We start from the raw sequence: 72,089 nt of genomic DNA on the forward strand, positions 1-72,089 counted from the left end.
TATTTAAGAACACATATTTCAACTGCTCCCCACCCCCCACCCTGCCAGGATTGTTGTCCTCAAACTGGAGAAACGTTGAGTATTTACATGTTTTCATTCTTCTGAATCAGTTGGGAAATGGGCAGCAATAAAGGCACTTTCTGATGGGCCTACTCAACCCAGGCCTGGCACCTGGAATTCACCAAGGACACCTTAAGTTTAAAAATGCTTGAAAGCTTCACCTCTCTTGTACTCTGGGAAGTCAAATGGGAAATCAAACCCCAAAAATCAGTGAGCTACACTGGTGCTTTTTCTGGTTTGCATGGGCCCCTGGGTGCAGATTATGAAATTCCAGCATCATTTTTTTCTCCCCAGCTGTCATGGTTCTCCAGCTTGACTTCAACATAATCTATGTAAAATGCCATATATCAGCTATTATTAGCATCATTATTATAATTGATGATAACAATAATATTTGTTCCAGCCTGTCACTTTGATCTTTAGCTAAATGCGTATATGTATATACATGTATATATGAACATATATTGAAATTATTATAAAGGCAGTAAAACTATTCCCCTCCCCATTTCCAACCCTAACCATGGCTGGGACTCCATTTATTTACTATGAAGGGCCAGAGACTGAGAAAGAGAATATAAGGAGAAAGGGGCTCTTCCAAGCAGTTGAGATGCTTGCATAAGATTTAGACAAACATAAGCACTTAGCAAATTTAAATAATGAAATGCCCATATTCTGAGACATAATTAAGACTGAGTAACAAACTTTGTCCCCTAATTTAGAGAGCAAAGGCAACATTAGACTCTTTGAGCTGGTAAAAGCAGCTGAGCTTAGCACCCAGTTAGGCTGTATGATTAGCTATATACTAGGAAACTAAGATGTGTTCTTCCATTCTCAATTCCTCTCCCCCAGCTCTCTCTGCAGGAGGGGACCCAAGCTGCCATCCTCTCTTTCACCCTGCTGTCCCTGAAATAAGCACTCAACTATCTTCTCTCCTAGTTATAATTTTCTGCAAAGAAACCTCACGGTAACTAGTACGACTCTTGATTGGACACATCTGGATTCTAGTACAATTGTTTCATCCAAATGTAGCTCTATATAAGGCAGTGTCCATTTCTCCTAATAAATGTATTCTGGCTTGGATTGGGGCAAAGAGTTGAGGGTCTGTGTTATTTGTGGGGACTTTGTGTAAGTGGTAATCCCCTGGAGATACTTCTTAGCTCTGAGCTGCCTTCCTATTATACCCCCACTGTTTTCTGCCTCTTAATGTTACTGCCAAAATGCTTTTTTTTCATCTTCAATACCTCTCCAGATGTCCCCTACCTCTCTTTAGCAAGAGATACAAGTTTCTATCCTTGCTTCCATCCTGCTGTTTCTGGAATAAACATTTCATCTCTTTTAGGTGTTTTAGAGGTTTTACTGCTAGCAACTGTAGAGAAACATCGAAGTTTCAAATAAGCAAACAAACAAAAAGGATTTATTATGTACCTACTATGTGCTAGGAACTAGGGATAAAAATATAAAATAAAAAGGAGAAAGTTATGCCATAAGAAATCATTAGAAGGGGCAGCTAGGTGGCTCAGTGGACTGAGAACCAGGTTTAGAGTTGGGAGGTCTTGGGTTCAAATCTAGCCTCAGGCACTTCCTAACTCTGTGACCTTGGGCAAGTCACTTAACCCCCATTGCCTGACTCTTAATGATCTTCTACCTTGGAACCAATACACAGTATTAATTCTAGAAAGAAAGAGAGAGAAGGAGAGAAGGAGAGAGGGAGAGAGGGAGGGAGGAAGGAAGGAAGAAAGAAAGAATTACAATACCTAGACTTAATTAGTAAAAGTGTTCACTGATATTATAAATGAAGCTAATCCTTCATCCTTCAATGTTGTTGCTCAGTCATCTAGTCCTATCTGACTCTTTGTGACCCCATGTTATCTATGGGGATTTCTTAGCAAGGATATTGGAGTACTTTCCTTTTCCAGTGGATCCAGTGGATCCTTGTGTCAGGTAATCAGATTTATAAGTGACTTGCCCAGGCTCACAAAGCCAGGAAGTGAATGAGGCAGGATTTGATCTTGGATCTTTCTGACTCCAGGCTCTTTATTCACTGAGCCATTTAGCTGCCTCTTTTATCCTTCTTAGCTCCCCTCCACTGTCTAATTTATCACAGTTTTATTTTCTTTCTCATTCTCCAAATTCTTAACTTTGAGTTACCTAACTTCAATTATATTCTGCTTAGACAATACTGTCTAGGATCATAGATTTAGAACTGGAAGTTACCCACAAGGCTATCTAGTCCAACATCCTCATTTTCTAAATAATGAAACATGGACCCAAGGGAATCAAGGGACCTCCCAAAATCAAACAGAGATTAAACATAATTGTTGGATTTGAACACAGGTCCTTTGACTCCAAAGCCTGAGCCTGTCCAAGTAGGAATTCTCTGGTCTAAGTAAGAATGGCTGTTGCTAAGGCTATTAGTCCTCTCAGCCCTTTGACATCCTGCTAGCTAGTCTTACCTGGAAGTATGGGGCATCTACCTTGGAAAGCCACTCCCTGATTTGACTTTTTCCATTTTCTCTAGCAGCCAAGCCACCTCCTTTACCCAACTTGGAGATAACAATCTATCTAGTCCCTTTGGAAGGCATCGTGCCCTTAGCCTGTTTCTATTCTAGTCAGTTTGAAGGAAGTAAGTTAAGAGTTGGTGGAAACTAAGGGGAACTGTATCCAAATCCCACCTCTGACACACCTGGGTGTAAGGTCCTTATTGGACCTCATTCCAAACTTCTCCTCACCTCTGCCTCAATTTCCTCATCTGTAAAAAGGAAAAAGTTAGACTAAAAGACCTCTAGTGTCTCTCAGATTTTAACCTGTTTTCTTTTAAGTTAATTGGCTGGTTGTTAAGGCTGTTTCCATCTTAATAAAATTCAATTCCCTTAACTAATATTTTAGCCTGAATTTCCTCTCCAGAGAATATGTGGCCCTGTAGGTAAACCACTATCCTCTAGAGCCTCTGTCCCATGACCATTTTCTACACAGACCACCAGCAGATTTCCTATTATTCCTTTTTCCAAAAAACCCCAATTCCCTTAGGACTTCCCACCAAGTTCCTAGTTCTGGTCTTAGGAATGTTTATGCTTTTCCTGTCTCAAGTTACTAGTTTCATATACTCCCAGAGGTCCACTTTTAAAGCTCATCATTCTGATGTCTTCTTCCCTCTCTCACACACACACACACACACACACACACCTCTTGCTCCAGTGTGCGGGCTTTTCTAGAATCTTATCTCCATAAATCTGCTATATTAAAACCTGGCACAAAACATACGCACATAGTCACAAACACTCTCCTTAAACATTAAGTAATTATTCAGACTATTACCACCAGCAACGTTTTGTGACTGTCAATGGAAAGTGAACCGTGAAGAACAATAAGTTCAAAGGAAGCAAATAGAAATATATTTGATATGAAAGAAGACTGAAGACTTGAGGCAAAGTACCTATGTTACGGGGAAGTGATGGCAAGAAAATTCAAGCTTAAACACAGCTAGGTAGCTGAGTGGAAAGAAAGCCTACACCTGGAGACAGGAGGTTCTGGGTTCAAATGTGGCCTCAGACATTTCCTAGATGTGTGACCCTGAGCAAGTCACTTAACCCCAAGTGCCTAGCATTTTCTGGTCTTCTACCTTAGAACCAATACTTAGTATTGATTTTTAAAACAGAAGATAAGGGTTTAAAAAAAGAAAAAGAATATTCAACCCACATAAACTGCTTCTTTTGCCCATCTGAAACATGACCTAAAGAAGATCAATAGCCACAATTATATCTTACATCTCCACTAAATCAAAACCAAGGGATCTGAATGGGAAGAAGTCTAACAATTCCGGTAGGCCATTTTCTCCTAGGATAACATCAAGTTTCAGTAAAGAGTCTGTCATATATGCATGATCAAATAATATTATTCTGGTTAAGAAAGTTAGTCTATGGTCTTAATCAATGATACATGTAAAACCCAGTGGAACTGTGCATCAGATAAGGTGGACTAGGGGGTTTTGGGGGAGAGGGAAGGAACATGAAACATGTAACTACAGGAAAATATTAAAAATAAAAATTAAAAAAAAGTTATTCTATGTTATCATACTCAGATGACCAGTTTTAAAAGTATAAACATGCAATTATAAACATCAATCATTAAAACCCATCCAATAACAACAGAATCTTTATGGTGATGTAAAAGGCACTTCAGGAATTCACAACGCCTCAGTTTTCTCATTTTTAAACATAGATAGTACTTTGTACACAGAACATAGATTAATAAATACTTGCTGACTTGAAGTTTTTAAAAGTCTTACCTTCTGTCTTAGAATGGATACAAGTATCGGTTCCAAGATAGAAGAAAGGAAGGATGTGCAGATTTGATTTGCTTGACTACATATGTTTAGAATAGAGATTTTGTTTTTCTTGCCTTCTCATTGTGGGGACGGAGGATGGAGGTAGAGAGACAGAAGGCAGGTTTTGGTTTGGAAATTTTTAATTTAAAAAAATAAATCTTAGATCTCCCTGTAAGACTTCTTCAATGTCTACAACCTAAGCTCAGTCACCAAAGTATATATGCTACAATATGGCTGGTTCTGTGGTGAAAAATGGAAAACAATGTATTTTAAAGCTTAAAAAGATATTAGGATGCATGGTTTATATGAAATGCCAGAGGAAAAAAAGGAACTGAACATTTGGACTTGAAAACATTCTTTGAATACAACCACATTGAACAAATTCCACAAAAACACTGGACAGGGAGAAAGTTAAACGTTGGATATTGGATGTGCAAAAGTCCTTGCTCTATTTTTTTTTAATAAACTTTATATATATCCAATTCAATTCAATCTGTCTTTCTATTTGTGCAATATTGAGCTCTTGTTATACGGTTTTTAATATTCTCTTTTCCTTTTCCTTTTCTTCTCCTCCCTACATCTGTTTCTAAGTGATTAAAACCAATTCTGATTATTCTGACTTTATCATCACAACTGGAAGCATTGCAGGCTGTAAAAGCTGAGATACCTCAGCCTGGATCTCAGTTTTCCTAGATGTTTTTCAGATGCAGAATGAAAATGAATTCTGGATGGAGATTTTTCAAGCCCCTTGGATTTGCAGTTTAGATTTCATTATTGTCAATAACAAAACAAAGTTCATCTTACTTAAAGACAAAAGAAAAAAGAACACCAGTAAAACACTAAGGAGTGCATTACTATGGATAGAAAATGTCTCCACCTTGTGTTTTGTTATAGTTCTTGCCTGATAAATTTGCAACCTGTAGCATGACTAGAGTAATATTACAAGTATTTTAAAAGATGTAATTTGCCTGTCCCCTTGAGTGCTGGCCCCTTCTGAATAGTCCCCCCTTGTGGTTTGTTCCCAAGGTTCTTAAAGTGACTTTAGAATTCATGGAACATTATTATTACATATCCAGAATGTTAGCAAAATTGTGCTCTTTGAGGTCTATTTAGAGGATTTCTAAGCCAAATCTGGAAAGAAAGACGAACGGATCAAGAAGAACTATACCATTTAAAAACTTGCAACAATCTGGATCTCACCTACTCTTTCAGTCTCACTTCATAGTACTTCTCGCAATCTCAATTCTAGTCAAATAGGCCTTCTAGCAGTTCCTGATGCAGGAAAATCCCATCTTCCATCTCTGTATGTTTGTTCATCATACCTGAAATGTCCTCCTTCCTCTTCTCCTTATTGAATCTCAGGCTTTCCTCAAAACTCATCTGACCTTCGCCATCATCACCACCACCCTCCCAGGTACATGCTCTTATTTTTGGAATTGCTTTGTATATCCTTTATTTTTTACTGGACTTAACTTCTGTACATGTTGGAATCTTTCAGCAATAGGGTCCTTGAAGGCAGAGATAACTTGGTTTTTGTATTGGTATCCTCAGCACCTAGCATGAAGTCTTATTCATAATGCGTACTTAATATATTGTTTAATTGAATTGCAATTTAATTTTATACAAAAAGTAGATCTGGGATTCTTATGTGGCTCACAGGTTCCGAGATAATTCTAAAAGAAATGTTGTGGGGTTACAATCAGATGTTGTGGGGTGCAATGGTGAACCCCTGGGTTTGGGAAGGATACCTTTTGCAAGAATGCAAGACTCTGAAACTTAGCTTAAAAGTAAAAAAAGAGATTTTATTAGTATGATAGAATTATTGGCCAGCAAGACAGCATGAGTGGAACAACCCTGAGGGGTTGCTCCCAGAATGCTTCAGTTCAGGGGTTTTTATATTCTTTACAACAGTGAGTACGTGATGCTGTGTCATGGTGTGGATGTGACTCTAGAGTGGTAAACACTCAGGCATTTGATGAGATGTTTGGTCATCTGACTGGGGTCTGCCTGAAGACCCTCATACTTTAGGAACAGATGGATGCCTGAGATATAGCCTGATGGTATGGAGGTGTAGCCTGGAGGCGCATCTCTATATCCATCTCAATCTAAAGGAGGATCCAAAGATGATAATAATCTCAGAGTCTTAGAGATAGAAGTTATCAGATGTTCTTGGGTTAGGAGTCACAAGGACAGAAAGGAGCAAGGGAATTTCCCTGCTTATAGTTTGCCTGCGGTAAGGGATACAGTGCCCATGCCATCTCCCTACCATGCCCATGCTATCTCTGTACTATGCCTATGCTAGAAAGATTCTAAACATTTTGAGCAATGGCCATTATTACTGGATCAAGTGAACAATCTCCCAAGGTGACTACCATACTTTGGGGGATAATATATATTTGTGGGTTCTAGGCTTTTATAGCCCCAAGCTATATGTAGAAAACAGTTGTTATTGCTTGGTTTAAAAGTACATATTTACACCCAGAACCCCTTTCCCTTTTCTTACTAGGGGTACTTCCTCTCTTGGTCATGTAGGAAATAATTAATATCTTTAATTAAATAAAACAATGACTCCCATTTCCAAGGCTTGGAGGGTATATTGCTTTGTTGAGTCCTGTTGCAAATAGGTTAAAAGACAAAGGAGGTGTAATTCTCTTCTTAGAGTTCTTCCAAAAAGCTCAAACATAGAGTTAGGAGATAAGTCCATCTACCTGCGACCATTCTACAAGTGGACATTTGTCTTCCCAGAGCAGTCAAAGTTCTAGGATGATTTGGGATTTGGCATGAGGGCAAACTATCTGGGGAACAACTGATCCTGATCTGGGGGGAGGAGCATGTGAGCAGACAAGGAAAAAACTGAGCAAATGAGAATTAGAGAAGGAAGAAGGAAAAAAGGAAATAGTGAATGCCATCAGGAGCAGGATATGGGTAGTAGGGCCATAGGAAGTGTTGAGCCTTTTGACCTCTGTCATCCACTTCCTACCCAGGGAGATAAAGATGATGATGATAGCCAGCCTATGTCCTGGGCAGAACCTGAACATCCGTTTGGAGCCAAAGACACAGAGAGAACAGTGGCATTCCTTCCTTCTCCCTTTTCCCTTTCTCTGGAGACCATTGAATGTATTATAAGTCATTTACTCAATTTAAACTCCTTGCTTCTCTCTGGGCTTGGGAAGCAAGAAACTTTTATTCTGATATATTGTAGAAATAGAGAAATGTGATAAATTGTTGCTCAATAAAATTCAACGTTGTAGTGCTACATGTTGGTTAATATTTTGTAGACATAAAGCAGAAGGGAGAGAGAAAGGGAGAGCTTAGATTTTCCTTTTTGGAGATGAAAGACTTTGTTCAACTCACAGTCGGATTTTTTAGAAGCATTAGGATAAAGTGAAGGGGATCAATAATGAACCGAATGCTTTAAGCCTGGCAATAGAGCCAGAATCCAGGTGCCTCTAGAAATAAAATGGCAAACTGGGAAGTCCCGGAGGTTGTAAAGGAAGAAAAATATTGGCATTTTTGTTACTCTCCCTTTCCCTGGTGTCTTGCCATAGGGCACAGTGGGCTTCGAAAGGAAAGCCATCACTCCATGAACAGATGGAGAAGGGGAGTGATTTGCTTGGAAAGTGAAAGTCATGACCCTGAAGTGAGCTGCCAGGGAAACTGCCTACATCAAAGAGAGAGTATACATTATTAGAGCATGTTCAGAGAGGTCTTTCAGCTTAGTGGATGATTGACAGACAGCTCAGCCTCCCTCCCTGCCATCTCCTGTTTACAGATGTACCCTATCATTGAAATTAAATTTAGCACTATGGGTATGAAGTGATGCAGATGTCAGATTTTTTTTTGGATGTGTTGGTTATGTAAGTTACACCCCCTTTCAGATCTGATCAATTTAATTTGTGGGGGCAGCTGGATAGCTCAGTGAATTGAGAGCCAGGCCTAGAGACGGGAGGTCCTAGGTTCAAATTTGGCCTCAGACACTTCCTAGCTGTATGACCCTGGGCAAGTCACTTAACCCCCATTGCCCACCCTTACCACTCTTCTGCCTTGGAGCCAATACACAGTATTGACTTCAAGACGGAAGGTAAGGTTTATAAAAAAAATTTTTCTTAATTTGTGGAAGAGGGCAGAAAAGGAGAGCTTGTATCTCCCCCCATTGCCAAGCTGATTAAGTAAAAAAAAAAAATTGCCACTAAAAAGCTTATTGTGTGAATAGCATACTGCAGGGAATTAATTGGAAAAAAGAATCTTTCCTTCTTGACAGAACTGGTTGGTGAAAAAATAGGCATCTATGCCTTACCTGACTCTATCTAATGCTTCACCCAGATTTCCCACACCAGTTACCCCTAGAGGCCTCAGAAAATGATTCTAGCCTCAAGACCATCCCCTCTAGGAACCCGGCAGGATAGTGTTGGAGTCACCCTGAATCAGCTCACAAGAGCAAATTGTTAAATTTTCAGCATTAGCATTTACACTTCAGAAATTAGCAAAGTTAATTAATTAATCAAAGCTTGATTTTTTTTGTTTGATTGTTAAAACTTAAGTTATGAAAAAATGCCAACAGTGCAGATTGAATTTAAAAGTATATCAAATAAAAAGAATTTAAAAGTACGGCAAGGATGGCTCAGTACATAAAGGGCCAGGCTTGGAGCCAGCAGGACCTACAAGTCTGGCCTCAGATACTTCCTTGCTATGTGACCCTGGGCAAGTCATTTAACCTCAGCTGCCTAGCCCTTTTGTTCTACTGTCTTAGAATTAATACTGACAGAAGGTAAAGGTTTAAAAAATGTATATCATGCATATTTTTTAAAAGAAAGCCTATCATTAAATATTTAACAACATGATTCCAGGTAGAAGAGTTGCTCATGGCCACATGACTTGTCCACACTACAGCTAATTTTACTGAACTGTTTTTTTTATTCTTTGCCATTAGGTATAACTGAAGGTGAGGATTGTGATACACTGGAAAATGTAGGTGATTTCAAAACAAAAGATATCAACAGAAATGTATGTTTAAAAAGAAAATAAATGTAGTAGGTATACAATTATAATGACCATTCTTGGTCCTGGAGAAAAGCAGCAAAAGTGTGGGGGCTACAGATGTGGTAGCTGAACTATTTTGGTGAAGTCTTTGTCTTTTCTCTTTTTTGTTCTTTGTTACAAAGCATGGCCCCCAGTCTTTGAAAATGAAAATGCTGGAAAAACAAAAGAGCATTTTTTTTCCATAAAAAATGAATCCACTGGATAGAATATTGCTTGAAGGCAGGAATTAGTTTTGCCTTTATTTGAATCACTAGTGCCTAACCTAATGCCTGGTTATTAGCTTGGATGAATGGATTTATTTGCTATCAGTGGGAGGAGAAACAAGTCTTGAATACTTTGCTTGGGCATGCCTTACCCATAAAGAGACATAGATCAGGAAAGCAACTTGAATTTACAAATTATTTCTCCTAGACTAGCACCATTTAGGAGTATGGAGATATACAATTTTAATCTGGTACTTTTTTTCTGAGTGGAGCAGAGTGGCCAGTCCCTGGCCCATCTCCTGCTCTTCTCTCCCATCTGCCCAAATCAGATCTCTGGGAGAAATATGAGTAGAAGAGATTCTAGAGATATCTTCTCATGTACCTCTTGCCACATCTAAGCAGATCTATATGGACACATAACATATATGAGCAAAAACAACACATGGTACATATGGAAACTCAAGCTGATAAAGGCTTGCCCATGATCATGCAGTAAATTTCGGAGGAAGGATTGGAACTCAGGTCTTCTTGATTTGAAGTCCAGCACTCTATCCATTATCTTACCTACAAGAATTGGAGACAAAGACTCACTTGTGAAGTAGTAAGAGTTCCTTATGCTTAAGAGAGTCTCCAAAAGAGACCTTTTATGAGGCATAGCATTGTGATGGGCTATTTACAAGAGAAGACAAAATTATAGAAGAGTGTGTGGGTTTGAACTATATAATCATTTGCGGGTTTTCATCATATGGAACAATTCTAGATCATAGGGTCATCGATCTAGCACTTAGAAAGTATCTTAGAAGTTATAGGGTTAATGCAAATATCAACAATATGGAAATAGGTCTTGATCAATGACACATGTAAAACCCAGTGGAATTGCACATTGGCTATGGGAGGGGGATGGAGGAGGGAAGGGAAAAAACGTGAATCATGTAACTATGGAAAAATCCTTTAAATTAATTAAATAAATAAAATTTTTCAGATGAAGAAATAAGAACTAAAAAAAATGAACAAACAAACTCTTCTGGTCGACAAAATAGGTCAGAAGAAGATGATGCATGTGAGGAGGGAAAAAAAGGAAGAAGTCATAGGGTCCAATCTCTTCATTTTACACATGAGAAAACTGAGACCCAGGAAAGTGACTTGTCCAAGGTCACAAGTAAGTACCAGAGGTGAGATTTGAACCAGAGTCCTCTGACATGAGTTAGAACTCTCCTTTATACTGATATATTCTGTCTCCAAATATGTAGTTGCGAGTTGGATAGTGCTCTAAGAAGTGACAAATATTGAATTCAGGAAGCTAAGAAGAAAGGAGGGAAAACTGGGTGGTAAAATGGATAGGGTGCCAGGCCTGGAATAAGGGAGACCTACTTACTAGCTGTGTGGCCCTGGACAAGCTATTTAACTCTGTTTACCTCTGTTTCCTCATCTGTGAAATGAATTAGAGAAGGAAATAGTAAACCTCTCCAGTATCTTTGCCAAGAAAACCACAAATAGGGTAACAAAGAGTAGGACATGACTGAACAACAAAAACAACAACAAGGGTATTATTTCAAACAAACTGCTAAACCCAACATAAAAATATAATGATGGCTTCTTTAATTTCATTTGCTGTTTGTGCTTCTGAACAGAACGTTATTTAACTGGCACTAATGGAATAAAGATGCTGTATAGACTATTTATAGGACTGGATTACACTGATTAGTCCGACTTAGCCTACTTTTTTTTTACATCGTGGAAAGTTGGAGATCTTGCAAAAGAAGAGGACTCACGATGAAACATGTACCTACCTCCTGTCCGAGAGGTAAAGGACTCAGGGCACAAATTGAGACATAGACGTGGCTAATGAAGGAACTTGTTTTGCTTGACGAGAACAAATTTGGAATAGGGGTTTACGATGGATAGAAAGAGTGGATTCTAATTTTTAAAAATTTTAATTAAAATATCTTACGGACTGTGTGACCCTGGGCAAGTCACTTGACCCCCATTGCCCACCCTTACCACTCTTCCACCAAGAGCCAATACACAGAAGTTAAGGGTTTAAAAAAAAAAAAAGAGAGAGAAAAAAAATATCTTACGGAACAAAATGACGATTCTAGCCAATGTTCTTTTCTCTTTGGTCTCTGTGAATGGAAACCCTAGTCTGAGTTTTTAGCTCTATGCTAGAAATTTCATTCAAATGAAAAAAAAAATTCTCTAGCTGCTTTCCCAGAACTGATAATGTCCTCTAGATAGTGACAGTAACAAGCTAAAATGACCTTCCAGAAATATGAGGTAGTGCAAATTACTGGGAAGCAATTAGATGTTGTTACCTAATAAAAATGCAATAAATATTGTGCGATGAAATCGCACAGGAAATGAAATGATAGAAAAAAGGCCAACTTGGAATGTGAGATAATAAAAAATCACTTAAACTTTGAATGACCTTGAGGAACTTAAGGGACATGGCATGCGCAGTGTTTTTCTAGGTCCCTCCAAAAGCATGTCGAGATGTCTTCCTAACTAATGAACAGAACTCATACTTTCCACACTGTGTATCTTGCCTTGGACAGACTGGCTGGAGACTATATTCGACCGTGTGGCCTTCTGCTCAAAGGTTACCTGGCTTCCCCTCCACCCTGGTCCTCCTTTGGGTTGTATCAGTAAATGAGACGATCAATACCAGGGAGGCATCTTGTCTGTAGCAGAGGGAAGAGGAGCTTCTGTCTTTGATGATTCAGAACAGTGGTAAGCCCAGGGTGGGATCACCCTGGGGTTATGTGTCTTAACCTAAAAAAAGTGACTGTGGCATGGAGTTCCTATATGATTTCCTACAGATGTTCTCGATTTTCCATGACTTCACCTTTAAATTAAAAGAATCTCTGCCCTCCAAAGTATTTGAAAACGACGACATGTGCATGAATTTAAGCTTCACTCATCTGCTCTTACAAGGAAAGAGTTATACTGGGATTTTTTTGACTTTAAAAAATGGTTGTCATTTTCAAATTCCTTGTATGTAAAATGACTCCCAATTGGTTTTCTATAGGTATTCATATTGTTTTGTTTGGCTCACTCAATAAGATTGTATATGTTTTTTGAAATATATTTAGCTAGTTAGCAAATTAAGTCATAGATAAATAAGTAAGTTTGTAGTCTATTAAATAAGAAGCACCCTAGAGATGCCTGTTTACCTACAATGTTCTCCAGTGTCATATAAAAACTCTGCACAGACTCCAAACAAAAGAAGATTCCCTAGTGTTGGTAAATACATGTGTATTAATTGCATCAAATTCTGTAACACCACAAAATCTCAATGAAATCCTTTTTTAAAAAAAAAACCCTTACCATCTCTCTTAGACTCTATCAGTTCTAAGGCAGAAGGATGGTAAGGGCCAGACAAACAGGATTAAGTGACTTGACCAGGGTCACACAGCTGGGAAATATCTAAGGCTAGATTTGAACTCAGGACCTCCCATCTCCAGGCTTGGATCTCTATCCACTCCTCAATGAAATCTTTAGAAATGTGTGAAAAATTGATCTAAATCAAAGAAAAAAACAAATTATGAAAAAATGCATATTGATCAGATTATGACTTGAGAAAGTTAGGTGGCACATTGGAGTTGGGATCAGGAAGACCTAAATTTGAATCTTGATTCAGATACTATTAGCTGTGTAACCCTAATCAAGTCACTTAACTTCTGTCTACATCTACGGTTTTTCACATGATAGCAACAATAGCACCTATCTTGCAGGATTTTTGTGAAGATCAAATGAGACAACATAGCAGGTACTTAATAAACGAGTATTTCCTTCCTTTCTCAATTTCCTCATATATAAAATGGTAGATGACAATCTATGCCATACAGTGATTGTTAGAATCCAGGGAGGATTCTGTACCTGTAAAGTGTTTTGCAAACTTAAATTTCTATATAAATATTAACTATTTTTTTATTATTATGATATGAAACCAGAAGTATAGCTTTTTAGGTTAGCCCACAAACACAGAGAAGGCTGAAAATAAACAATGTCAAATTCCATAGGGAGATCAGGAAGGACAAGAACAAAGAAGAGGCCTTTGCTTTAACAAAAAATGGACCTATTTATTGCCTTGACAGAGCAGCTTTTTTTTTGAGTGGTAAAATTAGAAGTCAAACTGCAAAAAGCTGAGAAGTGAGAGATAAGAAAGTGGAGGTGACAAATTGAGGTAGTGATTGATGAGTTTGGCTATAGAATTAGTGAATTCCTATCTATCTTTTAAAGTCTTATTAAGGGGGAAAGGAAAAGAACCCATATGTTCCAAAATATTTATAGCAGCTTTCTTTGTGGTGGCAAAGAACTGGAAATTGAGGGAACGCCATCCATCGGGGAATGGTTGAACAAATTATAGTATGTGGTTGTGACAAAATACTCCTGTACCATAAAAAAACTATTGAGCAGGCTAATTTAAAAAAAAAAAACTTGGAAATTACTACATGGGATAATTAACAGTGAAATGAATAGAAAGAACTAAGAGAACATTATACACAACTGTAGAATTAATACTAGAAGAATAAATTGTGAATGTTACCTCCAAAAAGTGAACTGAAAGACTTAATTTAAATTAATGTATTGGTCTCCCCAATAATGCAGGAGGATAGGGAGAATCTGAGACACTTGTGGATGGGATTTATGATGTAGATGTGAAGAAAAATAAGCTAAATATATAAGATTTGTGATTTCATGTATGTACAATCTCCTTTTTATGAAAATGTCTGTTTTATTTGTGTTTTTTTATTTGGAATTTAAAAAATTTAAGTCTAATTCAAAATCAATCTCTACAAGAAAGCTTTTCTTAGTCCCCTATACCCTTTCCCCATACCCCCATTGATAATGAGCCGCCCACTTAGGGAGTCTTTCTTTTCTCTTTTTACCATGGACACCAGTGGCACAATAGTAGGTGCTTACTAAATGTTTATTGAGGAGCAGCTAGGTGGTTCAGTGGATAGAGAGCCAGACTTGGAGACAGGAGGTCCTGGGTTCAAATCTAGCCTCAGATACTTCCTAGCTGTGTGACCCTGAGGAAGTCACTTTGCCTAGCCCTTATCACTTTTCTGCCTTGGAAATGATATTGATTCAAAGATGGAAAATAAGAGTTTTAATAAATGTTTATTGACTTCTTACAACATTTTGTTCCAATATTTGTTCCAGTATTTTGTTCCAACATTTTGTTCCAGTATTTGTTCCAATACCTCCCATGGTATTATATATACTAAGTACAAAATTTATATATAGTGAATAAACAAACAAATAAATAACACTAAATCATTAATTGCTTCCTCCAGAGATCACCTATATGAAGTAATATAATTTTATTATATTTTATAATTTTATAATAAGACTGTTAAAATGTCATAACCCAAATCCTGCTAGTGAAAAACTCATCTAAATGTACCCTAATTTTCACTCCTATTGAAGATATAAGTGACAGGGGCTACACAGAAAAATGTGACAAGTTCTTTCATTGAGTACATGACAAAGAAGAAAGGACAAATGTGACCGGCTTCTCTTAGGGAAGTTTCTCTGCCTGCCAGCCACGGATGCTGTGATCTTCCTTAGAAAATCAATAATCTACCTGGATTATAATAATAACATTAAACTATTTCCTTCTTAATTTGTATTCGTATCACAACTAATTTGGTTCCTTTTTCTTTGGAAGTTTGTCTTTAAAAGGTTGGAGGTGGCCTGAGCTTGAGGCGAGGCCCATACAACCCTAAATGCTTTGCTTAATAATAAACTCCTTCTGCTATAGTTTATTCCTAAATCTGCCTAATTTTAGGGTTGAAACACTAACAGAATTTTTTTTCTTCCAACACTACTTCAATGTTAAAAAAAAAAAAAAAAAACCTCAACAATAGCCTTTAGTTACTCTAACAACTAAAGATCAGCCCATCTCTTCCCATCCTTTTCTCCACTCTGCTCAGCTCTGTTCTTTACCAGTAGCATCACCCAAACCTATAAGCATGACCTAGAAGTCACTCTGATGGTTAAAAAACGATTCTAATCAGTGGATGGGCTGTGAGACCTCTGCCTACCACCCCTTTTTAGATTCTTCTTTTTAAAAATTAATTAAATTTTTCAGTTACACGTAGAAACAATTTTTGACAATTATTTTCTGACATTTTAGGATTCAGATTTTCTCCCTCTCTCATCCCACCCTCTCCAAGTTGGTGAGTATTTTCATATTGTTTATACCAGTGCTTTCATGCAATATACATTTCCATATTTGCTCATGCCATGTCAGAAGACACTTATCACACACATAATAATAAAAATTCATGAAGGAAATAAAGTAGAAGATGGAATCTGCATTCAGACTCCAATAGTTCCTTCTTTAGCTGTGGATAGTGCTGGTCATCATGGGCCATCAGTTTCTTCTTATGTGTTACCTTCCTCCACTAGATAGGGAGCTTCTTATCATCTTAGGATTATCGTAGCACAATGTCTGGCACATCCGTGGCCACTTAATTATAGACTCTGACTCTGATCTGAAATCTAGAAAACCCTGAGTTCAAATTCAGTCTCAGATACTAGCTTTATGAGCTTGGGTAAATTGCTTAATCTCTCTCAGTCTCCTTTTCTTCATCTCTGGATTGGAGATGATAAAACACATACCTCCCAGTATTGTTGTGACAAAAAAATAAGACAATATATGTAAAATGCTTTGCAAACCTTAAAATGCTATATAAATGCTAGTTATTATGATATAGCAAATACTGTGGGGAAAAATAATTTTTATTTAAGCTCAAGGAGCTTACATTATAATAGGAAAGACATACATAAAAGGGAAGAAGGGATATGTAGAACGATGGTAGGCATGACTGGTAGAGATGACTATAAGAAAAGCATTTCAGGAAAGGAGATTTCTTGAAATTGTGGGCCAGGAGAGAGAGCCATTAACTAGGATAACCAGGCCACTAGACAGAAGTTCTGACGACTAAATTCCCTGGTGCATCTCTCCCAGGGTCATGGATATGGTAGCTACTTAATCTTTATTGATTTTAGTTAATAAATACTTATTAAATAGAAGAAAGCCAAACAAAGTCTCAAATCTCCAAGAAAGGGAATAAGATGGGAAGGCCAAAATGAAACATCCGGCTGAAAGTTTTAAGACGTAATTCTAGGAGAACCCAAAGAGGAGAAAAAGGTATTCTGAAGCAAGGAGACCTGACTAGGGGTATTAAAAGGTTCATTCACTAGCTTGAAAGGGAATCTGTCAAAGCAAAGAGATTTTATACCAATGGATCAAGTTTAAGGAAGGGTAGTCTGCAATCGCAGGTGCCTGTAGCTTTTCCAGACTGAATACATTGGCTACCAAGTTCCTTACACATTAACAAATAGGGTGTAAGGGGGCAAAATGTGTAAGGGGTCAAATAAAAGGTTGAACTAAATTATTTAAGAGTAAGGTCACCAGGAATTAATTAATTAATTCCAGATGATTTTTTTTTTAGCAATTCATAAAATAGAGGGAAAGAATAAAAGTAGAGAAATGAGAAGAGGACAGAGTAAGAGATCTAACTTAATAAGCTAGACTATGTGCTCAAGCCCTGGCTTACTCCAGCACAGCTCCAGTAGCCCCAGCCAGAGGACCTAAGGGTCAATTAACAAGGGTTTTAGCCAAGAGGTCTCCTCCAGATGAGGGGTCTCTCAGGAGGCTAGTACCTCCAGGAAAAAGCCAAGGAAGGGAGTCAGCCTTTTTCACTCACTCATGTGACAGTTCTAAGGAGAAATATAAAGCAGTCCAAGGTCCTCAGCCAGAGGTCCTCCAGGGTCCAGTTCAAGGAAAAAGACTTCCTCATAGGAAGTTCTTGTCACTTATAAAGACCATTCCTTTCATCACTTCCTGTGCCTTCCTCCCACTTTATGTGTACCAATTACAGCTAAAACTTTGCTTAGGACTGCCCAGGGAGCAGTCAATCAATTCTGATTTGTCATTTACTATTGCACACTAGGGTCACAGACCTCCCCCACTTAAAGATAAGCGGGATGTTTACACTTCTGCTGATTAAATCTAAAAATGGGCAGGAGGAAAGTTAATCCATCTTCACAAGGCATAGGGCCTTAGCAAACCCTATAAATTTTCCTTTTGTCATATAGTTCAAAACATGTAGTTTTTCACTTTAATTTATTTGGGGTTTTGTTTTGGGTTCTGGCTTTATATGATTTTTATCTTACAAAAATGACCACTATGAAAATAAGTTTTGCATGATAATACATGTATAACCCAGATGGAATTGCTTGCCAGTTCTGGGAAGAGGTAGGAAAGGGAGGGAAGAAGGGAGACAATTTGGATCAAATAACTTCTGGAAACTTATATAGAAATTTATTATATGTAATTGGTAAAATAAAATCTTTATAATAAAAACATTTAAAAAAAATTTTTCCTTTTGCCACTAGACCCATGGATGTTTCTCTATTGTGTGATTTTTTTTTTAAGTTTTGTATTCTGTTGTTAGGGAGTAGAGAAAATATTCTTGCTGTCTTCTGGCAGTGATCCAAGATTAAAAAAAAGAAAATTGGAGTCATCAAGGACCCAGGAGAGGGTGCCAGGGAACCATGTTTTCAAGTAAACGCATAAAGAAAATGTCATAGGGATAAAAGAATGTGTGGGCACAAGACACCAACATACTAATTGTAACTAAATGAATCATTTCCCTTGCTTTCTTTTTTTTAAGCCTTTGCCTTCTCTTAAATGTGTGTGTCTATGCTTCTTTTTGTTCAATCTTTTTCCCATTGTCCCTCTTACTAAAGATATCCTTCCCTCTGGGTCTCTGGAATGGTTAAACATCTATCCATTTCATTTAAAGCCTCAACAAAACACTCAAATTTTAGACATGATATGCGTCATAATATTAAAACTACCAAGGTCCAAGTGAAGTATTGCCTAGTCTTAAGGACAAAAAGACAGCTATAAAAACAGATGAGGTAATTAAAGAAGGAAATTTTTGGGAAGCTTCAAAATAATTTACCAGCCATTACTTCTAATTTGCAGTTAAGTTCTGTTCTTGGAAATTATGCTTAAAGGGGCAGCTAGTTAGCTCAGCGGATAGACAGCCAAGCCTAGAATGAAAAGTTCCTGGCTTCAAATGTGGTTTCAGACACTTCCTAGCTGTGTGATACCAGTTTTAAGATAGATGTTAAGGGTTTAAAAATAAAGAAATTATATTTAAAGAGAGAACAAGAACTAAAAAAAAAAGTGCCACAGGATAGGGAGTCATCTGAACTCCTGAAAGCTGTTTCCATTTTGCAACCAAATGAGAATTTGGAATTATTGCTTTGTATGGGAGGGTTTACGCACAAAAGCAGACACCATTTAGAGGACGAACAAATTGATGCATACAGGCATACAGATTCCAGGTCAGGCAAATGCCCATAATTCCCAGTTGCCAAATCACCCTTCAAGGAATAGCAAGCCAACACTACCCGTCATCTTGCTAAGAAAAGTCCCCAAAGAACTGGAGATTCCACTGGCAACTGTTAAGAATAAAATTCTCTGGAGGCTGTATCTAAAGGAGGCCAAAGAAAGAAAAGTGGCAGGCAATTCCCTTAGTAAGCCTCCTCCAAGAGCCAGAAGCCAGAAGGTCTATGCACACCTTCTCCCTCTGGATTCCCTGCAAAAAAAGCAACCAAACTCAAATTTATACTCTTAGTGATGTCCCTTTCCAAAGCTCCCCTGATTGGGGTACTCTGACCTCACTATGGGCAAGAGGAGGATCTTCAAGAGGCCAGCCACCAGGACACCTTTAGGATGGCAACAGACTGCACAGGTCAACCACTATCTTTTCTTTATTCCACTCTCTTAAGCAGTTTGTTTACAGGTAAACAACAGGCTTTGACTGTTCTTAATCCAGTCAGAGGATGGATTAAGCTGAAACTTAATTTAATCAGAGGGTAGGTAAGTTGTCATTTCAAACTTACTATCAAGACTCTCCCTTTTAAAAAATTCAAAGTTAATTGGGGAGTACCAAAGAAAAGGGTACAGGGTAGCATTAATTTTCACACTTCTGGGCAAATACCAATTACTCTCTGGATTAATCCAAACCTGTATATAGGCAACATGAATACTTTTCAAATTAGAAGGATCTGAAAATCTCTTAGTCAAATATCTGTTTTAACCCAACTTGCTCAGTCATGGGTTTAAGAGATTTCCAGCCAAATAATTCATGAATAATTAATACGATAAAATAACAACAAAGTTAAGAAGAATTTTTAAAGAAACAGACCCCGTGCTAAGTATACAAATACAAATAAAGACAAAAAATAGTCCCTACTTTCAAGAAGCTCCCAGTTTAATGGGAAGCATATTTCAATAACATATAAACAGCAATATACAAATAAAATATAGACAAAGTACATTCAGCAAATCTCAAAGAGAAGAGGTAAGACTAAGGAGGATTAGAAAAGGCTTCTTATAGAAGGTGGGACTTCACTGAGACTTAAAGGAAACCAGGAACAGGAACAGTGGCTCAGTGGATTGAGAGCCAGGGCTAGAGAAAGGAGGTCCTGGGTTCAAATTTGACCTTAGATATTTCCTAGCTATGTAACTCTGACCAAGTCACCTAACTCCCATTACCTAGCCCTTAATACTCTTCTTCCTTGGAAACAATACACAGGATTGAATCTAAGATGGAAAGTAAGGGTTATTTTTTAAAAAGAAGAAGCCAGGCAGTGGAGATGAGCCGGGAAAAATTCCAAGCAGAGGAACAATCAGAGAAAATGACCAGAATAGGAAATGGAGAGCCTTGGTCAAAGAATAGCAAGAAGACAATTGTTCCTGAACCTCAAAGTACATTGAGGTGGAATTAGAGTGAAGTAAAAGATTAGAAAAGTAGGAAGGACACAGTTAGAGAATAGGATTTGATCCTTGGTCCTGGAGCTGATAGGAAGTCACTGGAATTAACTGAATAAGGGAATGAAATGTTCACTTGCAAAGCAAGTATTTATTAAGTACCTTCTATGGGCAGAGAGCACTGTGCTAGGTACTGAGATCATAGGATAATAGATTTAGAGCTAGAAGAGAGTTTAAAGGTCACCTAGGATATTTTATAGATAAGGAAACAAATATCTAGAAAGCCTAAGTACTTTGTTAAAAGATCACACAGCTAATGTCATTGTCAGAATTTGAATCCAGCTCCCATGATGCTAAATCTCTCATTCTTTTCATTTTTCCATAGTGCTTCAGGAAGGTGCTCAATATCTGTATACTTTAGAGCAGGAACAAGAATTCTTAACATGAGGTCTATAAATATTTTACTTTTAAAATATTTTAATAATAACTTTCAAATATTTTAATATTCTATGAATATGGATACCTTAATTATTTATTTAATGGTGTTTTAATAACTAATATTTTATTTTATATTTTATGAACTAAAAAAATGTTTGAATTAATGTTAAAAATAAATAAATAAAAATTTTCATTTAAATGCCTATTATGTGTCAGGTATAGTGCTAAGTATTGAACAGACAAAGAGGTTAAAAATCAATCCCTGACCCAAATAATAAACATTCAAATAGGGGAGATGATATGAAAGTTGCCTAAGTATATAGAGGATATATGCATAGTAGAGGAAGATAATCTAAAAGGAACAGACATTAGAATCTGGAGGGACTAAGAAAGAAATTTCACATATCCATAAATGATTGTTACATATGTATGATAGACAATTAATTGAGAAAGGCTTTTAAGACTATATTTTGCTTTACTGATTCAAATGCCTTTTTGCAATCAGCAGATAGATGTGGCATATTCTTATATCCTTTTCTGTCAATGCACTGTGAAAAAATGGTCAGCTGAGAAAGCCTGTTCCTTCTCTTGATCTGTTTTCATCCAAGATACTCTTGTTTAGGGGCAGCTGGGTAGCTCAGTGGAGTGAGAGTCAGGCCTAGAGACAGGAGGTCCTAGGTTCAAACCCGGCCTCAGCCACTTCCCAGCTGTGTGACCCTGGGCAAGTCACTTGACCCCCATTGCCTACCCTTACCAATCTTCCACCTATGAGACAATACACCGAAGTACAAGGGTTTAAAAAAAAAAAAGATACTCTTGTTTATATATGCATTGACTAGTCTCATAAAGGTTTTGAATAGATGAAAAGGTGAGTTTTGGGTTGGAAATTGGCAATTTTTTTTATTGCTTTCTGGGGACTACAATCTTTTCCATTCTTTCAAAATTTTCCCCTTTTAGACATCTCTAGAAATCAACCTTATTACCCTTTAAATTTATATTTAAAGCATAAATTTTTTTCTACTTAAATCCAGCAGCTCTTTCTGACTTAAGGCTTTTAAGAATCCTTCCCATTTCCTCAAAGGACATAAGATACTAAGATGGTAGAACCCAAATATGATGGTTCCACTACTTACATTGATAAAAAACAAACTACTATAATACTGTCCATAGATGTCTTCCACCTGACATGTTCATTCTCTTCCAAGTTTGAACTATGAATGTTGTTAGGATAACCTGGTTTAGCTGGATCTCCTGCCAAACTCTCTACAAGCTTCTCAATTGCTCTTCACTATTTAGTGAGCTGATACTTCTTAGTCTTCCATCCTCACCTTCTTCCTTCATAATGTTTTTCAAATCAATTTGTGTCACAGCCATGGATTATTATTTATTTCACCACTATTGTGGTGAATGTTTTATATCAGTTCAGAATCAGGTTTTAAGAAATAATGATTGAGACAATATCATTTTGTTAAGTTCTACTTTTTTATAGTCAACAATTTCTTGACACAGAAAGGGTTGAAACTACTATACCACAGATATCTGTCCACTTTAACCTTCTACATTAGTATTATTTTTATTTTTTTACATTTTAATCACTTTATTCGCATAATTCAAAATTACTTTCCAAAATAGTTATACTAATTCATGAACCACCAACAATGCCTTAGTGTGCCTATCATTTCACCATCCTTACAATAAGGAGTATTGCTATCTTGTTTTCCAAAGTTATATGATCCAACTTGTCTCCTTCCCTCCCCTTTTTCCCCCCTCTAGGAGCTGGCAAGCAATTCAAACTGGGTTATACATGTATTATCATGCAAAACATTTCCATATTATTCATTTTTGTAAGAGAATAATCTTATAAAATCATAACTCCAAAACAAAAACTCAAGTAAACAAGTGAAAAATTGAATGCTTTCATTTGCATTCCAACTCCAACAATTCTTTCTCTGGAGATTAATAGCATTCTTTCTCATAAGTCCCTTAGAATTGTCCTGGATCATTGTATCACTGGGAGTAGCTAAGTCTATTCCATTTGATTATTCCACAATATTGCTGCTACTGTGTATAATGTTCTCCTGGTTCTGCTTATTTTACTCTGCATCAATTCATGTAGGTCTTTCTAGCTCTTTCTAAAATCATCCGGGTCATAATTTCTCACTATTATAGACCAACAATTTGTTTAGCCACTCCCCAATTGATGGATATCCCCTCAGTTTCCAATTCTTTGTCACCACAAAAAGAGCAGCTTATAAATAGCTTTGTACAAGTATGTCTTTTCCCTGCCTTGATTAAAACCTCTTTGAGATACAGACCTAATAGTGGATCATAGGGTATGCACAGTTTTATAGCCCTTTGGGTATAGTTCTAAATTGTCCTCCAGAATGGTTGGATCAGTTAAAAAATCCATCAGCAATGCAGTAGTAACCCGTTTTTTTTTTTAATTTATTTACTTAATTAGTTAAATTGGAATATTTTTCCATGGTTACATGATTAATATTTTTTCCCTCTCCTCTCTCCTCCTTCCCGGAGCTGACAAGCAATTCCCCTGGGTTTTACATGTATGATTGTTCAAAACTTATTTCCATATTATTCATATTTGCAAAAGAGTGATCATTTAAAGTCAACATCCCCAGTCATATACCTATCAAACCATGTGATCAATCATGTGTTTTTCTCCTGTGTTTCTACTGCCATACTTCTTTCTCTGGATGTGGAGAGCGTTCTTTCTCATAAGTCTCTCAGAATTGTCCTGGATCATTGCATTGCTGCTAGTAGAGAAGTCTATTACATTCGATTTTACCACAGTGTATCAGTCTCTGTGTATAATGTCCTACTGGTTCTGCTCCTTTCACTCTGCATCAATTCTTGGAGGTCGTTCCAGTTCACATGGAATTCCTCCAGTTTGTTATTTTCAGCACAATAGTATTCTATCACCTTCAGATACCGCAATTTGTTCAACTGTTCCCTAATCAATGGACACCCCCTCATTTTCCAGTTTTTGCCACTACAAAGAACATAACTATAAATATTTTCGTACTCATATTTTTTCCACTATTATCTCTTTGGAGTATAAACCCAGCAATGGTATAGCTAGATCAAAGGGCAGGCTTTCTTTTGAAGCCTTTTGGGCATAATTACAAATTGCCTTCCAGAAAGGTTGGATCAATTCACAACTCTACCAGCAATGTATTAGTATCCTAATTTTGCCACACCCTCTCCAACATTTATTACTTTCCTTTGCTGTCATATTGGTCAATCTGCTAGGTGTGAGGTGGTACCTCAGAGTTGTTTTAATTTGTAGTTCTCTAATCAAGAAGGATTTAGAACATTTCTTTTCATATGGTTATTGATAGCTTTGATTTCATCTGAAAACTGCTTATTTATATCCTTTAACCATTCATCAAATGGGGAATGACTTATAAATTTCACTTAATTCTTCATATAGTTGAGAAATGAGACTTTTATCAGAGAAATCAATTATAAAAAATTTTTCCCCAGTTTGTTGCTTCCCTTCTAATCTTAGTTACATTTGGTTTTGTTTGTACAAAACTTTTTAAATTAATACAGTCAAAATTATTCATTTTCTATCTTGTTGTGTTTTCTATCTCTTGTTTGGCAATAAATTCTTCCCTTTTCCATAGATCTGACAGGAAAACTATCTTATGTCCCCCTAATCTGCTTATAATATCACCTTTTATGTCTAAATCATATATCCATTTTGACCTTTTCTTGGTATAGGAGATGAGATATTGGTCTATACCTAATTTTTGCCATGCTGTTTTCCAGTTTTACCAGAAGTTTTTATCAAATACTGAGTTCTTATCCCAAAAGCTGGAATCTTTGGGTTTATCAAACACTAGATTGCTAAGGTCATTTACCCCTAATCTATTCCATTGATCTTCCATTCTATTTCTTAGTCAGTATCAGATCATTTTGATTATTATGTTTTATAGTACAGTATTAGATTTGATACTTTTAGGAGACTGTCCTTCACACTTTTTTTTTCACTAATTCCTTTGATATTCTTGATCTTTTGTTCTTCCAGATGAATTTTATCATTATTTTTTCTAGTTCTATCAAATGTTTTTTTGGTAGTTTGATTGATATAGCACTGAATAAGTAAATTAATTTAGGTAAGATTGTCATTTTTATTATATTAGCTAGGCCTACCCATGAGCAATTAGTGTTTTTCCCAATTATTTAGATCTGACTTTCTTTGTGTGAAAAGTGTTTTGTACTTGTGTTCATATAATTCCACATTTGTCTTGGCAAAAAGATTCCCAAGTATTTTATATTGTCTGGAGTGATTTTAAATGGAATTTCTCTTTCTAACTCTTGCTGATGGACTTTGTTGGAAATACATAGAAATGCTGATGATTTATGTGGGTTTATTTTGTATTCTGCAGCTTTGTTAAAGTTATTAATTATTTCAACTAGTTTTTTAGTTGATTCTCTATGATTCTCTAAGTACATCATCTGCAAAGTGTAATAGTTTAGTTTCCTTGTTGCCTACTTTAACTTCTTCAATTTCTTTTCTTCTCTTAATGCTAACATTTCTAGTACAATATTAAATAATAGTGGTGATAATGAGCATCCTTGTTTCACTCCTGATATTATTGGGAAGGCTTCTAATAATATGATTTTAAATATTTGTTTTCTGATATTTTGCAATCTGTGTTCTCTCCCTCTCTCCCACCCTTCCCTTTCCCCAAGAAGGTAGATAATATAATATAGGTTGTACATATATTATCATATAATACATATTTCTATGTCTGTCATGTTGTGAAACAAAACATATTATACAAGAGATGTGAAGGGTGAATCAAACTCTCTTTGCCTATCAATCAGTAACTTTTAAGTTAATCAATCAAAAACAAAAGTACCCCTGTTTAGTACCTTACCCATTCACTAAGTATGAGAGTTCACAAGTCACTTGCTAGAGTGGATAACAACTCCAGAGGCCACTGCCCACCCCTTGAGCAGTGCTAGGCAAATTGAAAGATTGTGATCGGTTCCCATAAAGTGGAAGAATGACAGGAAGTGACATGGAGAAAACTGTTTTAAAAAGCCAGCTCAAGGATTCAGTTAGCCTCTGTGAGCCAGACTGGAAGAGGAGACTTTTTTCCTGGATCCTGCATCAGCTAGCAGTGGAGAGTAAAGTGATTCTTTCCTTCCTTGGTTCTTTGGTGATAAGACCCTCTCTGCTCATTGGTGCTTTTGTGGGATACTCTCTTCACCATGAGTTCTGGTAAGATTCTTGGAGTTCTTAGCCTCATGTGCACTGAAGGTTCTCGGTGGATTCTTCAGCATCTCTGGCTCTTCGGATTTTGGCTTCCTAATTAGGACTTTGGATTCTGGTGAGATTTGCTTTCAGATTCACATTCGAGGTCTGGAGACATTAAGATTAAACTTAGGGTATTTGTAGCTAGGTAGTACTTTCTGTCTCTTTATCTACATTTTTCCACTTTCATTCTTTCTACCTCTGTAAATAAAGCTGCTAAAAGTAATTTTGACTTAAACTGTAATATTTTTAAATCAGCAACCACAATATTACTTTAGAATTCTCATATTTAGCATAAAACCTAAATTTAAATTCTTACAGAAAAAAATTCATGGAGGAAATAAAGTGAAAAATGAAATGTTTCAACTGCATTCAGACTCCATCAGTTCCTTCTGTGGTGGTAGAGAGCCTTTTTCATCACGAGTCCCTTGGAGTTGTCCTGGATCTTCATCTTGCTGATAACAATTTAGTCATTGACAGTTGATCATCAGACATTATTGTTATTTTATACAATGTTCTGGTTCTGCTCACCTCACTTTGCATCTAAATTTGTATTTTTTTAGCTTTTACTTTCTGAGTAACAACTTTAGGACAGGATGGCAAGGGCTAGACAATTGGGGTTCATTGACTTCCCTGGGGTCACAGAAAACTAGGAAATATCTTAGGCTAGATTTGAATCCAGTTCCTTCCAACTCCAGACCTGGCACTCAATCCACTATGCAACCCAGCTGACCCAATAGTATTGGTTTTGTTATCTCCAATCAATGATCTCATTGCACATACTTAGAAATGACCAGTTACTTCCTACTCATTCAGATATGTATAACTGTACAAATAATTAATAGCCAATTATTTTCTATTTGCATTAGCAACGGTGACAGAGAAGTCAACTCTATATCTATTCCATTAGTATCTATGTTGTTACAAAAATAAAATAAAATAAAATATTAGGAAACCCTGCCCAACACATTGGCGAACTCCATTGAGTGAATTTAAAGGACAACATGGCCAAGAGTTACACAAGACAGGTAGAAATTGGTGGTTTGTACTCTATGTTGTTAGACAGAGCACTTCCATCAAGGACACCAAAAATCCAGTGGAGAATGGAGTCAATTTATTGTTTTGTGATATCGTTTGGTGCCTACCCAACCCAATACCTTGATTCTATTCATGAAAAAAAAAAAAAAAAAAGAATTGTAACAGACACCTGTGAACTCTGCAAGCCATTTACCTTTTAATACCTTGGTTCTGAGCTATATTTTCCAAAAACAAATTTTGTCTTACTCCCTTGTGTCTGTCTTCTCTTGGAAATTATGAAGTATGAATATATAAGAAGCTAAATTTTTTAGGTTCTTCATACAATTTATTTTAACTGTGGACCACATGCCAGAATGTTTTTATTATTACATAAATATTTAAGACCTCAAATTAATCAACATGTATTTTCTTAAACAATATAGAAATGGCTCAAAATGGTTTATAGAAATAGCGAAATATGTCTGAAGTGTGACATGACAAATGTCTTTGGTCCCATCGGTTTGTGCAATACTCCACCTAGTGTTTACTTTTGGGCTCTGAAAGGTTTTAGTACATAGACCAGCAAGAAGCTGTCTAACACAAAACATTGCTTTAATGAGATTAGGAACCTTGTCATCAGATAAAGAGAACAGTGCTAAATCCTAGGCACAGAAGAAAATTAGATCAAAGCAAAGTGGGATTCTTTCCTACCACTGAGAAGCAACTTTACAAGAGAAAAATTTCAAAGTTACTGGTAAATATGTATAATATATGTATTTTAAGTTTACTTTAGTAGCTGCTCCTAATTTATTATAAAAATTAGTTGAATATGTACTCTTGATTGAAAAATAAGCTTTGTATTTTACATATATTCACATATTATATGGAATAATTTATACGAATGTATAACCAGATTTAATATCATTTAGATACACTATCAAAAAAGCAAAAGCATTCAAGATTTTATAACCTAAATTTATTCTCTTGAATGGAGCTTCAAAGACATTATGAAGGTACTTATGATTTTCAACTTTCTTCCTTGGGTTTCTACCTATAGAATGTTATCTCAGTGGGGAGAAGGATTAAGCTTCAATGGCCCTACTTATTAATAATAATTAATGTTTGAATGAGTGTATGCATAGATATATTATCGATCGAGGAATATTGATTCACCTACATTCCTCAGGGTGAGAAAGGAAAGCCCAAGCATTTGTCTGCAAACTTCTAAGAACCATATCCTTATACACATAATAAGAAAAGGTCATAGAAACTAGAAACCAAACATTATGGAAAAGCATGAAGGTAGTTAAAGTTTTTTTGGTCCTGTCACATATGGTCTTATTAACACATAAGGTATTTTGTTGTTGTTATTTTTAAAGAGGGAAAATTATAAATAGCTCTTTCTGCTTATATTACAATAAGTAAATTAGAGAAATCTCCATATGAAACCAATTTGAAAAATTAACATTTTGGAAAGGCATTTTTATGGCTACATTTCCACTTTGTCATTGACTGGTGATTCTCCAGATAGTGTCCTCCTAAAGCCATCTGCCTGAAAGCTGATGCAATTACCTTTGACTTTTGACTTCAATTTTAGTCTTTTTCAATGCTCCAAAGAGAAGCATTAAAACTAGTAAATATATGTAGTCTCAGCTCAAAAAGTGAAAACGGTCGACTTTCCATAGAAACATGTTTTAGAGTAACAGATGTTTCCATTCGATACTGAACTGAAAATAACAACCTAACGGCTAGCACTTAATGTAGGTTTATTTTTCTTTTTCAGTAACGGGAAACATGAAGCCTCTAATACTGATGTTTACTGTGCATCTGTTATGGCTGAAAGGCTGTCAGAGTGCACCTACTTCGAAAGACACAACTGATGTTGGTGAAAACCTAAAGAGTAGGTTTGCATTCTTTATCTCCCTTGTCCTGTTTCTATGCACTGTTGGCATTTACTAGGGCTCACAGTTAAGAGATAACAGCTTTCATTGCAGCCCTCTAGTTTCATGGTGTTGTAAAACTTTCTCTAGGCCTGATTGATATTAAACATAGAGGCTGCAGGGACATGATGCCAAACATCTGGACAGAAATGGAAAAATTCAGCCAATTATCTGAATACTTCTACATAGCCAGCTGGTTGGTATTGTAGAGATAAAACCAGACCATTTTTGGACAGGATTTCCACTATCATCCAGATGTTTAGTGTCACATAGATATGGACTAATGAAGAGTGAAATGATATTCCAGCTTAAAAAAAAAGTAATGAAGATCATCTTTTCAGTTATTCTTACAATGTGGAAAAGTAAATAATAAAAATATTGCATCAAGCTGTTCTATAATTATTTAACTGATTTCTCATTTTAAGAATTAAATATGATCTTTCCTTGAGAATGGGTACTTAAATTTTGACAATTAAGTTTGCTGAAACAAATTACAAAATGCTTTGAGGATTTATAATTACTTTTTAAAAAATGCCTTACATTCCATGTTAGAATCAATATTAAGTATCCGTTACAAGGCAGGAAAGCAGTAAGGGCTAGGCAATGGGGGTTTAGTGACTTGCCTGGGGTTATACAGCTAGGAAGTGTCTGAGGACAGATTTGAATGCAGGAACTCCTGTCCCTAGTCCTGGCTCTCAATCCACTGAGCCATTAAGATGGGCTCTATCTGTAATTACTTTTTAAAAATCAAATTTACTTACGTCAAGAAGAAGGGATACCAAATGAAGAATTCTAGACCTATTAAATCAATTCCTCATTAAAGAAGAAACCATGAATTCAAAGAAGTAGATTAAAGAAACTCATTCATTGCAGCGTGTTTGTTCAGAACCATAAATAAGGTAGGGTGACTGGGCCTTTACTAAATTTAAAGAGTGTTTGGGAAAGCACCAATGCACTGTACCCGTGGTGGTGTACAAGAGTATTACACCCCAGGTGAGTTTAATTCTCTCATTCCCAGCTACCCAGCATGGCCCAGGTGCAGAAATGTCTAGACGTAGCTTTTTGTCAGATGCTTCCTTGAAGGTTTGTGAACAAAAGCTAGGGTTTGGGGAGGTTATAGACCTATCTTCAGGGTCCTGGTTGTATACATTCAACTTATTGCTTTTTTAAAAAAAAAATATGGCAAATCTTGACTCTCAAACTCGAAAACACATTGAATAAATAAAAATAGGTCACTGATGCAAGTGACAAGAATGAGGTCAAATTAACTACAGCACACTGAGGAGCGCGCAACACATGAACAGAAGGTATTGTCAGGGTGGCAGCTTACTGCTGATTCATTATGAAAGGCTTCCAAAGTCAGATGCTATAAAAGAGCAATTAAGACTCTATTTAAGGGAATGAAAAATTGGTGAACTGGTTTTGCAATGTACTTGTGTAATCAAAGCAAAAACAAAAAACAAAAACGGATCCTGTGATTCTCTTAGGCTTGTCTGTGGTTGGAGAGAAATATGTAGATGAAGAAGTGAAGAAGGCTTTGATGGGAATTAAGCAGATGAAAATCATGATGGAAAGAAATGAAGTAAAACATAAAGAGCTCATGAAAACCCTGAAGAAAAGCAGTAAAGAAAAACAGGTGATTGAAAATGCTCTTGGTCCCTAAACATGCCAAGGAAATCATCAGTGATGGTTTTAGTCCAGTTGAGTAATCATTCCCTCAGGCATTCATAAACTGACATTCATTTTTGGTTACATCAAGTTTAAGCTTCCCAAATAGGCATTTACTGTATTTGTTATGCAGAGATGATATCACTGGTCAGTAAACACCCTGCTGGAAAGGGAAAGAGTCCAAGGGTATTTGTTCCACACCTGCTCTTCCTGGGACAGCGTTTTCTTCTCATCACCAGCCGCACCATATCTGACCAAAGCAGCAACCTAACAAATTCTCTCTGCTCTGAAATCTTATATTCAGGTTAGGTGGAGAAGGGTTTATCTCAATGATCACCTCCATGCTCTCTCCCTAACAGGAGAAAACTCTGTCCCTTTCCTCCAAGCGCTCACCCAAGAAATCAATTGATGATTTATCTGAGATTTCCAAATGCGTTCATCTCAAAGACATAAATGTCTTAGTAAATCTCCAATGTGGCTGCTGACCCCATAATTCCCTCTCTCACTACAGGCTCCCAAGGATTCCTAGAGGAGATCTATCTCCTCACTCTGACAGTGATCAGATTTGGATGAATAGTGGAGTAGTGAATTGGGTACTAGGGATGGATTCAGGCTGACCTAATTTTAAACTTCAACTCCAACATTTACTATGTGTGTATGCTGGAACCATGGGCAAGTCACTCTCCAAACCTCAGTTTCCTCATCTGTACAATGAGGACAATAATACCTGCTGTTATGTACCTCATGGAATTGACATGAGGCTTAAATTAATTTATTTATATAAAACAGTTTGCAAACTTTAAAGCGTTTCATAAATATTGAGTTATTCTCTGGCGACCTTCTTAGACTATAATCTGGTAATAATATAGCTCATAAATGATTACAGTTAACCCCAAACACACAAAAGGCTCAAATGCCAGAGCACTTCTATGACACAAAGTTCTATGAAATTTTTGCTTTGAACAAAAAAGAAGAAAGTTTATCAAACTTTAGGCTGGCTTCTATTCCTAGCAATATTCTAACACATTGCTAATGGATTTTTTTGTTAGCTTCTCAAAAGAGAAGTGGTGATCACTAGGAATTAATATGGGTTCATCAAGAACAAGGCTTGTCAGAGTATTATTAATTTCCTTTTATACTAACTATAAAAGTTAACTATAACTATAAAAAGTAGAAAAGTAGAACTATACATACATATATTATCTCATTTGATTGTGAGGGGAGGGCTATAATTATCTTCATCTCACAAATGATTAAACAAGCTGAGAAACATTCAGTAACTTGACCAGAGTCAAATTTGGAGTTGTCTGATAAATATCTGAGTCAGGATTTGAGCTCAGATCTAACCTGACTACAAGTCCAGCATTCTAGCCAATGTTCCACCTACATACCCCCAAAAAGATGATAGAAAACAAAAATTAGGTGTCTCTGAAATCTTAATATAAGACAAAGGGAAAATTTGATTTTTAAAAATTTGATTTACTTAGGGTAACACATTTTATGTGATTAATGTACTAATTAAGGCAAGAAATAGGATTTGCTCCACAAAGGCTTGTTATTTACATTTTTTTCACCACTGGATCCTGTATTCCAGGATCCCTTGCACTATTTCAGAGTTGAAAAAGTTTATTATTTATTTATATTTTTATTGCTTGTTGTATACTATATATTAATATATTTATTGTATTTATTATAATATAAAATTATTAATAATAATGCTCTTTAATATTTGCCTAGGGCTTCTTACTAATTAGCTTAGGCTACTTTACCAGTATTAAGTGGTATCACTTTTCATCATTTTCTGTCAGTGCAAGGAAAAGTTGAGGCAGGAGAGAGCTATACAAGGCTAAAAACAGTCCATTCATCCCCTGACCTGCTCTGACAGAACGTGAAACAGGGAAGTTCAAATGGTAAATTGCCCCAGAATCTTTTTTGCTTTCCATGCTCTAGAAAGGATAGGAAGATAGGGGGGAGTCACCACCTAAACACACACACTAGAGGGTGCTCTTCCCCTTCCTATGTCATGCCTTAGGCTCCATTCCTGGTCAACTACAAGCCTGCCTTTTGATAGACAGTGCCCACAGGAATTTGGGTGTCCAGAAACCCCTATTGTGGAGGGGTCATCTGACCCCAAATAGATACTTTAATGTGCAATAATTAATAATATATTCAAACATTCAATGCAACTGAATCTCATAGCTTTATAGTTTTATGTTATAATTTATGTTTGCTCTAAGGCAAACTTCTAAGTAGTACATTGAACTGAGGAACTTGGGAGTTGGAAAAGCTTGAGTTCAAATCTTACCTGAGACACTGACTAGCTGTAGACTATAGACAAGTTATTTAACCATTGTGTGCCTCAGTTTCCTCATCTGTAAAATAAAGATAATGGAACCTATTTCACAGGGTTTTTGGTAGGGTTAAATGAGATAATATGTGTAGAATACTTTGTAAATCTTAAAGTTATATAAATGTACATTGTTATAATTATCTTAGATTTTTTAAACTCTTGGGTTTTTGTTTTTCCTATAACAATAGCTAGTAAGCATGTAGGTTTATAATGCACTTCACAAATATTATCTAATGATGCTTACGACAACCATGGGAAATAGATGCTATTATTAGACCCCAACAGATGAGGAAAATGAAGTTGAGGGGGATTAAATGACTTGTTCTGAGTCACACAACTGATATCTGAAGCAGGAACTGACCACTGGTCTTCCTGAATGCCACCTAGTTGTCTTTGAGATCTGCTTGACCAATGGCCACTTCTGTTCTATCTAAATAGATGGTAGGAGCTGCTCTGTGAACTGCTGAGAAGGCAAAGAAGAACAGTTTGGGAAAATAGCTTAGAAACATTCACTTTAAAAATCAGCAGGTACTGAGGCACTGGACACTGAAATGGCCCGTTATTTTCTCCCCTTTGATTAGGAGGCCTTCCAACTTATGAATGAAGTCAAGGAAAGACTGGAGGAGGAGGAAAGGCAATGCCAAGTGTCTTTGACAGGTTTATGGGATGAATGCAAATCTTGTCTGGAAAGTACCTGCATGAGATTTTATACAACCTGCCAACCAAGTTGGTACCCTGTGATAAATAAGGTAAGAAAAAAAATAGATCTCAGGATTTCAAGATTCTTAGAACTGAACTAAATTCCCTTCCAGCTCCAAAGTGGGGTAGGGATTGGGGGGAGTAAGTTAACAGAAGGGGATATAGAGGAAGAACAGGGGATGATTCCATGAAAGAGGTGATAAAAAGCAGTAGCTTGGCCAGCCATCATTTGAGGGTAGAGAACTATTTAACTAAAGTTGCTATGAGAGCAACACAACATTAAAAAGAGCTGTGTGATCCTGGACAAGTCACTTACCCCCAATTGCCTATACCTTATGGCTCTTCTGCCTTAGAATCGGTACATAGTATTGATTCTAAGATGGAAGGTAAGGGTTAAAAAAAAGAACCAGCTAAAGACCCCCAGTATGTTGGCTATATCCCCACTGGAGGATTAATAGAATGGCCTGAAAGACAAGAATCACTCAGGGTAAGAGTGCATGAGCTCCAGTTTCTTATCATTTGTACCAATGGCTACACTAGCCATGGCCATGATCCAAATCCAAGCCAAATCTATTGAAATATGTTAGAACAGGCGACAGAGATGTCCGATTTGATGTCAACACTCAGAAATCTGTTACTGAACAGGGATATTATCCTGTTTTTGGTGCTAATGATTTTATATATTTAATGCTTCGATAGCTTATTGCTCTTCATAATCTACATGGGCTATTTACATAACTCTATAATACTATTGCTAGAAAATAGCAATAAGATTTCAGTCATTCTTCAGTTTTTTTTCCCCTTTCAGAGCCAAGACTCTCCTTTTCACTCTTACCTCACCCACTCTCACATACATGAAACTGATTCTATTTGAGAGAATACTGTCTAGGCACTGAGGCCCCCAGGCAGGATTCATAAGTGGAGTGGTAACCTACATACTTTCTTTAATATTTCAGGGAAGTGTAAGTTGATCGGTAGGGGCACTTCCCCCTTTTATTCCTTAGTAAATAGCATTCCCACGTTGCCATTGCTGGAAAATTCATCCCTTGGCAGCCAAACAGGTAATGAGCCTCTCTGAACTTAGTTAGGTTTTCAGCTGGAAGACTGGGATCTCCCACTGGAAGCACACAAAACCTTCCCAGCTTGAGAGAACTTGCCACAGATCATATTTTGCTGGCATAGCCTTGAAGTGCCCTGGGTGACTTCAAAATTATTATGAAGCATCAAAAGAGCACTCAAGACTACCCTAGTCTCAGTTTGAGAGATGCCTGTCTATTTATCCTGAATTTATCTTTCCTTTCCTGCAAGACTTGACATGAGCTTGATGGCTGAGATTTCATACCCCATATTGGATGCCAAGGGAAATCAGAACCGCTTCTTCCTGGCCAATGTCACACCCAATTACATCAAAAGTAATCCCTGGGATAAATAAGGAGCCAGGTTCACTTGGCTCTCACCTTAACTGGATCTGCAAGGCTTTTGTGATTGCCTCCTATGTCTAATCCATCCATAGTATATTGTAAAGAATAGACCTTAGGGTTAACTAACCAGCAGTGTGATACAGTGCAAATCATTTAACCCCTTACTTAATTTCCGTTTCCTTTCTGCAAAATGTGTGGTTTGAATGAGATGAATCCTTCAATCATTTCCAGCTCTGACATTCTTTAATTCTATAAAATACTTCCAAAGGTTATCACCGTAATTACTTCTAGCCCAGCTAAGTGTAGATGCAGACTAAATTGATCAAAATACAGGGGGGTTGTTTGTTTGTTTGTTTGTTTTTTAATATTTGCTCTCAGCATTCTGGCAAAAATGTTTTTACAAGCAAAGTTGAGCCTGACAAATGATCAGTGGTAATTGTGTTTACTCTTTTCTTCCTAAAACTAATTTTTGTTATTGTGTCATTCCAAGAATCTTTCCTTGTTATTCCAAGAATCTTTAATGAAAAGAACAACCATCTGTTAAATAAGCATATCTATGCCTAGTCCAATGTTGTAGCAATGTGGGCACAATCCACCTCTCTGCTGAAAAGAAGTTAGCCAGTTGACTCATTTTAACATAAACCCCTTTCCTAGAATTCACTTCCTCCACTATTCTTCCTCTTAAGATTCCCTAGTTTTCTTCAAAGATCTACTCAAGGGCCATTTCATATTATGAGGTTGTTGGGTTTTTTTTATTAACCCCCCCCAAGCTATTAATGGCTGCCCCTAAAATTATCTCTTATCTACCTTGATATGTGAATTTCCCCAATAGAATGCAAACTCCTTAAGGACTAGAACTTTGTTTTATCTTTGTCATTTTATCACTAACACCTAGCACAGTACCTGGTACATAGACTTTTTTAAAATGTTGGCCAAAGTGAAAGGAATAATTTGAATGTTTGCTTAAATTCCCTATTTTGCTTTGCTGTTGGCAATACCTAATCAAGAAGGAAGGTAACCATGGTTTTCTATTCTTACATAATTACTGCTTGGAAAACAAAAGACTGGGGTAAAATGTATCCTTCAGGCCAAAGCTGGTTTTCAATGTGAATTTTGCAGGTAATTTTCTTAACTTTGCTCCTTAACTCCCTGCTTTTTTCATGCTCAATTCTATCTCCTTTTTCTCTCATTTCCCTTCCCTCCCTGGTCCTCACTGCTGCTTCTGATTTACTTAGCTTCTAGCCGGGGTCCAAGAACTGAACTGGGTAGTGGAGGGTCCTCCAATAGTGCCATGGTCTGCTATTTTATGTCACTTGCCAACTTGAATCATTTTAACAGTGCAATAAATATTTCTGATGCTGAAAATTCAAAAAATGTGGAGGACTAGCTTAAGTTTATTTTTACTTGTTCCTTGGCTTCTCCTTGTTTTTAAGTGAAGTAATAGCGTTCCTCTATAGATAAGGTGGGGAGCTGGAATGTGATGAGGGAGATGGAAGATCCCCAAACACGATAAAGAGATGGTGCTGCAGTGCAATGGGAAGAGTAGTGGGTGGTCAGGGCATCCGTAGTCATCAAACTAGTTGTGACCCTATTGCATTGCCCCCATTCAGCTGATGTTTTGGCTTAGCTGTATGGATATGTACAGATGTAGGTAAAATAGGAGGGTATACATGTGGTCTGCTTTCAGAGGCATTCAGAATTTATTACAAAAAACTAGATTTAGATCCAATTTGGCTAATTTCTACCCGTATAACCCTGGGCAAGTGACTTTCTCTGAACCTCAGTTTCTTCATCTGTGAAACAAGGAGAATAAAATACATGATCTCTAGAACATGCCTTCCAATTTTAAATCTATGATCTTGTGGATGAAACTAAAAAGTCCTAATTTCCCAAAAGATTTGAGAGTTCTTTGGAGGCCATTCTGTAATGCTGTAGCACTGATCTTTCCTTTCCACAGTCATTTGGCTGTGTAGCTTTCAGTGGCCAAGGCATCCCCTGTCATCAAATGTCAAGGCCCTTTTGTATAGTCCCAGGTCTGCTAATGTTCTAGCTTGGGTAATAGGGATATCTACAGATGTAGGTAAAATAGCAGGGTACATGGGTGGCCTTCTTTCAGAGGTGCTCAGGAAGACCCCTTTGCCTCCCCAAATACCTCCCTTGCTAACTTGTTGATATCAAAAATCCAACAATTACTTTCTTTAATTTGGCTTAAACTAAACATTGCCTTTGATTCCTGATTAAAAATGTAAGTACTCTTGGTAGAAGTAACATATCAAGCTTTATAAACTATCTACACCTCAGAGTGAACATCTTACCTGGTTCTTTCCTAAAGGTTCGTTTTTAAAGGTTAGAGTCATGTTCCTATGGCATGCATGCCCGAGTGTGCTGGAAGGGGCTGCTCCCCTTCCCCTCTCCACCGTGCCAAAGGACATTTCCCCCATCACCCACTCCTCTGTCCAGCAGCCCAGTGGGAGCGCTTCTTCCCTCCCCTGTCAGGAGGGAAGGTGGGGGGCTCACATGTGCTGTGAGGGTTGCAGTTTGGGCACTCAGTCTCTAAAAGGTTTGCCATCACTCAGTTAAAGCAGTAGAGAAAAAAAATATTTACAAAGGATTGAGGACTGGGAGCATATGCCTTAGAAGTAGAAGAAAAGGGTTGAAGACAATTTTAGACTTCTTAATATAATTTTTTCTGAAAATCTGCTAGTTTTCTTGGTATTCAAAAATTCCATTCTTGTGGTTCTTTAGTAGTGCCATTAAACTTGAGCCAATTTTGCATCATGGGGACTCTAAGGGCAGAACTTCATTTGAATTTAATTCTACCTAAAACATTTTTTTTTAATCTTACCTTCTGCCTTAGAATCGATATTAAGTATCAGTGCTAAGGGAGAAAAGGAATAAAGATAGGCAATTGGGGTTAAGTGACTTGCCCAGGGTCACACAGCCAGGAAGTGTCTGAGGTCAAATTTGAACCCAAAATCTCCCATCTCCAGGACTGGCTCTCTATCCACTGAACTACTTAGTTGCCCCTAATGTGGGCATTTTAAATTTTCCTGATAGGTAGGGTCTAGAATGTAAGGTGAGAATTTGATTCCATTTTTATTCCCCTACAGATTAAAAGCTTTTTCAAGAAAATACCTCAGTTAATTTTTCCTTTTCATGAGGATGAAGCAAAAGCACTTCCTATCATTGGAAAGCCAGATGAGGAAGATGCTCAGCTATCCCAGATGGAGGGTGCATTCAGCCAACTGTCCGTGGATGTGAACACGCTATTCAACAGGAGCACTGATGTCTTCAAACAGATACGGCAAGAATTTGACCAGGCTTTCCAAACATATTTCATCTCAGACCCAGACTTAACAGAGCCCTACTTCCTACCAGTTTTATCAGAGACAACCCCCCAAAATACAAGTCTTCTGAAAAGCTGGGAGATGCCTAATTTCTTGCAGCTATTTTTTGATTTCAGCAAATCAGTTTTCATAGGTATTAGTGAAATGATTACTGAAATGCTGAAAGGAATGAAGGATTTACCAGAACAAGTAAAAGGCAAGTATTAAAAAATCAGTTTAATGCTATTATCATTACCAATATCTAGTCTTGGGGAGAGTAGTAAATGTTACAATTTTGAATAGTTCATGAAATGAGAGGATCATAGATTTAAAGCTGAAATGAGCCTTAGAGGTTATCCAGTTCAACACCCTAATTTCATAGCTGAGGAAACTGAGGCTCAGAAAAATTAAGTGATTGACTCAAGGCCACACAAGCTATAAGTGGCAGAGTCAGGATTCAAATCCAAGATCCTTTGATTCCAAACTAGCACTCTTTCTACTATCCCAATGCCTCCTTATTTATTATTTCTGAAATGTCATTTGATGGTTAAGTGATTTTCCCCAAGATTTTTACATTAAATAACTCCCTTTCCCCTCACCCAGTTTATTTATTTGGGTCCGAATCCTAAGCAAAGTGGGTAAATCACAAGTAGTCATTCCTTTAGGATAAGACACTTCAGCCTGATTGGTTGTGAACTGAAGGCCCATATACCTTCTTATAGACTGACTTATACTTCATGCCATTTGGGGAATAAGTCAGTACAAATATACTCAGCCTAGAAAGAACATGTTAGTGAAAGAAGGAATTCGTACCTTCTACACGTCTTATTAATTCAGAATACGTCCCTCCCTTCTCCAACTCTCTCCTGATGGACTTTTCCTTGAACAAAGACTGAAAAAGAATTCATCAAAAATAACTAATACACCTAGTTCCCTCCTATCCATAGTTCCCTTAGTCCAGTGAAGGTATAGTGGGAGAACTGATCAGGAAAACTTGGGCCGGAAGGGACACTTCTTCAGAAATGCCAGGCTCCAGTAATTAGCTTAAAAAGAGAAAAAAATCTATTAAGTCTAATTCAAGTTGAATTATTAGGTTGAATGGCCAGGGAGGCAGGAGCAGGTGGAATACCTCCTCCTGGAGATGAAATTTCAGATACTTATATCCTCCTGACAGCACGTGTGGGGAGATGGGATGATGGTGGGATGATGGAGTGATGTCTTTGGGACTCTGGAACTGGAGATGGCCATGTGCTTATGTCTTGTGCTTCAAAGTCAAAGGGGGTGAAATTGTCCAGTTTGGGGGATGGTTAGATATCTGAGCTCAAAACAGATGCTTATCAGAAGCAAGCTGGGAAATGCCTATCTGAGTTCATCAAGAATGAGGGGAGAAGCCAGAGGGGATATTCCTCTCAGCTCAAAGTCACCTTCCTTCAGCACTGCAGGAATTCAAAGGAAAATGGATTCTTTATGTATTCTCTGATCTGGAATACCTTTGGGGTTTGGGGGTGTCTAGAAAGGCCCATACCCTCATATCAAAGGGAGGGAGGTATATTTCTCCTAATTTTTCTGGGGTCAAGCTTGGTAATTATATCATGAAGGACTCAGTTTTGCTTTATTGTTCTTGTCATTTAAATCACTGTGGCCTTGGTTAATAGTTACTTTTCTGAGTACTGCACTCATACAATTCTTTTTTTTTTTCTTTGTGATCTTCTCTAGACACTGTTTGGAGTCCTTAATGTGAAGTTCAAGAAATATTATAGGTAGAACTTTAATGTCCTCCACTGCTTCTTCTGAGTCATAATGCAGGATGAACAGTGAGGTTTAGAAGAAACAAGACTAGATCTGGAATTTGAGTCCATAACTTGAGTTTAAATCCATGTTCTATCACTAGCTGTGTGACTCTGAGAAAAAGGAATAATCTTTTGGGGTCTCAGTTTTCTCATCTTTAGATGAGAAGTTTGGCACTCATTGAAATCTAACAAAATGTCAATCACTGGGGCATGGTTAGTGATGTCTGAGAGGTCATTGATGATGTGAGAAATGCAGAAGGATTGGAAGAAAGGAAGATGTCAAGATTTTTTAAAAAATAAGAAGAGTCTCAAAGGTATAAGCTTTTGATTCCTAGCAAAATTCTAAAATGTATTATCAAAGGGATGGTTAGTGAGCCTCAAGAAAAAGAAACAGCAATCATAAAGAGCCAGTATGGGCTAAATCAATTCCATTTTTTTAGAGGGTTTCTAGGCTTCCAGAAGTGATACACAAAGCTTATCTATATTTTAGGAAGCAATTGACTAAATCTCTCCGGTTTTTCTTGCAGACAAGTTGATCAGTAAAGTGTATTTGGAACAGTTTCCATGGCTCAAACCAAAGAGTAATGATAAAAGAATGATAAAAGGTCCCTTTAAAAGGAAGTCTTTAGAGAAGTGCGCCTCAGATTTGGCAGTCAGTCAATAAACATTTGCTAAAGTTAGTCTTTGTGTTAAGTGCTAGACATAACAAAGAAAGGCAAAATAGTCCCTGCCTTCAGGAAGCTTACTCTCTAAAAGGAAAGACAATATGTAAATAAATAGATAAATACAAGATATATACATAATAGATGGAAAGTAATGTCTGTGGGGAAGGCACTATTGACTGGGCTCACAGAGAAAGATATCCTTTGGAAGGAGAGAATTTAGCTGAGGCTTGAAGGAAGCCAGGGAATCCCAGGGGGAACTGGGGCAGTTTGGTGGCTCTGTGGATTGAGAGCCAGCTGGGGAGGTCTTGGGTTCAAATATGGCCTTAGGCACTTCCTAGCTGTCTGACTGGGCAAGTCACAGAACCCAATTACCTAGCCCTTACCACTCTTCTCTGCCTTGGAATCAATGCCCGGCATTTAATCTAAGTCTGAAGGCAAAGGTTTGTTTTTTTTGGTGTTGTTGTTAAATTTTCAAAAAAATTTTAAAGAAGAGAGGGAACCAAGCCTTTCAGGCATGGGAGGGCAGCCAGTACAAAAGCATAAAGAAAGGAAATGGAATATCATGTGTGGAAAATAGCCAAATTGCTAATGACACTGAATCATAGAGTACATGGAAGGAAGAAGGGTGTAAGGATATTGGAAAAGGAGCAAAAATTTAGACTATGAAGAACTTTAAATACCAAAGAGATGACTTTATATTTGATACCAGAGATAATAGGGAGCTCTTAGAATTTAATGAGGAGGAGAGAGACACTCTCAGATCTGAACCTGAGAAATTGGGAAGCTTGGGAAGCTATATGAAGGATGAGCTGAAGGGGAAGACTTGAAACTGGAGACCAGATAGAAGCCTATTATTGCATTAGCTTAAAAGAGAGATAGGTGAACTTGTGTGGTAGCTGTGTGAAGGAGAAAAGGAAATCATATCAAAAAAAAATTTTTAAGGGGGCAGCTAGGTGGCTCAGTGGATTGAGAGTCAGGTCTAGAGACGGGAGGTCTTGGGTTCAAATGTGACCCTAGAAACTTCGTAGCTGTGTGACTCTGGGCAAGTCACTTAACCCCCGTTGCCTAGCCCTTATCACTCTTCTGCCTTGGAACCTGTACACAGTATCGATTCTATGATAGAAGCTAAGTTGGGTTGTTTTTTTTTAAGTTGCCAGTCTAAGTGATTGGAACAATGATAGTATCCTTGACAGTAACAAGGAAGTTTGGAAGAGGAGCAGGTTTAGGGGGGGGGGGGGGGAGAAATACTGAATTCTTTTTGGGCTCATGCTAATCTTGAGTTACCTATAAAATATTGTTTGCTATTTCTAATAGACCATTGGTTGTTAAAAAAAACATGCTCAGGAGAGAGAAACACTAGGGCTGGATTTATTAATCTGGGAATCATCTGCATAGAGATGCTGATTAAGCCCATAGGAACTGATAAAATTATCAAGAAAGAGGGAAAATAGATTAGGGTCCAGGACAGAGCCTTGGGGATACATCTCAGGTCATCTCATATTAGCAGGCATGAAATAGATCCAACAAAGGAGACTGAGAAGGAGCAATGAGACAAGGAGAAAGAGAAGTCAGAGAAGAGTATCATGAAAACCCTAGAGGAGAGAGTAAAGACTGCAAAGAGGTCAAGGATGAATAATGAGAAAAAACCATCAGATCACTGGTAAATTGGAAGCTAGAATTTCAATTGACTGCTGAGATTAAAAACCAGATTAGAGAGGGTTTAAAAGTGAGTGAAAGAAGAATGCTAGAAGCATCTAGTATGCCAAGAAGGAAACTCAGTCAACAAGCATTCATTAAGCATCAACTCTGTGCTCTATGAGGAACAGTTGAAAAAACAAGTTTTTTAGGCTGGAGGAGAGATTTAGGGGAAATATGATAACTTTCTTCTAGTTTTGGAAATATCAAAGGATTGTCATATGGAAGAGAAATTAGACTTTGTCCTCCAGACAAGAAAACTAGAACCACCAAATGGAAGTTGCAGAAAGACACATTTAAGATCATTGCAAAGGAAAACTTCCCAAGTATTAGAGTTATTGCAAAGTAGATGGGCTTCTCCCAAGAGATCATGGGGTTCTCTCACTGGAGATCTTTGCACAAAAGTTGGATGACTACTTAACAGATAAATTGTAGAAAAGGTTCTTATCTCAAGTACATGTCAGTCTAGGTAGATGACTTCTGAGGTCAAATCTGAGCCTATATGACTGACTATATGATCTCTAAGCTCCTTTCTCATTCTAAAATGTCATGATACTATGTATTTTTTTATATTTTTTCAATTACACATGGAAATAATTTTTGTGACTGGTTTTTTCTCTTTTTTATTTTTATATTTATATATAATATATATATACATGCATTTATATATATAAATAAAATTTATATTATTTTAAAATATTTCCCCATGTTTACATGATTCATTTTCTTTCCCTTTCCTCTTCCCTCCCCCTCTCCCAGAGCCAATAAGCAATTCCCCTGGGTTGTACAAATGTTATCACTTGATACCTATTNTTGAATAAGCCTGAAAAGGAGGAAAATATTGTTTCCAATAAGTTATTTCCCCATATTTTAAGGGAAAAAATCAGTACTTTTGTTTCTTTAAATCAGGAAATAAGAGTTTATTACAATTTTATCTTCCACAATTCAGCTGAGAGAGAGAGAGAGAGAGAGAGAGAGAGAGAGAGAAAGACTTCCACAGAATTTCTCTGTAGTGTTTAGAATGCAAAAATTTTCAGAAACAGGTGTTGCTACATGAGCCACACCTGGAGCAAGCACCTGCCCGTTCCTGAACTTGTTTCTTGCTGGGCTCTTTTCCAGAAGAAGGGTGAGATGGGTAATTTTTTTTTTTTTTTGCTGTTTGCCAATTAACTGAAACAGTTGCAGGTGCCAAAATGTAAACCAAATTCATGCACCAGCTAGGACTTTTTATAAATGGCATCTTCCTGAAAGTTACTTATTTCATGTAAGAGTTAGAAACTGTGTGCTAGATATCCTTTCTGTACCATTGTTATATAGGCAAAAATCAGTCAGCTAAACAAATTCCATCCTTGGATAGTGGTTAGACTTAATGTCCAATGTTTTTTTCCAGAACAATTGCAGATTCAATCTGGCAATCATTTCTAAACATTCTCCAAATCTTCAGAAGGAAAGACAAGAATCCTAGACAGAATCTTTCGCTACCAGTGCTATTATGGTGTAAAAAAAAAACTTATTTCAAAAATCTTATTCAACATTAAATTTCTTTGACCTATAGATTAATTTAAATGTTTCATATCTTCTATTACCCTTGCAATTACATAATAATATGTGACACTTACAAAATGCTTTACTGATAGAAGTTGCTTTATATATATATATATTTGATATATCATATATATCAATTTTGGGATACATATGTATTACATGTATATAATGCATATAAAATAATAAGAGACATGATGGTTGATAAATAGAAGGCCATCCTCAAAGTTGGAAGTAAAGAAAGAAGAAAGGGAGGAAGGAAGGAAGGAAGCAAGGAAGCAAGGAAAGAAGGAAGGAAGGGAGGAAAGAAGGGAGGAAGGGAGGAAGGAAGGAAGGGAGGAAGGAAGGAAGGGAAGGAAGAAAGGAAGGAAGGGAGGGAGGGAGGGAGGGAGGACAGACTAAATAATGAATGAACAATAAATAAATGAACAGAGACCAGACAGACAGACAGATAGATAGATAGATAGATAGATAGATAGATAGATAGATAGATAGATAAAAGGAATAAATCAACAGCCCTGTGGGGTAGGTGGTATGATTATTATTATCCCCATTATATATATGAGGAAACTGAGGCTCCCAGATGAATAGTGACTTGATCAAAGTCACACATATAGCTAGTAAATGTTAAGAGTGGGAATTAAATTCAGGTCATAGGATCATACATTTAAGACTAGAAGGGAACCGAGGAGATCTTCTAATTCAGCCTTCACTTTACAGAAAAGAAAGCTGAGGTGAAGAAAAATTAAGTGACAGAGGCAGGTTTCTGGATACAAGCTAGTATTCTTGACTAACTTACACCATCATTTCTCTTAGTGCAGGACAACAAATTTGTATATTCCAGTTCCCAAAATAAGGAAAAAATTGTAATATCTGCCTTCCAAGCTTTCCACAGCTCTTTCCCAATTCACCACCTCCATTAAAGACTCTGCTCCCCCACTTTTTCTTTGCCCCCCCAGGCAAGGGACTTTGATGTTCTAGGCGCTCTTGTAAATTTAAGGGGGGGGGGGCGCTACTCTCAATTTTTTGACATACAGGTGGCCCTAGCCAGAAAGCATGTAGATCACTAAATGGCCTCCTCATTCTTCACTATAGCCCTTACTCTCCCAAAGGAAGTGAGTGTAGAACTATTTGGAAGGTTACTGCAAACCAGATGCCAAGAGAATTAAGCCACCTCAGAGAGCAAAAAGGCATTTGCTTATAGGTGTGGGTTTTCCTGGCACTTTATAAATAAGCAAGCCATATTGGTCTGCTGCCCTTGGGAAATCTGCCTAAATAGCCCAGTATTATGAGACTTCAAAATATGCCTTTATTTGTCACGGTAGTCTAACTGTAGTAATTGGTGGCTAATAAAGGAGGAGAGAAGAGATATTAGAAAAAAAATACCAGAGATATATCTCTGCTTTCAGTCAGTCAATAGGTATTTATTAGGAGTTTACCTGAGACAGGCACTGGATCAGGTCCTGGGGATAAAAATACAATGAATCAAACAATCCCTATAAATAAAGAGCTTACCTAATAATGGAGGAGATGGCAAGTACTTTCATAAGTATATACATGATATCTATGAAAAGAACAAATACAAATAAATACAAAGTAGTTCAGTGCAAAGTAGTCTGGGAGAATAGGGGATCCAGAAATGCTTACAGAAAAGCATCTTGAAAGAAGAGAGAGACTGAGGCCAAGGTGAGGAGGATGTATTCCAAGCTTGAGATTGTTATTATTATTATTATTGAATAATAGTTTTTAGAGAGGCCACCTGACATATACTGACTCTAGGACCATGGGCAAGTCATTTCACCTCTGTTTTATAAAATGGGGATAAAAATATCAAACTCCCAGGGTTGTTACGGAGATTAAATGAGATAATATATGCAAAATACTTAACATAGTACCTGGCACATAGTAGGCACTATATAAATGTTAGTTACTGTTATTATTTGTAGAGAAAGTACCAATTAGTATCCAGAGAGGGAGTTCCCTCAATTCAGAGTTCCTAATGCAAATGCAGTCACAAGTCCAGTCCCTAACCCTAATAATAGTGTAGGGCATATGTTGTCTATATAACTTATGTGTATGCCCGTATGGGAAGTCTAAACGCAGATCATGGTGAAGTATAAATAAATATCTCTCTGAAATTGCCCACCTTCTCCAAGGAAGTTTTATTTTTTCCTAGAAGGGAACAGGAGAAAGGGTCATGAGGTTGGAAGGAGTATTGGACTAGAATTATATCTATCCATTCCCCTAATTATTGATTGTCTGGAGGAATATTTATTTTTTTAGGTTCAAGTCACTTTTCCAGGAACCTTCTCTTAAAGTGGAAGGGGGTAACCTCACGCTTATACCCATAGGCTTATAAAGGTTAGTTCTACAAAAGACCATCGCAAATACTGAATTGTGAGTATAATTATTTATTCAAGCAGATCAATCAGAAATCAGAGGAGTTACATAAAATATAAATTAGAACATACCAGAAAATATGCAAAAAAGGAATTAGTTGTTTTTGGGACCCAGTTGAGATCTCACTTACACAAGAGAGAAAAGTTCCTACCCCCCATCTCACCTGAGGGGAATTTCCCAAAAGTCTCTAGAGAAGCAAACTGAAATTTAGTGACATGTTGAAGTTCTGACTCCTCCCTTTGTATGCTGCTCCTCAGAGTTTTTTGTCTCTCTTCACTTGTTTCTCTCCAAAGAGTGTCTGGAATTGTATATATCTCTTTCTTAAAGGAATAGAGAGTATCTTTCTTCTCCATCATTCTCCTACCAGCTCCACCTCTCAGATAGCCTGACATCAAGAAACTATTCTTTCCACCAATCAGGAATTATACCTAAGCAGCAGCATGTAAAACAGTTAAATAGTTGATAAGCATATTGAATACATGACTTTTTACTGGTATGAATGAAAGATTTTAGGAAAATTATGTCCCTGATCTAGAAGTGAGCATTCCATTGCATGTTCAAATTTCTAATACAGTGAAATACTCTAAAATATGTTGCAGGACTTTATAGAGCTTATTGTTCACTTTTTTGTTTAATCTCCCTTTGGAATGAAAGACAACTGATGGGGCTTTAAATTTTTTTCCAGAAATATGGATTTTTGCTCTTTGCTCTCTCTCTCATCTACCTACCTACCTTTCTGCCTGTCTATCTGTTTCTCTGTCGGTCTACCTGTCTATCCATCTATCAATCATCTATGTGTGTATGTATTATATATACACATACATTGACATATGTACACACACATATATGCATACATATATACTATGTAATGTACAAATATCCATATGTATATTACATTGTGTGCATGAGTATTCTATAAGTATGCATGCATATTGTATGTGGGTAATAGTACTGCATCATATATGTGTGCATCATGTTGCATATGTGTGAATATATATGCTTCCTTCAATCTTTGACTTCCCTTCATATCCTTTGAATATATTTTTCCTCATTGTAGAAAAATCACATTTAAAAAAAATCACATTTGTATTCCCTGAAACTCTTGAAACTGAAGAAAAATCATTGTCTCAATAGTCTCTGTTTCTCCCAGAGTCGAACAAAGGAGGCATGTTTTCGAAGATTTTCCCTGGACACAACAGAGTACCATGTAAAGAGCTTGGCCAGAATTTGTCTGGATGTTTAGAATTCCATGAAAGGTGCCAAAAATGTCAAGAAAACCTCTTGCAAGGTAACTTAATGCTTTCTTATTTGTGCATTGATTTAGTAAATAGGTTTGAGGTTTGGAATTTGTTTTGTTTTTAAAGCATCTTCTGTGTACAAGGCTAGCCTAAGTAGGATAGGAATACAGATGAATAAGAGATAGTCTTTCCCCCAAAGGGGCTTCTAATCTCTTGGGGGAGATAAGATGCATATGTAGATAACTATGATGCAAAATATAATATAGTAAGAGATGTGCCCTTTTGGTGATGTAAAGACTTCTGCTTTATAAGCCCTTTCAATTCCCAAATTATTTTCCTTTCCATATATTTCAAGATTCTGACTCTTAGAATATACTTTAGCTACATTTTAAAGCTTGATACTGCCAATTATTTCAGTTTGCCCATCCTTTGCTTTCAATTTCTCATAGTTCATAGTAAGAGACTAAATATAGGTCAATATCCTCAATAGAAAAGAACAATAATTATATCCATTTACTAGAATAAGTTATTACTGCTTGCTAAGAATAAAAGAAAGAATGCATTTAAAACATTATTTAATAATAAATAAATATATAATACAATTGTAAGGTAAAGAAAGCAATAAATTGCCCAAGTTGAATAAATGAATTTCAGGGATGATGCTGAAATTCTTTTAGGCTGTTGAAATATTATGTTACTGTGGCCTTCAAAAATTCTTTTCACGTCCAGATATACTCATTTATGCATTGGGGAAAATAAGGTTTGGAGGATTATGTGTGACTATATTTGCAAATTTTAAGTCATTTAATGTAATGATAATGTTTATTTAGACATTTAATTTTAAAGTAATTGCACTGTTGGTTCAGGTGGTTTTGAAGAGGGCTGAGTGGTTTATCTAAGCAATCCTTCTTGGGTGGGATGGAAAGAGGCCCAGAGCACATGTGTGCAGAGTAGGGTTGAGTTTTTTCCTCTTCAAGTAGCTAATTTGAGTAATTTATTCCATTCAATTTGGAAGGGATGGGGGCGAGGGAGAGGAGAATGCCAGACATGTATAGTCAGGCTAGGGCAGTGACCATGCTACCAGTCTGCCAAAGGTCTAAAACAGTGGTTCCCAAACTTTTTTGGCCTACTGCCCCCTTTCCAGAAAAAATATTACTTAGCCCCCTGGAAATTAATTTAAAAAATTTTAAGAACAGTTAATAGGAAAGATAAATGCACCTGTGGCCATCACCACTTCCCCTGGATCGCTGTAGCACCCACCAGGGGGCAGTGGTGCCCACTTTGGGAATCACTGGTCTAAAGGGACTGAGAGGGTCAGTGACTATGTGGCTAGGCAGGCTGAAAGTATGGGAACCTGCCCACCCAGTGAAAGTGATGTCCTTACAGAGATCACCAATGGAGAAGGACTTGGAGTACCCAGGTGGCAACTGGGAAAAAAGGCAGGTATCCAAAAGATGCTGCTCCTCCACTGAATTTCCAAGTTCACATGACTAATGCTAGACTGAGTTCTTGACTGGGAAGTCCAGAAACTTGTGAGGAAGAGAGCTCTGTCATCAGAAGGCTATTTCTATTGTTGTTGGTTTTGTCTTTTTGTTAGTCTTGTCTGTAATAAATGTGTCTTTTGTTAAATGTTTTGTTAGCTCAAGGGCATGCAAGGGATAGTTTCAAGACAGCAGAATTCAGAAGGAGATGTGACTGATATTGGGTTTCCAGAGAGTTAACTTGTGTGGGAGCTGAACCATAGAATTCAGATAGAAGCCCCTAATCAATAATTAATCAATGAGTATTTATTAAAAATACTAAGGAGGGGGCAGCTGGATAGCTCAGTGGATTGAGAGTCAGGCTTAGAGATGGGAGGTCCTAGGTCCAAATCTGACCTCAGACACTTCCTAGCTGTGTGACCCTGGACAAGTCACTTAACCCCCATTGCCTAGAAAGGTTCCATTCTTCTGCCTTGGAACCAATACACAGTACTGACTCCAAGATGGAAGGTAAGGGTTTTTATTTTAAAAAATAAAAATAAAAAAAAGAATACTATGGAGTGGGAGGCCAAGTGTAACTAGACAACTTAGTGGAGAGATGACCAGCCCTAGAGATGGAGATTCTGGGTTCAAATCTGGCCTCAGATACTGCCTAGCTGTGTGACCTCCAAGTAAGTTGTTTAACCCCCATTGCTAGCCTTTTCCCTTCTGCTGCCATGGAACCAATACTTAGTATTGATTCTAAGAGAGAAGGTAAAGGTTTTTTTGTTTTTTTTTTTAAGACAATATATCCCACACCCCCACACAAATAATCCTCTGGAAAGGAGAAAGGTTAATTTTCTCAACTCATTTCTAGGGACAAACACTGAATTTTGTTTTTTTATTCATTTATATTATTGTAGTCTTGCCTATTTTTTCCCCTAGTTCTTCTTACTTCAGTCAGCCAGCAAGCATTTATTAAGCTTTTACTATGGGGCAGATACTATGCTAAGCTCTGTTGATACAAATAAAGGCCAGAAAATGGACCCTGCTTCAAGGAATTTAGAATGTAATGAAGGAGACCACTTGAAAACAACCATGAATATACAAGATACAAGTGGTATAAATGGGAGGTATTCTCAGAATAAAACACTAGTAGAGGGGGCAAGAGGACACTAATGACTAGGAAAAACTTCTTGCAGAAGGTAATATTTGAGCCACATCTTGATGGAAGCCAGAAGGGATAGCATTATAGGAATAGACAACAACTAGTGAATGGGTTGGGAGTGCAGAGATGGTGTGTTATGTGTGAGGGGAAAAAAGATGGCCAGTGTTACTGTATTAAAGAGTACATAGAGAAAGGACTTCCAGTTATTCTTGGGGAAAAGACCAGAACTGAGCAGAAAATTTGATCTATAAGAATCATTAGAAGGCAGAAGTGAAAGGTCAATCATAATGGGATTCAATAGTCAAATTGTTTAATTTCTTTTATGGGAAGATATCATCTGTAACTCTCAAGAATCAATCACTACTTAGTTTGAAAAAGCATATACAAATTGAAGACTTGAGGTCAAGTTGAATATAATAGAATGAGTCAAAAAATGATAATAAAATAGGTTAGGAACAGGTAAAATGGAACAATTAACTCATACAAAAGAAGCATGGGTCAAGAACTGTCATAGAGAAGGAGAGGAAGGAGTGGAGGGCACCTAGGAAGCCACATACAAAAAAAAAGGGAACAACATACACAAGTAGAAGGTTTAAAGTCTTCTTAATTTATGGAGAAACAGGAGTGTGAAGGGATAGGTTAAGAGAGAGAACTAAAAAGTCTCTTTAAGGAACTAAGGGACTAAGAGAAGGGTGATTAGATTAAAGAGAATAGGGGCCAAAAAAGTGGGATAAGAAAAGGGAGGGATTCCTAGAAGGGAGTTCCTATCAAGAAATAGAAGGCTGTGTGGGATGATAAGAAAGGAACTTCTGGAAGAGTAGATGGAATAAGAACTAGGAGGCAAGGGGGAGGGGATAAACAAAGGATTCTTAGAGATAGTGGTTGGAAGAAATTGGACTTCTGAGGAGGGACAAGGCAAAAGGAGAGGGAGAAGGACAATGAGGAAAAATAGAATGGAGGGAAATACACAACTCATCGTTGTAACTTGGAATGTGAAGATGAATTTACCCACAAAATAGATATCTGGAGAAAATTGAATGGGAATAGAAAAGAATATATCTCCTTCTTAGTGATGCATGGTACCTCAAAAATTGACCGTATATTAGGGAAATGAAAACCTTATAGTTAAATGCAGAAAAGCAAAAATATTAAATGCATCCTTTTTGGATTATAATGCAATAAGGGACCATGGAAACACAAAATGAAAATTAATTGGAGATTAAATAACTTAATCTTAAAGAATGAATAGGTTGGTGCAGCTAGGTGGCTCAGTGGATAGAGAGCCAAGTCTAGAGAAAGGAAGTCCTGAATTCAAATTTGGCCTCAGATACTTCTAACCTGGGCAAGTCACATAACCCCAATTGCCTAGTCCTTACCACTCTTCTGCCTTGAAACTAACACTTAGTATTAATTCTAAGACAGAAGATAAATGTTTTGTTTTGTTTTTTAAAGAATGAATGGGTTAAAGAAGTCATAGAAACTGTAAATAATTTTATTAAAGAGAATGACAATAAGACAATATGCCAAATATGGAATATAGTAAAAGTAATAATTAGAGGAAAATTTATATCTTTAAATGTTCATGTTAATTAAAATAGAGAAAAATAGATCAATGAATTGGGAATGTAATTTTTAAAACTAGAAAAAGGACAAATTGAAAATTTCCAACTAAACACTAGAAATCCTAAAAATCAAAGATGAGATGAATAAAACTGAATGTGATCCAGTGTCTCAGAGGAATAGTTGCAGTAGTCTATGATGTAATACTCAATTTCAGAGGAAAGAAGAATCTATCTCAGGGTCCTTTATGGAAAGAAGTATGAAGTAGATATGTGTGTGAGGAGATTCCTCTGGAAGACATCCCACTGGATGAAAAGAAAGCAACAAAATGGCTTCATAAGCTTTATTAGAAAAATGTTTATCAAGAAAAATAGGTGTGTTTCCAGGAGAGCCAATTACATCCACTAGAAGACCATAGTCTTTCCTGAATTTCCTTGTAGGGACAACCACCCTTCTATTTCCTCTTTTCAGATTTTCATTTGATGTTTTTTGTAAGTGTATCACTCTTTCTGATACTTGTATTCTTAGGATTCGTTGGAATAGCTTCCTTTGGAGCCTATAGACTGATAGTAGTAAACTGAAATAGAGAAAGGTTCTAGCTATGGAAACCAAGAATTCAAGAAAAAGGAATAATTAGTGTCTACAGATTGAACATGGGTAACCAGATGGTGTGCATCAAATTAACTTAATTAAAAACAAAATAACAGAAAAAAAAACGGAGGGTGAGAAAACCATTAAATTAATAAATAAAAGTAGGAGTACTTTTTTGGAAAAAATCAACAAAGTAGATAAACCACTGGTTAATATGACTTTTAAAAAGAGAGAAGAAAACCAAATCACTAGCATTAAAAATAAAAAGGGTGAATATACTATCAATGAAGATGATCAAAGCCATTATTAGGAGCCATTTTGCCCAATTACATGCCAATACATTTAGCAATGTAAGTGAAATGGAAAAATACTTACAAAAATATAAACTACCGGGGCAGCTGGGTAGCTCAGTGGAGTGAGAGTCAGGCCTAGAGACAGGAGGTCCTAGGTTCAAATCCGGCCTCAGCCACTTCCTAGCTGTGTGACCCTGGGCAAACTTGACCCCCACCACCACCATTGCCTTATAACCAGTATTGATTCTAAGATGGAAGGTAAGGGTTTAAAACAAACAAACAACAACAACCAAAAAATCATTAGAATGAATGGATTTTTTCTTAAAATGATACAAAGCATCTACCTAAAACTATCAGCAACTATTATTTATAATAGGGATAAGTTAAAAGCCTTCCCAATGTTATATTGAAACTAAAGCTAAAAGCTGATATATTAAAACTAATTTTGTAGACAGCTGATAAGTGCCAAGCTGTTAGGGTTTAACTATTGTGCAAGAGGTTGATAAGGGTCCTGAAGCAGTTTGGTACAACCCTTATTTATTTGTAGTAAAGGTGGGATAGTAACCAGAAGGATAGAAAGTAGGAGAGTATATATCTTATCTTTTAACTACTTGCCTATAGATCAAAATGGAGAATATAGTTCTTAGATTATATTACTCTGCCTATATCAAGACCTTATACTAAATCTCTAATAAACCTTAAGCTAGAATCTTCCTATCTGCCGGAGCAGGCCTAAACTAAGCTACACTCACTAAACTAAGATTAAATTCTATCTAACTTTCTTAACTCTAAATTAATTAAGTCTTTCTTCTTTCAACCTCCTTCACTCCTTATCTGAAAACCAAAAGCTGCCAGAAGCCAAGTCTCTGGACAGAGAGTGAACCTGAACAGCCCAGAACTCCTCTTCTCTCAACTCCAATTGGTCAAACTGCCTGTCACAGGGAATAGACAGTCCAGTTGCTCCTCTCCTTCACTGCCTTCTCCCCAACTCAGTGTCAAAGACCGAACTCTAAAATCTTCACTGTCAGTTTCTCCCGATGGAGAGCCAGCACCTTCCAATTCCTCTCCAACCAAAGCCAGAGCAAAATGGAGTTTCTGATTGACTTTCTTCTCAGTTTTTATGGTTTTCTCTTAAAGACAAGGAGACAAGGTCTGGCTCTTCCTTCTTCTTAAAGTGACTGTCAGAGCTATCTGTTGCTACCTCTTATGGAGACAGCGTACAAATTAAGACTTTCCTCTGACTTAAAACTTCTGCTCCTAACAAGATAAACTTAATTCCTTCTAACACCAATAAGGACAGAAGTGAAACATACTATTATCACAGATATGGTATACAGTACAATAATATTGTATTAGAAATGCTAGCAATAGCAAAAAGAAAAGAAAAAGACACTGAAGGAATCAGAATGGAAAAGAACTAACAAAACTATCTTTTTACAGACAACATGATGACATATGGGGAAAATTCTAGAAATTCAATTAAAATACAATTGAAACTATCAACAATTTTAGAAAAATAGCAGAATATAAAATAAACCCATATAATCATTAGCATTTTTATATACCACTAATGAAAACATACAAGAATATAGAAAGAGATGCTTCATTTAAAATAACCACAGACAAAGGGCAACTAGGTGACTCAGTGGATTGAGAGCTAGGCCAAGAGATGGAATTCCTAGGTTCAAATTTGGCCTCAGACACTTCCTAGCTGTATGACCCTGGGCAAGTCACTTAACCCCCATTGCCTAGTCCTTACTGCCCTTCTGCCTTAGAACCAATACACAGTATTGATTCTAAGATGGAAGGTAAGGGTTTAAAATAAATAAATAACCACAGACAGAATAAAATACCTGGGGATATACCTGCCAAGACAAACCCAAGAACTTTATGACATAATTATAAAATACTTTTTACACAAATAACGTCAGATATAAATAATTAGAAAAATATGAATTGTTCATGGGAGAGCAGAGCCAATATCATTAAAATGACAATCCTCACTAATTAAATTACCAAAAAATTATTTCATTGAGTTAGAAAAAAATCAGACAAAATTCATTTGGAAGAGGAAAAGATAAAAAATATCAATGGAATTCATGAAAAAAATGTAAAAGAAGGAGGTAAGACAGTAACAGATTTTAAACATTATAAAGCAATAATCTTCAAAAATATCTGGTATTAAGAAAGCAAAAAGCAGATCAGTGGGAAAGAATAGACATACAACAAAATAGTAGCGAAAGATTATAGTAACCTTATGTTTGACAAAAATAAAGATCCAAGTTGTGGGGATAAGAGCTTACTATTTGGTAAAAATGGCTGGAACAACTGGAAAGTAGTTTGATAGGAGAGACCAATAGCTTATACCATTCACCAAGATAAGATGAAAATGGATACATGACCTAGACATAAAGGGAGATATCATAAGCAAATTAGAACAGGGAACATATTGCCTATCAGAATTATGGATAGGAAAGGAATTCATGAGTACAAGAGATAGCAGTGTGAGATATAAAATGGATAATTTTGAGTACATTAAATTAAAAAGTTTTATATAAATAAAACTACTGTAGTCATGATTATGGGGAAAGCAGAAAATTGGGGGCAAGGGGATTATAGACAGTCTCTTGAATAGAGGTCTCATATCTAAAATATATAGAGAACTTTGTAGAATTTATACGAATAAGAGCCATTCCCCAACTGATAAATGGTTAAGATATGAACAGTTACTTTTAGGATAAAGAAATCAAAGCCATATACTGGTATATGAAAAATGCTCTAAAGCACTACTGTTTTTTTAAAAGAGTTTATAGGGGGTGATAAATTATTAAAACATTAGAAAGGTAGGAAGGGGCTAAGTTGTAAAGGGGTTTAAAATCAGAGAATATTCTATTTCATACTAGATGTAATAAAGAGCCACTAGAGATTTTTGAATAGGGGTGACATAAAGACTTACCCTTTAGGAGGCAGCTAGGTGGCTCAGTGGAGAGCCAGGCCTGCAGCCTGGAGGTCCTGGGTTCAAATGTGACCTCAGCCACTTCCTACTTGTGTGATCCTGGGCAAGTCACTTAACTCCCATTTCCTAGGGCAATCTCCTGGAGGGGATAGCATGAAATGGGGTTTACTGCACCAGTAGGAGGGTTTGCCTTGGCCAAGAGGAAGTCTACTCTGTATGAGATTCAATAAGTTCATATAAATCTTCCCATTTTTTCTCTGAATGCTTCATATTTTTTACATCTTACAGTGCAATAACATTCCCTTTATATATCCCAATTTCTGCAGCCATTTTCCAATTCATGCATCCCTTCGTCCTATCTTCTTTGCTACCACACAAGAGCTACTACGAATGTTGTGGTGATTATAAGACTTTCCTTCTGTCTTTGACCTCTTTGGGGTATTTGCCCGTGTGATATTAGATCTCTGGGCCGAAGGGAAGATATCTTTGATACATGCTAGGTATGTGACAGTGGGAATTCCTTTCATGTGTGATTTGGATTAGGTCAAGACTTTTTTTGTGTTAAGCACTTTTCATCCACTTTGGCACTCTTGAAGATCAAAAGTGTTTAACTGATATTTTTTGAGCTGAATTATTCTGTCTGGACTACGCCAAAAATGACTAAAGATTGAAGACTAAAGTATGATTGAGGATAGGTGTAGGGTTCCAGGTATGAACGAATCATGAAAGTATTAAAGTTATATTCAAAAGCTGGCTCTTATGTGTGCCAGACTTATGGATATATTTCTAATATTTCACATGATTGATCTGGTTCCTTGAACTAAATTGGAGCTCAAATCTTGTGGTATTCAAACCCCTCCCCACATCCCCAGTCGGGAAGGCTGGCCACACAATTTCTACAGCTTCTTTGTAATGTCAAAGGAACTCAATTAGCATTTGTATGAGATAGGGCCAGGCTCTGGGTGTTGCCTACTCCATTGTCTTGGGATTGGCTCTTTTATCTTGTCATTGATTACTTATTATTATTATTATTGATATGATGCTAATTTTTCTGCCTTGTCACCTATTTGATTAATCATTCTACATTCCCCATGGCAGAAAATCTCAATAAAATCCAGTCTGTCTGTCTGTCAAAAAGCTCTACCACCATCGGAGCTAGACAGCACAGGCTTAATCCTGTCTTTCTGTGTCTCTTTTTCCTCTCTATGTCTTCCCCACATTAAGCTTTAAACCCTTCCACCCATATTCCCTCAGTCCCCAGCTTCCCTTTCTGGTGGTCAACCTGCATAAGAATATTCACCTAATTTCAGTCAATTAGTGAAAAGAAGTCTTCCTAGGTGACCTATCAACAGATAGGAATTGGTATTTCATTTGAAAGAGTTCTCCCTGACTATAATAATGGGCATCCTTAAAATAAGCAGATTCTTAGACTAGTTGCAATCTTTGCCTATTGATATGGAATGGGGAAGCCCTCAGACTCCAGGTTCTTCTGCAACTGGGTCAACTCTAGAAGCCTATGGGATTCCCGAGAACTATAAAGAAAAGGAAGAATTTGATTATGCAGGAATATCTTCAGGCAAGCTCTTTTCTTCTTTCTTAGATTGCCCTGTTGTCCCAGAGTTGCACGTAAAGTTTGATGAAGCCTTTCAGTTGTTTAACATCTCTGAGCAGCAATATAATCAGATTTTCCAGATGACCCAGCATCACATGGAAGACATGACCTCCATGATGCGGAAGATGAGGGAGAAGTTTGGATGGGTGACAGAGCTCGTTCACAGAACTATAGGATCAGAAAATATCTTCAGTATTATAAAGGTGAATCTTCAATTAAGAAAATTCCTCCCAGGGAATAATAAATAGATTTTATATCTATATATACACACACACATATATATGCATATACACACATATGTATTTCTATCTATACATGTGTATGTGCAAATATATGTATGTGGAGAGAGAGAATGCGTGTGTGTGTGTGTGTGTGTGTGTGTGTGTGTGTGTGTGCTATGCTGATACCAGTATGAGACATTTGATCTGGTATAATTTGAGGTCTTTAAAAAACATGTTACCTTGAAGAATTAGATAATGTTTGTAAAAAATGCATTCAAAACTGTGAAATGCATGCATATATGAAATATTATTGTCAGTTTTAAAAATAGACACAGTGCCTTGTATAGGATAGGATCAAACAATTCTTGTTTATATCCTTTTAGGATTATGGATAAATAATAAAGTCAGCCTTGCAACACCTGATACAGCAGACATAAATAGGTAAAATACTCTTCCTCTCCTTTCTTTTAAGAATTAGGAGAGGGGGGCAGCTGGGTAGCTCAGTGGATTGAGAGCCAGGCCTTGAGACAGGAGGTCCTAGGTTCAAATCCGGCCTCAGACACTTCCCAGCTGTGTGACCCTGGGCAAGTCACTTGACCCCCATTGCCCACCCTTACCACCCTTCCACCTATGAGCCAATACACAGAAGTTAAGGGTTTAAAAAAAAAAAAAAAGAATTAGGAGAGGGCAGTTGGGTGGCTCACTGGATTGAGAGTCAGACTAGAGATGGGAGGTCCTAGGTTCAAATGTGACCTCAGACACTTCCCAGCTGTTTGGCTTTGGGCAAGTCACTTAATCCCCATTGCATAGCCCTTATTGCTCTTCTGCCTTGGAATCAGTATACAGTATTGACTCCAAGAGGGAAGGTAAGGGTTAAAAAAAAATTAGGCATTTTCACATACTAGTTGGAGTCAAGAAGACCTGTTTTCAAGTGCACTAATGACTTAACCTCCCTCAGCCTCAGTGTCACCATCCTTAAAATGACAATAACAATAATATCAGCCAATAGGGTTATTTTGAAAGTCCAATGAGACCATGTATCTTTGCTTTGAAAAAATCTTAAAGTATATATTTGTTAAGTCTCATTAAAAAAGTTGTGGGGGGGGTTGTTTTTGTTTATTTTGTATTCTTCCTTGATTTTTTTTACTAAAAAAAAAAAGCTGTAGTTTCATTACATGCATGTATAGCTCCATATTTGCAGGTACCAACTCAATATGTGGAAAATTATACCAATACTATTAGATAAAATAGGCCAAGCTAACTACTCTTTTGTAAATAGGAATTAGCAGAAGCCTGGGATTGTCATTTGGTCTACTGTTTTTGCTTGACAAATGTTAATGTTTACCTGTTTGGGAATTTAGTGAAAATGATTTTTAAAAATATTTTTCTGAAGTTCAAGTCAAATTATGCATTGGTACAACAGTTTGTTTATATTTTATTCAAATCAAAGTGTATTTATAAACACATATAGCATATATGTTACAGCATATAATATGTATGAATATTTTGTGAATTCATAGTTGTACTTTTCTAAATAAAAACACTGCAAACAAAACCCAACAAAGTCCTATGAACTAATATTTAAAAAGTACGCTCCTTGAGGTCAGGAACATTTTTACTCTTGTCTTTCTATTCCCAGCACCTAGCTACTTGTGGCATATAAGTAGCCCCTTAACATTAGAAGGACTAGAATTTGTTGTAATATTTTTTTTGTTGTAATATTTTTTAACCACAAAGCAAAAAAAAATAGACATAATAGAATGAACAACTTTATTTCAGTAATATTTTTGAATTAATTGATGTTTCTGGTCCATACTCAAAGCATGATTAATCAAAATATTTATCTTCACAGGCAAAAACAGCTTTTAAAATTGAGAAATAAAATTGGTAATTCAACTAAGTCTCAAACATGTACCAAATCTAATAATCTTCTATTGTAAATTCATTTTCCCCAGGTAGCTCCAAGAATTGGTGAAGGAAAGTCTACTAACCCAAATAACACTCTGGTAGAAGTGACCATCCTGACGTCACCTACTTTTACCATCAAAGTCCCTCAGGATGTAAGCACAGACAACTCCAACTTCATTGAGTATGTGGTTGAGAAGGCTTTACAGTATTACAAGCAACATTTTTAAGCCTGGTAAGCAATTCTGCCTTGTTGAAAATACTTTCTTGAAAGGCTTGTGTCTCTATAGAGACGTAAAGGGAGATAGATCACACCAATATGCAATGTATTCTGCATTTTACCGTTCGAGTATAAATGGTTCTATAGTTTAAGGGTTCACATCACCTCGGTTCCCAGTAATTGAACTAAAATGCCATCTATATCATCTAAGGATGATTCCTCCAGTGGACTGCCTTTCAGGAAATATGCATAAAGGAGCAATTAGATACAAAATCCTCTTTTAAATGTATGACCCAATTAAAATTAGATGGGATAGTTCTCTGCTTTGGTAAAACAATGATCCTTCAAGCAAAAGTAAGTATATCCCATTTTTAAGTTTTCTTCCATAATTTAAGTTGAACATGTGATTGGGTTGTGACACTCCATAAGGGAATCTCTTCTGGGAAGATATAAGGTTCCTTTATTGATTCTTGCTTTCTACAACTAGGCTAATAGTTCCAAGTTCCCTCAGCATCGCTGTGGCTACCAATGGATTAAGTCCTCTGGTGTCTGGGTTATGTTGAGCAGAAAGCCTGTGGACCAGCTAGAGATGTCAGGAAAAGAACCCTTTAATGAGTTACACTGCTGAGAAGAAAACAATGAAAGTCAGGGGCAGCTGGGTGGCTCAGTAGGTTGAGAGACAGGCCCAGAGATAGGAGGTCCTGGGTTCAAATTTGGTCTCAGATACTTCCTAGCTGTGTAACCCTGGTCAAGTCACTTAACCCCCATTGTTTAGCTTATACCACTTTTCTGCCTTGAAACCAAGACACAATATTAAGTCTAAGATAGAATGCAGGAAGGAAGGAAGGAAGGAAGGAAGGAAGGAAGGAAGGAAGGAAGGAAGGAAGATCAGTTTAATGCAAAGCTTTAATGGAAAATAATGGGGAGGAGAGAATAGGAGAAAGATTGAAGGGGACCCAATATACAACTCAGTCATACACACCAATATAGAGTATAACACATAACGGCAGTGCTGTGTTGGGGAGTACAAGAGACCCAGGTCCATTCTACTGGAAGGACATGCTCCAAAGTGCTATCTAAGAGGGAGATACTTGTACCCTGATTTTGGTGGCCACCTGAAGCCGGCCATTTTGCATGTTAGAGTTTAAGGCATACAGAGGATTTGGGGGCACATAAGGGCTGAGAGAAAAATAAGCTAACTCTTGGAAAGAAATTATTTTTGGATACTCAGCTGGATTAACCTTAAAAACATTGCCAGCATTTTTTATGACTAGATTCTACAAGCTATAGACTCCCTTAAGGGGACATTGTCAAGGAGGTCTCTAGATCTCCAAGCCTAATTTTATAACTGTGTCCACCAGAATCTAGAAATTGTTTTCTGTGATTGTTAGAAGTGAACTTCAGTAACTTCCATCCTGAAGATTCTCACTTCTTTACGATTTATCTTCTTATTGTTTACAAGGGGCCATATTTAGAGGGCTGCTTTCCATGCATGATTAGGCTACATCTACCATTTTTGAGTAGTCTTTTCTATGCTTTTCAGTGAATTTTGTCATTTTAGTGATGTTTATTATTTTTGTTGAGTCTTGTTTGCAACTTAATACAAATGAGAGCTATTTGTTCAACTGTCCTATATAGAATGAGTCAGAAAAAGTCCCCTAGAAGATGGCAGAACCAGTCACTTTCTGATTAGTGAATACCTGTCCACACATCCAGTGAGAAACAAGACTAACAAGGTTGAGTTCTCCTTGCTATGGCCAACTTAAGGTATACAAATCACACCCTTTGCAACCTACAAGATCAGACCTGGCTAGGAAAGGGCTGTAACACTAGACTTCCTTGAAGAAGACTCTATCTTCCAGGCCCAGACATCCTCCTCTCTAAGCCAAAACTCTTCATTGTTATATGTTGTTTCTGGGCTTTCCCCACTAAGGCCTTCAATAAAGGTCACTCACATCCTGATATCTGCCAAAGACTTTAGTGAAATCTTCTTATCTTCCTGTGATAAATAATATATTTAGGGACTGAACCAATTCCATTCAAGTCAACAAACATTTATTCAAAGCTTCCGTGGTGCTTGGTCTAAGAGATAAAAATAAAACCCAATAATCTCTGTCCCTCAGAAAATTTAAGAAGTCAGAAAGACCTGGGTTTAAGGCTACCCTTTGACAATACCTATGTGACCAGAGGCAAGTAGTTATAACCTCTCAGGATCAGGAATTCCCCTAAAATTGAGACTGTGATTGACACAGGTGAAGGAGTTTCTGAAGCTTTAAATCACTGGTTACTGACAAGCATAATAGATTTAGGTAATCAATAGCAATTTATTAAAAGCCTACTCTGGGAGGAAAGCAAAAACAATCCTTGTCCTCAAAAAGTTTACAAACTAATGAGGAGAAACCTGTAAGATTACATATTGAGTAAATAAGGAATGTTTAAAAAAGTCTTAAAAATCAAGTCATTAGTGTCTTGCTGGGGTGAGGTGAGACCAGGAAAGGCTTTCTTCTAAAGATATCTGGCTTTTGAGCTGAGTCTTGCAGAAATACAAGGACTTCTAGAGATGACAAGAGAGAGCATTTCCATGCATGGAGGACAGCCAGTACAGTGGTCTTGAGACAGAAGTTGGAACTTCATGTTTGAGGAATAGCAGGTAGGCCATTATGAATGTATCATAGTGGGGGCAGCTGGGTAACTCAGTGGATTGAGAGCCAGGCCTAGAGACAGGAGATCCTAGGTTCAAATCTAGCCTCAGACACTTCCCACCTGTGTGACCCTGGGCAAGTCACTTGACCCCTATTGCCTAGTCCTTCCCACTCTTCTGCCTTGGATCCAGTACATAGTATTGATTCCAAGACAGAAGGTAAGGTAAGGGTTTAAAAAAAATATGAATGTATCATAGAATAAATGGAAAAGAGAGATTGTTATAAGACTAGAAAGGAAGGAAAAAATAACAAAATCTGATGAACCATCATCAAAATTTCTTAAGGTTGAGAAAGGTTTCACTTTCTGCCTTTATATTCCAGGTACTTAGAAGTGAAGCATGGCCCAGAAATAGCCCCTTATCATTAGAAGGACCAGACTGTAGCCTTCTAAAAAGGTTCTGACTGTAAAGAATTTTAAATACTAAACAAAGGAATTCCTATTTGATCCGAGAAGGGATTTCCCTATAGGGAAACACTGAGGATTATTGAATAAGAGAATGGAACATAGCCAGATCTGAACTCATTTTGGCATCTGTGTGGCAGAAGAATCAGAATAGAGACATGATACAGCACTTTGCAAAGTTTCTGGCACATAGAAAGTCCTTTATAAATACTTAGTGACTGATAGGAAGTCCTATGTGATGAGGGCCTAACCTAGGGTGGGAGCTGTTTAGGTAGAGAGAAAGGAACATAATGGGAGAGATGTTGTGAAGATAGAAGCAAGATTTGGACATGGGGAGGAGAGAAAGGGCATAGTCAAAAAGAATTCTATTGGCTACCTGTGTGTCTGAAGATTGATGCTGCTCTTGAAAATACCAGAGAAGTTTGGAAGAGGCATAGGCAAAGGGCAGAGAGATAATGAATTTGAAATGCCTTCATCAGTGATGGTGAACCTTTTAGAGATGGAGAACCCTTCCCCCTTACCAAGTGCCTGGTGTGCCCACACCTCTTACCCCACACGGGGGGGGGGGAGGGGGGGGAGGAAGTACTCCCATTGGGCTGCTGGGCAGAGGGGCAGGGGATGTCCTCAGGAAAGATGGAGAGGGGGAGGGGAGCAGCTCTACCTCAGACCCTCTGCCTTTCTAGTAAAGGGGAGGGGTGGCTGTGTGCCCACAGAGAGTGCTCTGTATGCCCTCTTTGGCACCCGTGCCATAGGTTCACCTTCACTAGTTTACATAATGAAATCCAGTTCAAGATATTCTCAAGGCAGCTGGTGATGTGAGATCTGTCCTCAGAAGGGTAAAAACTAAGGCCAGGAATATAGATCTGGGAATCATGTACCTGGAGATGATAATGAAGTCATGGAAGCTGAAGCAATCACCTGGTGAAATAGATCCCCCCACCCCAACCCAAAAAAAGAAGAGAGCTCAAGATAGAGCCTTGAAGTTGTTAGAATTAAAATTCTCTGGAGACTATATCTGAATTTCTATGTATTTATTAAATAAGAAAAAGTGGGTCCAAGAAGGAAAAGGGACCAGTCACTGCATAAGCCTCCTCCCCCAGCCAGCGGTGCCAGCTTCTCAGCCAGACCTCAGGCGCTCCAAGGGGCTCTCCTGGGCAGCCACAAATCAGATGGGGAGGGATGTGTGCCAAGCTGGCACTCTTGCCAGTGCTAACCTAGCCCACATTCTCTCACCATGATTCAGAAGCAGAGAGCTCTACTTCCTTTCCTCAGTCCAAATTTATGCTCCTTGTGGCATCGCTTTTTTGAGTCCCTCTGATTTGGCGGATTCCAACATCTGTCTGGATCAGAAGTTTTCTGGATACCAACAGAGGAATAAGAGGAAAATGTCTTCTGGGGAAAAGGGAGCCACTAAGCCTCTGGTGTCCACCAGAATGCATGTGTCCCCCTTTTCTTAAGTAGTTTGTTAACAGATAGGCATCAGCTTTCATTCTTAATTCAGTGGAAGGGTAGGGTTCAGAGAATGGGCTATTTTCAAATTCAATATGAAACTTTCCCTTTATAATCTAAGGCTGATCTTAGGGTACCCAGTGAAGGAAAAGGGTATAGGTTACTGTTAAATTCCCATAGGGGAAACTGAATAAATAGGAAACTAGAACTCCTGACCAAAAAATAAATTGATTTACACAAACTGTTTCATGACTACTTCCATTGTGCAAAATGAGATGTAACTATATTGAATATAAAATCAATTAATCAACAAATCTTTGTCAAGCCCCTACTCTGTATAAGGAACAGTTCATATTAGAGGATCTTAGGAGTTGTATCAAAAATATAACACCATTTCTGTCTTTGTGGATTTTATAATCTGGGGCAGGAGCTGGCTTTAAATAACAAAAAAAAGTAAGGAATCTCTTAAGGAATGATATAAATAAGTTCCAATAAGTGATACATTAGGACCATCAAACTATGAGTTGAGTCTATTGGAAAGAGCCCTGCATTTAAAGTCCAACCACCCAAGTTCCAATATTACCTCTGTCTCTTCTACAAGTAGTCCTTGAATAAGTCATCATCTCTCTGAGGATCAGTTTTCTCATCTGTTTAGTGGGGGTGATAATATTGTCTCTCTCAGAAGGATCTTGATTACATGGATGAAGTAAGCCAAGGGACGTCGTGTCAGCCAAATGACAATGATAATAATTGTTAATCCTTCAGCACAGTGCCTGATACATAGCAAGTGCTTAATAAAGGTTCCTTTCCCTTTCCCCAAAGTCTTGATTAAAGGAGGGAGGTGAGGCCACCAGGGACTGGATCCCAAGAGGGAGACTTCACAAAATATCTTCCTGCCTTTCAGTTTTTTTTTATTTTTTTTAAAACCCTTACCTTCCATCTTGGAGTCAATACTGTATATTGGCTCCAAGGCAGAAGAGTGGTAAGGGTAGGCAATGGGGGTCAAGTGACTTGCCCAGGGTCACACAGCTGAGAATGCCTTTCAATTTTAAAGAGGAAATGACTGTACCACAATAGAGGGAAATCTTGTAAATCTGAGTTGTTTCCTACCTAAAATTTCTCAGGTAAGCCAAGTTAAAGGGTCGGCCAGCAACATGGAATCTAGCAATGGGTCTATATGGGTCCTGGCACTGTTTGCTTGTGGCTATATCTAACAGTTTATATTCTTTCCTGGCTATTCATAAGCTTCAAATTAGGATGGATTACCTCAGGAAGTTTTTAGCTATGGATTATCCAACTCTCAGGAACCTAGGAAACTTATCCATTACTAAATGGGGTGAGGTGTGGTGATTTGGTTAAATAACAGTCACCCCCCCACCCATACATGAATAAGAAATGTGTTATTATGTTTGCTAGGTACCATAAGTGAGTCCAATTCTCCCTCTTTTTTGACAGAGAAGAAAACTGAGAAAAGGAAAGATCGTGACTTATTCAAAGTCACACAGATAATTGAACCCAGGTTCTCCAGACTCCAGATTCATTGTACTTTCTACCATATCATATTGTTGTTGTTCAGAAGAAAAGCAACTGCTTGATCTCATGGTTTGATGGGGATATGATTGGGGATGTAGACTCTAAACAAGCACCCTAATGCAAATACTAATAATATGGAAATAGGTCTTAATCAATGACACATGTAAAACCCAGTGGAATTGAGTGTCAGCTATGGGAGGGGTTTGAGGGAGGGGAGGGAAAGAACATGAATCTTGTAATCAGGGAAAAATACTCTAAATTAATTAAATGAAATTTTCAAAAAATTAAAATTAAAAAAAGTATTTTTGTTGTTGTTCAGTCTTTTCAGTCATGAAAGTTTTTTGAGGCGTAGCAAGGTGGGTAAAGTAGACAGAGCCTTGAGCTTGGAATTAGCATGACTCTTCCTGAATTCAAATTCAGCTTTAGACTTTTACTAGCTGGGGGACCGTGGGCAAGTCACTTCAACCTGTTTGCCTCAGTTTCCTCATGTGTAAAATGAATTTCAGAAGGAAATGGCAAACCACTCCATTATCTTTGCCCAAAAAAACCCAAATGGGCTCATGAAGAGCCAGACATGAGTAAAACAAATGAATGGTAACAATGTGATGCAGGAGGAAGTACAATGAATCTGGAGTCTGGAGAACTTGACTTCTTTAAACTGAGCGATCTTGATTAAGTCATAATCTTTCTATTGAGAGCTGAGATGACTTGCTGGAAGCCAGCCAGCAGCTCCAGGGGGTCTGGGAAGGTGTACAGTTTAGGTGAGAAAGAAGAGAGTCAGAGATACAGTGGAATGTGGAAGTTCTGAGAACTTTCTGTGAATTTTTATATTTTTTATACCTTTCTCTCAGAGTTACACAGATGTTAGGAAATTTTACATTTTAAGGTCAAAACAGAAGAACTCAAGGTTACATAGGAATTGGCATGCAGAACATATTTTTCTATATGGATTACAGTTTAGTCTAAACAGAATTCAAGGCTACTGAGACTTTATTTTATCTAAGTTTTATTTTAATTAAAAAAAAACTTTCACATAATTCAAAAGATGGGTTAAAGTGTGAGAACCTTTGAATTCATGAAATTTAGTTCGGCATGGGAAAGTAGTGAAAGCAAGAGAGTATTTTGATTTACTGTGCTGTGTCTTTCAAACCTCAGAGACAGAGGGAATGATAAGAGCAAAAGAGCAGCTTCTTTTTTTGCTAAGAATATATAAACTATTAACTTGTTAAATGCTGGTTTATCATAGAGTGTTAAGGGGAATTCTGTAAGGAGTTCTACAAGTGGGTTTCTATAAAGTGATTTTATATCTATACTACAAAATTTGAGGCTATCCTAAAGATATAGATTATAATAATTTCAATAATAAAAAGTGTTGGTCAGAAGAGAGTCACACAGAGGGGTCTGATTGGGTTATCCATCCATCCTGTGGCCCGATTTTCAGACAACAGGGGTCCATGCAGAGCTCTGCCATCTGCATTGACTTGATGGAAGCCTGATGGGGACCCTTATTTCTCTGAGGGGCTCTCAGCAATGACTGAACAACAGTAAGGTTTCTTGAGAGGAAGGATCATCTTGTTTTCTGGATTTTGTAACATAAGCGCATGGCCTGGCCCCGGGTAAGCACTTAGGAGATGACTTTTTTGTCTTTCTCTCTTTCACATGCTCCTTTTTGGTTAGGGCACTTTGAAGTCACAAAAACCTGGGCTCAGATTCTGTCTCACCTTCTTATTAGCTTTTTGATCCTGGGAAAGGCCTAGAACCTCTCCAGGTTTCCTCTCCCTCATCTGTAGAATGTGTAAATTAGAATCAACAGCTTCTGGTGGCCCTTCCCTCTCTAAATCTATGATCCTATGATAATATAATTTATAATAACTAGAACATTGAGGACTACTAGGTGCCTTTCTATTAAATGCTAGATTAATAAAAATATATCCTTTGTTACCATAAATAATAAATGTGTATTGTTCATTTATTGTGAGCAGAGAAGGCACCTAAAAGCTATTTGGTTTTCTGACTAGAAGAAAAGGTTCATTTATGATCAAGGAAAAGCTCAGAGAGCAGCAAACATCTCATCAAATAAGAAAAAATAGAACACAATCCACTTTAATTTGCTGCTTATTAAATGGCAAATAATATTTAATTGTTCATTTCTCAAGAACTCAAGATACTTATAGTATTTTCTTACTATTTGTTCCGTCAGTCTTATCAAACTCTTTGTGACCCCCTTTGGGGTTTCTTGGCAAAAATACTAGAGTGCTTTGCTATTTCCTTTACCAGCTCATTTGACAGCTGAAGAACCAGAGGTGAACGGGGTTAAATGACATAGCTAGGAAGTGTCTGAGGCTAGATTTAAATTCAGGAAGATGAATTTTCTAGGCTTAGCACTCCTATCTGCCCTCTATTCTTTTATACCCTAGGCTTTAATTATAAAAACTTTCACCAAAAGCCTCTGCTCTTATGTCACTATTTTACAACTATTTCTCATCTTCCCCCAAAGGGTGTGATCTCACCTGAGATAAACTCTACTAAACACTGGAGGATTATTTGTTTAAATTAATTATTAAATTAAATTTATTTCTTTAACTTATTTATGGTATTTTTCCATGGTTCCATGATTCATGTTCTTTCCCTCCCCTCCCTCCACCCCCCTCCCATAGCCAATGAGTAATTCCACTGGGTTTTACATGTTTCATTGATCAAGACCTATTTCCATATTATTAATATTTGCATTAGGGTGATCACTTAGAATATACATCCCCAATCTTGTCCCCATCAACCCATGTGATCAAGCAGTTGTTTTTCTTCGCATTTCTGCTCCCACAGTTCTTTTTCTGGATGTGGATAGCGTTCTTTCTCATAAATCTGGAGGATTATTTGTAACTTGACAAGTACCCTCATGCTTTATCTCCATTGTTGACTAGAGTAATGCAGATAATAAACATATGCTGGTTTGATTTCTGGTGTGTTCTTCAACAATGAATATTATTATTATCTTTTTTTATATTTTTAAAGATGAGATGATCTGATGCATCTTACATCTAGGACCTGGATATACCCCTTCGTCTGAGGTCCCTGAATTGTGAAATAGACAAGGTCAATGATATGAATGAACTAAAAATGTAGTTTATGAAGGTAAATATTAGTTTTAAATACTACATAGCACCGAGAATTCAATAATTTTCCATTGTAGTGTACTAACTGTTCAAAATGAGCTTTGATCTTAAAAAAAATAAAGCAATTGTGTACATGTCCTTCATTTAAATCCTCTGTGTATCAAATAAGTGAAGATCTAGCTCTTGAAATGTCTGTTTTACTAATATGTTGTTTTCTCAACACGAAAAGGGGTTTTCTTCTATTCAGCTTTATATTTATAATATGTATTGACTTTAAAAATATTGCTTTGTAATTGACATTGTAGTATTTCCTAACATGGCAATAAATATTTTAATGAAAAATACATGCTTTTGGTTGACAGTCATTCTTCTTGAACTATGCTTATACCATCTCCTGAATATAAAAATAACCTATTACTTGAACTGTCCTTTGTTGGTAAAATCAGCAAAAATAATCATAGAATCTTAGAGATGGACAGGAAAGGCTTCAGAGAATATCTTGTCTATAATCTTATAGATCATAAAATTGAGACATATGAGGTAAAGTAACTAGCCCAATGTCAAAGCAGTATTTTAATGAAATAGAAGCTACTTAGGGAGCAGTTAGGTGGCTCAGTGGATTGAGAGCTAGACCCAGAGATGAGAAGCCCTGGGTTCAAATGTGACCTCAGACACATCTTAGCTGTGTGACCCTGGGCAAGCCACTTAACCCCCATTGCTTAGCCCTTACCACTTTTCTGCCTTAGAACCAATACATAGTATTGATTCTAAGATGGAAGGTAAGGGTTTAAAAAAAAAAAAGAAATAGAGGTGACTATTAGCATAACAAAAGGATCCTTTTGGTTTACAAAATAATTCACATAAGGAATTCTTTCTCTAAATCACACTTCAAAAATTTCCTTATTTTCCATCTTAGTATTAATTCTAAGACAGAAGAGCTGCCAGGGCTAGGCAATCAGGATTAAGTGACTTTTCCCAGGGTCACACAGCTAAAGAAGTGTCTGAGGAGGCAGCTGGGTAACTCAGTGGATTGAGAGCCAGGGCTAGATATAGGAGGTCCTAGGTTCAAATCTGGCCTCAGACACTTCCCAGCTGTGTGACCCTGGGCAAGTCACTTGACCCCCATTGCCTACCCTTACCACTCTTCTTCCTTGGAGCCAATACTCAGTATTGACTTCAAGATTGAAGGTAAGGGTTTTATTAAAAAAAAAATAAACAAACAAACAAATAAATGAATGAATGAATGAATAAATAAATGAAGAAGTGTCTGAGGTCATATTTGAATCTAGATCCTTCTGACTCCAGGCCTGGCACTTCTAAATTACTCTTTGAAGATTGTCAGTTTACTCCCTTTGACCAGAGAGACAAAGCAGAGAAAGTTAAATTGTTTGGAGTCACTGTAAATTGAAGATAATCAAAGATAGTCTTTTAAAAATATTAATGGAAGGGGGCAGCTGGGTAGCTCAGTGGATTGAGACCCAGGGCTAGATATGGGAGGTCCTAGGTTCAAATCCAGCCTCGGACACTTCCCAGCCGTGTGACCCTGGGCAAGTCACTTGACCCCCATTGCCCACCCTTACTCTTCCACCAAGGAACCAATATACAGAAGTTAAGGAACCAATACACAGAAGTTAAGGGTTAAAAATATATATATATTAATGGAAGCAAATGGCAAAATCAGATTCTTTTTGTTTTTTTAAGTATACCTTTTGCATAAATGTGTCACACTTGCATTCTCCCATATTGTATCTCAAATGTATATGGCCCACTCAACCAGACTTTTCCAGCACTAAAATATTCCATGGGAGATACTTGAGTACTTTCATGATAGATCTAATATTTGATGTGAAATGGAAAGATGACTGGAAATTGAATGCTTGAATATAGTCCTAACCCTGCCACTTAGCTGTGCCAATGAGGACAATGTCAAAGCAATTAAATTTAGGAAAGCATTTGTAACACATCCAGTATGAATTTGATTTAGCAAAAAATTTTTATTTGTTCTGGAGAAGATACAGAGGTTAGATAAGACTCAGTCAATTTTTCCTAGATACTCATGGCCTGATAAATTCAAGCAGACCACTGGGAAATGTTGATTCAAAACCTCACTGAATAATTTTAATACCATGAAAACTTAAGTCTTTAGTTTTCCCTCCATCAAACTTCCATTTCCTGTTTTATGAAATGATGGATTCCAGAAAATGATCTCTGAGGCTGCTTCTAGCTCTAAAATTCTATGATCTTTACCACATCCTCTGTCAGTGTTTTTTAGGACAAGGTGGGAATAAATTAAAGTGGTAAAATGGAAAGCTGATCACTTACAGCCAAACCAGAGGTCTAGAAAACTCTCTGATTGGAACTGGAAGAAAAATGTATTGAAATAAAATGGGAAACAAACCGGGACAAAAAGTCATGAAAAACTTGTGCAGAGAGTTCTCTTTTCTTTTCTAAGGAATGCATTTACCTTTTTCTGACTACTGGCTCTAAGGTAACTGCCTGTGTAAGTGACCACCTATTTATATTTATTTCCTGGCTGTTTACCCATAGACACATACACATATGCTCACATCCCTCTGATTTAAGATTCTTTTCTCTGAACTAGGAAGCTAAGTGTCACAGTGGATAGAGCACTGGACTTGAAATCAGAAAGACTTCTTTTCCTGAGTTCCAAAGTGGCCTCAGACTCTTTCTAGATATGTGACCCTGAGCAAGTCACTTAACCTTCTTTGCCTTCCTTTCCTCATCTGTTAAATGAGCTGGAGAAGGAAATGGCAAACCACCCTCATATGTTTGCCAAGAAAATCTCAAATGGGATCACAAAGTTAGATATGATGGAACAATAATAATTTCACTAAATCAAGGGTGTGCTGGTAAATGTTTAACAAATGGTTCTCTGGAGGGATAGGGAATGTGTACATAACGCACTTTTAAGCTTAATCCTCGTTATTAACATTTTCTCCAAACTTCCTTAGGTTTAGAAAATAAAACAATAAATCAAG

The 72,089-nt window shown here is 37.2% G+C and overlaps 1 protein-coding gene across 1 annotated transcript; it reads left to right on the forward strand.

Annotated features, from left to right (window-relative positions):
• Positions 1-28,952: 28,952 nt before the first annotated feature.
• CLUL1 (clusterin like 1) lies at positions 28,953-59,900 on the forward strand. The gene is made up of 7 exons (XM_044658055.1): positions 28,953-29,070; positions 30,598-30,746; positions 33,710-33,877; positions 38,359-38,791; positions 47,817-47,954; positions 57,533-57,747; positions 59,721-59,900. Exons 1-7 carry the CDS (start codon positions 28,965-28,967, stop codon positions 59,898-59,900), a joined length of 1,389 nt encoding a protein of 462 aa, XP_044513990.1. The 5' UTR covers positions 28,953-28,964.
• The last annotated feature ends 12,189 nt before the right edge of the window (positions 59,901-72,089 follow it).

This window comes from Gracilinanus agilis, chromosome 1 (genome assembly GCF_016433145.1).
Source record: "Gracilinanus agilis isolate LMUSP501 chromosome 1, AgileGrace, whole genome shotgun sequence".
Taxonomy (NCBI): domain Eukaryota; kingdom Metazoa; phylum Chordata; class Mammalia; order Didelphimorphia; family Didelphidae; genus Gracilinanus; species Gracilinanus agilis.

Excerpts from the sequence above, each read along its gene's own strand:
- CLUL1 (XM_044658055.1), top strand. The coding sequence starts at position 28,965 with ATGAAGCCTCTAATACTGATGTTTACTGTGCATCTGTTATGGCTGAAA. Across the intron at positions 29,071-30,597 it reads TGTTGGTGAAAACCTAAAGA|GCTTGTCTGTGGTTGGAGAG; the intron begins GTAGGTTTGCAT and ends TGATTCTCTTAG. Across the intron at positions 57,748-59,720 it reads ATATCTTCAGTATTATAAAG|GTAGCTCCAAGAATTGGTGA; the intron begins GTGAATCTTCAA and ends CATTTTCCCCAG.